We start from the raw sequence: 71,465 nt of genomic DNA, 5'->3' as shown, positions 1-71,465 counted from the left end.
ACATTCCCAGGTTCTGAGTTCTCCCGAACTTTGCGAGATCAGAAGGAAGCGAACGCTATCCATCGTTTCCCCAGCTCGCCTTGTTGTTGATCGGGAGTCTGCCAACACGGTTATGCAAACAGATCGTAGACCCAAATATTGAGATTTCTTCGTGCGTTTTCGCTCTTTCTGCTCCGAGAGTCTTCGGGTGACAGTGGCAGCGGGGATCTGACAAAAAGATTTCTCCATTATTCGCTCCAATATGTTTGACGAGTGTCACATGGGAAGCCGTCGTAGTTGCTGCTGCCGCAGTCTCCGGGCATCTGTCAGCAGCCCGATCGGCAACGCTCGAACGTCGCGGCGCGAGCACGCGGGACCGATCCGTATCCGAGGACGGCGAACGCCCGCAAAGATGACGGATGCGACTATAATCACGCCAAGCAGGAAATCTCGGCGTTAGACTGCGTTAAATCGGAATACTCCCATGACTCCGACCGTGCAAAAAAATTTGTGGGCCATGAAATGTCATGAATCCCGCGATTCAAACTCTCCGAAACAGTGAAGGTATCTTTTGATCGGACAAGCAGCCTTAGATCTCGCCCCGGCTCCGCTCAAGGAAACTCTCCGTGACAGATGCGCCTGGAGGGAAAAATCTGTTTGCATCTGCAAGTGTACACACGCGTCGAATTCAAGAGTTCGCGAGTCGCTCACTTGCCCGAGACGGAACGACTCGTTTCTCGTTTTGTCGCTTGCTGAATTGACCTCTCAACCACGAGGAGTGAAGTGCGCGAAGAGGGTCTGCGCGCGTCAACGAGCCAAGGATCGAGTCAAACAGACCGAAATACGGATGCAGAAGCACTTTGACATCTCGCCGCTCGAGCAGAATGCTTTTCCTTCTTCCTGTGGAATCCTCATTCTTTTTGAGCGTCTGTCGATTCCAACGGTACCGCTGCGTGATGTCAGCGCAGTAGTAGTTCGTAGTCTAAGCTGCTGCGAATTTCTCTCGAATAAATTGTGGAGGCCGCGTCACGATAGATCGAGGCGCCAAGTACAGAACATGCGGAATGCATTCTGACGCGTTCTGGCGTAGGGCTACGCCCTGCGGCAGACTTGAGGGGCTTCAGGGGGTCTCTCAAGATTGCTCTGTAACGGAAGTGGCGTCGCGTCACCCGTCTTGGCAGCAAACTTCGCCCTTGTAGCGCTGGCGAGACACAGGCGAGCGTGATAAATGAACGGGGAGCTCATTCCAAGTTCGAAAGTACAGCGAGGGCCCTGAAGGGATTGCATCAACGGCGTGAGCCTGCATGAGGAGCACTCGACGCTATGATCGGCATCGGAGACCTGTTCAGGAATTGTCTTAATCATTTTGACTGGTACGACAATCTGGCGAGAGTCTTACCCGCGTCCATCGATGGTCGAGCGCGACGGCTTGTACGAGCACAGAGAGCTCGGGTTTCCTTCGCGTAACGACTCACAATAGAGCCTAATCGAAGCTTCTATTCACGAGTTCGCGCTCTACTGTGACGCCACGACAAGACGTGGCCATGGCGGGTGCTCAACGGAGAGGAGAACGAATCCCGTTGGAACCGCGACCTCAGCACATGTTGCTGCCTCGCGCTCGGCTGATCTGATCTCTTGACCAAGCTCGAGTCCCGTGCCTCCCACGAGGGTCCCGACGTATTCCTATGGGACTTTCTGGCTAGGCTCGCCGCCGGAACTGCCCACGCGCGTTTTTTTTCTTGGCAAACATCGCCCGAGAAGATTCCGCTCGTCTAATACTGCGCCCAGAACCTCCTGGGAAGTGCCCGGAGATCCTCAAGAATCGATCAATCTCGCTTGCTCGGGGTTTCAATGGATCCGATGACCTGGAAGCTGAAGTGTTCCTCGAATATTCCGCGGAGATTGAAAAATGAAATCTCTCGAAGATACATTCCGCGCTCGTGTCTCGTTTAAACCACCAAACAACTCGGTGGAGCGATCGCTTCTTCAGCCCTTGCGTCCTGACACATTCTCCGCTCTCTTGGAAAGCTTAGGGAACGTGTCGACAACAGACAGCTCAAGTTTCAAATTTCCTCGACACAAGTGAAGAATCAGAATCGATTATAATCAACGAAAACAAGATCGGCAGACAGCGCACGTAGGGCCCTCGCGTTTTGTCACGTCCGAGCTTGCGGCCTTGATGGCAAAACTCCAGAAATTCCGAGCGGCAAGTCTTAGCCGTAATCGTCACGCTCGAAGGTCGATTCGAAGAGTGATTCGCCCACCTCCGCGTTTCGTTGGAGCGAGTGTCGTTAAACCACGATCGAATAGCGCCGCAGATTCCACGTTTCAACAACTCTGCACTATCGGACAGTTCCAAAGCTTTTAATTGTTGTCCTATGTTCAGAACGAGGACGTGCGAGAAGGATGGGGACGAGAGCTGCGCTGCTCGATACTCATCTCGATCAGATTCTATTTTTCGGAAACGTTGAGCGAGTTTATGACGAGTGTCGAACGACTGTGCGACCGCAGGCTCGCCAATGAAACTTCGAACATTGGCAGGCCAATCATTGCAGACCGATCGACCGGATCGTTTCACATCGTGCGAGGCTGGAAGGTCGCCCCGTGAGAGGAGCAGACGGATTTTTAAGCGCGACTGCCCAGGTTATGATCACCGCGAGTCGTTCGACCTTGTTCCGAATCCTCTCTCTGCACGAGCAAGCATAAAAATGCCTCCAGCCTTGTTCTTCACAAAAAAAAGAGAATACTCTTCAGAAAAGTGTGATTTTTCTTCCTGTTCTAGAAAAAGTGTCGAGTCTGACTATTTTGCTCTGCGCCGGAATCTTGTAAAAGCGATGATTAGATTTTGCCCTTCTCAAGGTCCCGAGGCTTGTTCTGGGGTGCGGGAAGTGTCGTCTTTTTCGTAGAAAAAATACCTTTTAAGACCTTCGGCACTAAAACCGGGCGCGGGAAGACTTCCCGTTTTCTTCAAAAACTCGGAAAAAAAATCGCGTCGCTCGGAGGAGATGGCGCAAGGAAGTGTCTCCAGCGAATGATAAGAAGCAGAAAAGTTTGATTCTTTAAATGTCTGCTTCTTATCTTGAACACTCCAGAAGAAGAGAAGGAGGAGGAAACGAACGTGATGGTGTGAAAAGCAGCAGCTTGCGATATCATCCTGATTGTCTGAATCGGAAAAGCTCGCTTCTCCTGTTCCTTTCTTCTCCGTTGAGAAAAAAAACGAAAAATTCCAGACCGCTTGGGGGAGCTGTCCCGAAGAAGAACAACGACGTTCTCACTCACTCAGCGATTACGAAAACAAAGTCGACGACGACGACGACACCAGCATGTACTTGGCAGCAGCAGCTATAAATTTGGAGCGTCGAGTGTGTGAGCGCATGACCGTAGGTGTTTGACCAAGTTGGGCGGCTTGGTTTCAATAGCGCTTAGAACGTAGCAAAAAACCGAGCGACTCAGTTTCGGAACTCGCGAGCTCTCATATCCGAGTAATGGACGCAGTAACGAGAAAGTTCCGCATTCAGCGACAGAAGAGGCGACTGATGATATTCCCGTGTACGGCAACTCATCCAGCGAGTCAAAGATACAGTCGAGCGGAAGCTAGTCCGATGAAACGCATTCTCCTTGATTTTCGCGTGCTCGTGGAGTTTCATTCGAGAGTCTACATAGACGCGCTTGTTCGTACGTGAGATTCCGACCCGAGGTTCGCATCGGCGGTGGTGGCTATGTCGAGGAAGAGCCGAGAGCCGAACGAGCGACAGACGGATGGATGGCTGGATGGACGGACGGACGAGCAGACTGACTGAAAGCTGTGCAGCCGACGGACCGTCACAGAGACTGAGCGAGTGTCGGGGACATAGCTGTCGCGATTCATGGAAGATCATCAGGCAGGAAGTCATCAGAGTACATCTCCATTATGAGCAATGGTGGGAGCAGAGACAGTAGAAGCGTTGGTTGCAGCAGAACCGGCAATGGCGTCGACGGCCGGAGCCGAGGACCTCATGTATGAACCAAAGTCATCACTTTGACCGTGGTGCCATCTGTTCGTCTGGATGTCCGCTCAGGAGCCTAGGCCACCGCGGAATTTCCGTTCCGCGCAATCATCAGCCCGGACGTGTCGCATATCATGGTACAGAAAGAGATATATCCTTTCTGCATGTATCAAGCGCGCTCCCACGTATGACAATGAAGGGACGATCGCGGTTTTCCGGTCCGGACCTCCGCCCCGAGACTAGAAAACGATCGTTATTCCTCTGAGCTCTGTGGGAATATTGGATCGTGGATCTGAGCATGGCGCGGGAACTAAATCAAGTATTCATAGCTCGGTTCTTCGCTCCTGCAAGCAGTGCATTGTTGTCGCTGTCGCTAATCGCTCTTATTGGCCGCCTTGCTCGCCGACGGTGGGAGATAATCTATGGGAGGAAACACTGCGCTAGCAATCGATGTTAATATACACAGCGATCTCAACGTTGTCGCCAATCAATCAGAATACGACCTGATGAATTGCATGTCATCGTGACTATACGGAAGCCGGATAGACTGTCGAATATTCACAGCAGTCACCGTGGATCCTGAAGGGGAGCTTCTGTGAGCACAGAGCCTGCGTCTCGAGACGTCTGCCTCGGATCTTAGCCTCCACTCACAAAACCATCGAATAGAAGTAGTCGAAAGGCGTTCAAGGGAAGATTGCTCTGGTCGACTTATCCCGCCTCGGAGCCAATGCATTCATGTGGGCAATACGATGGTAATATCGCCAGAATATTCCGATGAATACTTTCCACCACAACCAGAGAGTCGCTAGACGGTATGTATGATTCATTTTTTTCGCTCGATGTCCGCCGTGAACCCTTCGGAGCAAAAGTCTATTGAGAATAGAAGAGGCGTACAGTCGGCCCGAACGGTGAGCGTTGTGGAACTGCAGAGGAAGAGGGAACAATGACCTTGAATGAGTTTGTTTGGCATTCGGATGTGCGAAGACGGTAATGCGGCCTGACTTCCACAAACAAGAGAGTCAACAACAATAGATGTTTGATTGCTTTGACAATCGCTGGCAGATGAGTTCATCCAATGAAGGGGCTCGCAGCTGATTGACGCTTCGAGTTAATCCTGTTCTACAGCTCGTTGCACCTCGATATTTTTCATGGTATCGTCAGATTGCGCTCGAACGCTCGCCCGAAGTCATGGATATCTGTCCCACCGCCGTCATCGATTCCAGACCGTGGATACTGTCAGCTTCCGATAAATAAAGCTCAGAGTTTTTCCCCGATAGAGAGAAGCTCCCGCGCCAGCGAGGTCAGCAGCAAAAAAAGAGAAGAAAATATAACGAGCCTCTCCGCGTAATCCCCAAAGCTTTGTGTATCGGAGAGTTTGATACCTAAGGAGAACAGTTGTCCCCGTCGACCGAGCTGGGGAAGGTTGATAGTCCAGGGGAGTCAGAGACATATCCGCAAAGAAAAAAATTGTTGCGCGTCCCGGCTTCATCACAATGTTTAGGCTAGAATCAATATTGGAAAACTGATTTCCGATATGTGCCTCGACCGTCCGTTGTTGCTCGATGCAGGAAATTGAGTTCATTTATCAGCTGTCGCGAATGGTATCGTTGAGAGAAGACGTTTGAGTTTTTATTTGTCGTGCGTTCTGCACTCGGCAGGGAACATTTCGCCCTTCGGCGAAGGGTCAGGCTATCTGGCGTTCGTTCACCCGAAGAAATAATTTTCTGCTCGGAAATCAATTGCCTACTGCGAGCGTCGGTTTTCCTTGATAAATCACTTATCGATATTTGTCTCCTCTTTCTAGACCTCGCATCGAGCTCAGGCGATATTTCGCCTGACCCATAAGAGCCGGTCGGGGTAATACGCTCAGCGTTTGCGTGCCTGTCTGAGACTCTCCGAAGACTTGGATCTTCTGTTCTTCTCGAACATCGAGGAACCTAAGGCCGTATCAGTCATTCCGTCCTCGGCTCTGGACTAGCGATCGCTCGCTCGGCCGTTGAATAGGCCATTGCCGGTTCACGGAGGCTGTCACCCGTACGACTGAGATCACACATTAAACTCTTTCAGGTCACGGAAGTCTCATAGGCCCCATTCAGGGAGAGCTCTCGACCATCATGCTAACGACTTTGAGGATCCTGTGACTTCAAGCAACCCGTAATCAGCGTAGACTACTAGGTACCTTGTCGCCCGCTTCCTAGAGTCGTATCATATTCTCTGACGATATCGACCCAATGTCGACATCTTGACACTGGTCGTACATCGAACTCTCCTCACTCCGTTCTCGCGAATGAATTCGAAGCTTTGTCGATGCCCGGATTTCAGGAAGACATATGTACATTCATCGCTACATTATACTTCCCCAGTTCGAAGACTCTCCGGGAACGTCGATGACGTCGTCGAGTTTGAGACGCGTATGCTCCTTGTTTCGCCGGGCATTCATCGAATCTTTCATCGTACAGGTTGGCTTGGGGAATTCTGAGCATCGACCGCGATGGTCCGCATCGATTTGGGTTTCAGGTTCTTGACCGTCTCCACATCGTAGTCCCAAGGACGAATCCATTTTCCGTGAGATTGAAGCACGGAGAGCGCACCGTAAATCAGACGTTTCATCGATCAATGAATCCAGGGCGAAGACTGCCGAACCTCATAATCTGAGCCTCGGAACCATCAGACGTACCGACTGATCGCTGCCTGCTCAAATTCATTCGACGACATCGCATACCGCACGATCTGTCGCATGCGCAGTCAGAAGCTCGTCGGAGTTGGGACGACGGCCGATCTGTGTGGTTGCGTTGTCCTTTCCCGCGGCATTAAACGAACGACTTTGTGTTTGTTCCGTAGAACGGAGAGCACTGGGAAATTCGAGAGAAGTGACTAAGCACGGATGGTCGACTTAGAGAGAATGGGACTCGCTTTAGTTTGCATTGCACCAGCTACGGAAAACTCATAAATATGTATGTCCCGCTCTCGACTGTGATGGGAGCGGTGGATGAGGGATTTGCTCGCTCGGAAGACGTGGTTCGCTCAAGCACATTGTTCGGCCGACGAGAAATGTCATCGGAACCATTTTCAGTATTGCGAAATTTCCCCCCGAGATATATTTTCCTCTGTCTGGCTCATCACTGGGGCCCACCGGGACCCGTCCGTCCTTAGGGGTGTTTTCGACACGGAAACCCTCCTTCTCCGGAATAGGGGCAAAGCGTATTCATGTGGCAATGGATGGTCGTGGTCGTAAGGCTTGAATTCGATCCAGCTCAATGCACATACACTTCGAGCTCCTGCATATGTCCTTGATCAGCTCGCCTACTGAACCACTCCGACGGAAGTCGCGATTATGGAACCCGCCCCAACTGTCGCTCAGGGAGATACGAGAGCCCGTACAGTGTGTCTCGCGAATTCATTGAATGTCGGGGAATCAGCGAACGATCGGTCGACATGTCCGTCCCTCGAGAATCGAGTTGCATCTGGTAGGTGTAGCCCCACGTTTACTCGTTGAAGGAGAATATTTTTCTTTCCCTCAGATGCGTGAGACAAAGGGAAAGCGAGGAGGGACCCGAGCGGGATGCACATCTGTGCCATGGGTCCACTAATGCACCCTTGCACTCCACGACCAGAGGAACGACAATTGAAAGATGACCCGAAGAGAAAAATACCTGGAGAGTACGAAATCTCCTTGGCTTTTCCACGCTTGCCGTAAGGATGGGTCTACCAGGATGGCCACACCGGACCAGATATCAATTCAACAAAATCCCGATTTCCATACGGACTTATCAAGAAACTTCACGAACGATCCGCTTCCGTAGCATTAGTCTCGTAAATGAGTGATGCCCCGGATCGCGCGTGTTCGAAAGAGGCAGCCGGGAATCGTGGAGAACGCCGCCCCGTACACGATAAGGTCGATGATAGAAACGGAATCGGAAACGACTCCGGAAGAAAAACGAAAACGGAATCGAATGAAAAAAGAGATCGGAAATTCCGAATCGCATCCTGACGGTACGCGGCCTGGAACCGGGCGCGTCGACTATGTCAATTCAATCTGTATTCATCGCATACCGGCCGTCCGCCGCTGAGCGCTCGCTACTCTCAAGACGCCGGACCGAAACCAGCTCATCGCGTACACCGAGTTCATCTGCATTGCAATCGTTTCCGAATGCGGAGTTCTGTCCGTGAAGCTTCAAGGTTGCAACGTGCCCTCAATGCGAACGTCGAGGTCACCGGCGGAATGTGTCATATGCTTTCGCTGCAGTTTCAAACGCTGACCACCTGCCAATATCCAGACTCCTTACGGATTGTGGCGGCGACCCTTCGGCTTGAAATCAAATAGGGCTCAACGAACGGCACCCAATTATTCCGCGAGGATCGTCTCAGGGCTGACGGCGGCAGGGGGCGGCGGACGGACTGGGCGGCGATGCGACGCTGGGAAGGAAGATCCCGAAAGGGATTATTTAAAATCAATTCGAGTCGAACAGGCTGACACACACGTATAGATTATTCAGAGCGGAGGCATTCGGGAAGAAACGTCGACAACGGAGGGAAATGAGGAGTCCAGAGAGGAGAGAGAACACAGGGAGGGGTACCAGATGAAGGAGACTCGAGGACAATCGACTTCGAGGGATAGGGATACGATGCGCCGGCGAGAAGGATTACAAAGATACCTGCTCCGAGGAGGGGAGAAGGCAATAGAGTGGGGGAGTTCCGGGAGCGTGGGTAGGAGGACAAGGAGCCGACCAAGGATATAAGGCGAACAAGAAGACCAGGCAAGAGGAGGAAACTCGTTGGAGAGCATCCTCAGAGCGTCTTTTTCTCGGAGTGCAAACCGATCTCCAGCTCCGAGCATGTGAGGAGCCCCAGTCAAGACCAAGATGCCTAGTGTTGAATGATTTGAACAGCTCTTCCAGAATGTATCCTGATTAGAAAGTTTCACCGCTCCGGGAAGCTACGGACGAAAATTCCCGTATCGATTGCCTGGGTCCCTACCCAATCCAGGGGGGAGGTTTCTACTCCCTCCCCCTAACAGAAGTCCCTGCGACCGGAAATCCGCGGGAAGAGAAGGAACCTCTGATCCGCTCCCCGATCGTTTCTCTCTCATTCCGGAGGGTGGGGTGGTCCGTTCGAGCAAAGTGGATCAAGTACCTCGGCGAGGTTAAGAGATGAGACAATCGGATCGACGACGTGGGTGAGCGGGGAGGCAGACAATAAGATTGAATCCACGCAAGAGTTAGTCGGACATAAGCCACTGGAGCAGATAGACATGCTGAATCCCAGTGAAGGTGGATCAAGAGCTTCTCGATTCCAAGGCATTCGCGGATCAGGAAACAATGCAACAACGACCGGTTAGACCAAGGATCAATCTTCTGGGCAGACACGGTTCTAACGGGCCGGCTGAAAAGCTCGTATCAATATTGTGTGCACATTGGACGATGAGACAGAGGGCGACTCCGGTAAACATTTTGCAACGAACAATCCTAGCCACGGATCACGAGAGTTCGAAAGGCGCCCCGATTTCTTCCGAGATTCCTCGCTCGCGACGAGCTCGCGAAGAGTCGGCATCCGTCAGACATTCCTCGTCATTTCGTCAAGGTCTCACGGATTCCCTTGATGCGCAATCTTCCCGAAAATGCTGCCGAGAGGCAAGCGTCTAATCCTCGTTCGAAGAGCGGTCATGAGGCTTCCGTTTTTGCCCAATGATCGGTCTACATTAGCGTTGAGTTTCAGCATGAATAAAGGGATCCAGGCCCTCAAAACGGTTTCAAATCTCTTAAGGACCGAGGGGGAGCCTGCGAGGGTTCTCCAACGCTAAACGATGAGGCTATTCAGGAATATCGTCAACTATACTGCCCTCATCCTCGGCTTGTTATTCTTCCACACTCCGCCTGGGAAACCCGAACGAGGCATTTCTGGTTGATTGTTGCGTCAATTGAGGTTCCAGCCGCGCTCCGAATACAATCGTGACGGACTACACCTCCTTAGATTCGATTTCGAGCGAGGGGCACGAGTCGGGAGACTCAAAGGGATTAGATCCACTTCTCAAAGGCTTCGTTGGGATTTTCCTGAATCTTGGTCTCGAATAATCGTCATGCTTCGACGAGGAATTGAGCCATCAATCGGAATATACTCTAGGGAAGAACCCGCTCATCATACCGCTGAATTCAATCTCGATCGAGAATTCACTTGATGGCGGAAGCACAGAAGCAGGATTGTCAGGGGAAACGAACCGTCATCGTCGAGCGGAACCGGTCACGCTCTCGCGTACGTACACAGTCGAGTGAACCTTCACTTTCGAATATTCAGAACTCAGCCGAGTATGAGGTAAATGGAATCGAACGAAGTAAAACGGATTTGGACGATGTAGGACTCAATCTATGGAATGAAAATTCCGCTGAACTGGTCGGATTCACCTGCATCGAGAATGAATCGATCGTGCCCCGTAATCACGGATCCTGCACGGAAAGCAGCACAAGGTCTCGAATTCCGAACAACGCTCGTCGAATTTCGCAAGAACAGAGGTCGTCATGAGGTAATGCAACTTGAGAGGTGATCAAAAATTCCGACGATGAGCGATGAACAAGCGAAAGAAACTTCTTGGTGCCGCTTTCTCTTGGAGATACGCTGGCGCGTGTCTTCTCCCTTTGGATGCGGTCCTTCCTCGTTTTGGTGGTCGTAGCTTCCAAGGTCCGCGGATACTCCGGACGCGAGATTTGGTCGTTTGCCCTTGATTTCGCCTGAATAACCAATTTAAGAGATGCGCGTTCCTCTCTCATCCTTCGCTCGGTCTGAGCTGTCGTGCGGTGTCATTCCTCCATCTTCCCTTTCGGGGCGAAGTCCCAATAAAATGTTAATGTCAAAGCGAAGAATGGCTCTTCCAAGAAGATCCTCCTGGATGCAGTTCGTCGTGTTCGTTGCTGCCTGTTTCTCCACAGGGCAAGCTATCTTCGCCCCGCATCGATTCCGACTAAAGGCCCGACTTCTCAAAGTACCTAACTGTATCCCGGAGCTCATAGAGGCTCTGATTCTTAGATTCGCATTCTTGCCTCCGGCGGCATAAGTAAAGCTCGGTTTCCATCAGAAGGGCGGATCTCCATCAGAATTCCTGAGAGCCTCGCTGGATGTCCGATCCCTCGCCGAGGCGAAATTCTATGCTCTCGACTCGAGGTTATCCGAGAATCGTGCCAATTTCGATTCGCCTGCTCATACGGGGCCGAATGTGCGAGAGACATCATCGACAGAAATCATCATCATCGCCTTCGGGAGCCTAGCTGATGGCGCACACTGAGAGAGTTTGGCAATATGCGCTGAGGATACTGGCTCAATTGTTCGGGCTTCTCGAATATCGGATACGAAGCAGTCTTTCGAGTTGTGGTTTCTGTCCCGATGAATGACGGCGGATCAAAGCTCGAGCGACGGCATTGGCTGATAACGATCGATATCTTATTGCGTCTCCGAGTGCTGTTTGCCAGCGAGATAATGCAGCTGACGTCGAGCTGCTCCCACCATACGGTTCTCGTTCACCTCTTCCTACCGCTCAAAATCTCGATCGCCGCGCAAAGATCATTCCGTAGGCTTACCGACACGCCTTCTCTCATAGATAGATTCTCATAGATACGGCGGGAAGCCTGTCCTCGAGCCAGATGTTGCATTTGTGATTGTTGACAATCGTATCGAAGCTCAACCTCAGTCTCATTTGAGTTCCCGATCGGAACATCGTGTAGTACCACTCGAAGTCAAGATCCTCGGATTCCTCCGCGATCGACCTCGAGGACAGTGAGCGTATCTCCGATGTTGCCGGGTCGTCGGGAGCTGTCCTCTCGCTCCGGATTTTTCGCGTGGTTACGCGGAAATGATTGCACAATGGAAGGCATCGTATCAGCCTGGAGGAACATGAAACCCAACGTTCATGGAAGATGGAAGGAATCAACCGCGGCCTCGCGAACGAAATTAACTCTTTTGAGTGCGCGTGGGCGTGAAGGGCTCCGATAAAATTCGACGGCCTCCCGTTCGGAATAATCAAGTCGAGTGAAGCTCACCTCGATGCCTGCCTGCCAGACATCCTACCGACTAGACAAAGCCTATTATCGAAATGCACCGATCAATGGCGGGAACGAAATTAAGATGTGCTTTCAGCAAATTTGGCGTCCATTGTTCGGTGTTTTTGAAGGCGCGAAGGGCTGCCACGGCAATGCTTTATTCATAATCGAATGAATTTAGTCAACGGAACTTTCAAACTGGGTCTCTTCCGAAATATTTCTCCGATAGGTCACTCGAGGTACCGAGGTTCTGTCTGATTCAGAGGCTGCTCTCCGCATCCTCCTCTGTTCCGCCATGATGATCTCTTGGCGGTCTGTTATTCTTCCAGGAGCTCTATGGGGAGCATGAACAAGGGTATCTAGGAGTATCCATGATGAATCGTGAGAGGAGCTTGTGAGAGTATCGCATTCTTTGATTCCCTAAGGAGTATCTCCGACCTGGATATTGCTCGGTACAGGTTGCCACGCGATCCGCTTCTCAATGCACGGACTCAAGGCCACTCCCCGCTCCATCATTCCGCCGCATCTGTTGCGGTTTTCACTTACCTAGCCATCTTCCAGCTCTCGATCCCTTCATGGCGGAGGTCACGAATTTTCCTGCTGTGCTGTCGTTCGACCCCTTCCTACGCTTCCAGGAACCTCCAATAGTTTCTGGCGTGATTTATCTGATTTGGTGAAGTTTGGAGCCCCGAAGACCACTACCAGACAGTGGATAGAGGCTGACTCCGAAACAGGGACCGAGATCGACATTCCATTCGAGCTTCTGGTGAGGGACAGCTTGGACCAGAGAAACGCCTGATAAATGTGAAGTGGTACCATGCGCTGGGCTTCAACTTCTTCTGTCGAAATTTCTGGGACTGAGATTTTGTGAGACCTGTGGTTATTCAGTTTTTCGGAAGCCGAGTAGACTCTGAGCAGACTGATTCGTCGGTCCGAACCGAGTAGGAGAGGTTTTTCGCGCCAGGTGGATCTAGTGCCACGCTGGCGCCGCCGTGGAGCAGAATTTCTTGATATTAAGTTATTAGTCTCCTCGTGGTCGGCGAAATTCGCATCGCAAACCATGAAGAAGGCAGAATTCGTGCCCCGTCGGACTCTGCTAATACAAATCATCGTAGCTCGGGAACACCATGAGGGATCGATCCCGTTTACAGGGGGCCGCGGCCGCCTCCTCAGGGACGTCTGACCCGGAGTTTTCCCTCTTCTGAGCTCCCTCGAACGGCGGCTCTGCGAATCGCTCGCTCGACCCTCACCGAAGGACAGGGCGGCGGCGGAATCGGGCGAACGAACACCTCCTGGTACACAAGCCCGAATCGTACTTGCAACAAGCAAGCCCTAGGGAGCACGACGGGGCGCGATGGAGAAAGCTTGGTAGCACCGCTGGCAGGAACAAGAGAATCGACAACATGGCCATCTCGATGAACGGGCCTCTCTTGGATCGGAGGCGGCGGACCTACGAAGAACCTGCTAGGTAGCTTCAGCATACAGCAACCTGAGCGAGATCACCGCCGCGGTTTTGCCCGATTGCTTGGCCCCGAGGATGGCAAGCTCTCTCGCTCGCTAGTCAGTCAGTCCGTCAGTCAGTCAGCCGGCAGCCAGCTAACCGACCAACCTGACTAGCTGGCCGATCGACAGGCGGCCGGTCTCTTGTTCCAATCCATGGAGGCCAACTCCGTCGAGGATTGATCGAGGAGACATGAAGGATTGGTGTTTCCTGTTTTTCTGTTTCTGCGGTCCGTTGGTAGCTCCGTAAGTTGGCTGCTCTCTCCAAGGAGCAAGTCGAACAGCAACTCGCAGACACGCGGCCGTCGATAGCGGTTCCTCAGATTTATTTGGAGCAGCTGAGAATATCATGCAGACGCACAAAAACGCTCCTCGTCTCCTTTGACAGCTGCGCCTTTCGACTCCGGATGTTTTTCCCTTCGGGAAGTCCCATTCAGAATCTGACTCCTGACTCTCACCTTTGAGGGAAAACGAACAGGACCGCTTGAATGTTCACCTCAGCTTGTTAGCGTGTTCCCCGCGCCAATTCAAGAAATTATCCGAAGATGCATTCTCCGACATGTGGGTTTCTGCCGCGTCCTGCGGAATCATTGCCTCAATTTCATCGTCTAGAGACTAGACGACGCCGACTCGAGCTTGTTTGCGACTCACTTGTTTGCCATAGAGGTGTACGGGCGCCTCCGCATGCCGTGCCCCTCACCGTCGCGGCGCGCCGCGCCATGACCCGAAGTTCTTCAACGCCGGCACCGGCGGTCATTTATGAATGAGCCGATGCTTCCGATTGCCGTGTCAGCTCGCTTTCGGATGTCTCACGTACTCGTCGTGCTGCGATATGCAGGTGATGCGGATGCTCTGATTCTATTATTCATGTTTTCCTGGTTTCCTCATCCGTGCTTTCCGATCGCCGTCACTTCGTCTTCTAATGCACGATCAGTTCGTGACAGCGGTCCACGAGGGTATAGCTCCGCATGATGTTCGCCGGAGAGAAACGGATCAGAATTATCGAAGTCGGAAAAGGCTCAACCGGTGCCTTCCGTCCTTCCGCTGGGACATCGACCTCGGTACCTCGCTGATAAGCTCAGCCGTGGAGGGGAAGATGAAGAGATAAAAAATGCGACGAAGATGAGGCTCACGGTCAAACTGATAGATAGATAGATAGATCAAATTCCAATTTATTAGATAGATAGATAGATAGATAGATAGATAGATAGATAGATAGATAGATAGATAGATAGATAGATAGATAGATAGATAGATAGATAGATAGATAGATAGATAGATAGATAGATAGAGAAATATAGATGGAGGCAGACAGGACGATATCGAGGGACGGCGGTTTTCTGCCATCCGAGGGTGGAAGATGAGAGATGAGTTCGAATCTCCGCTGTAGGAATTTTTCCGTTTGCGGGGGGCCGAAGCCAGAGCTCTCGCTCAGTGGAGGCTCGCTGGGATGATGGCCCGACCAACACCCGTCTTACTAAGGTCGGTCGGTCGGTCGGTCGCTCAAAGAAGCTTCGAGAGGAAGGAACGAGCCCAAATATCGGCGGTGAGTATTGGAAAAGGAAGGAGCGCTTCTCTTCCTTTCGTTTTCCGAAGGAACAGAGCCCTGGTCGGAAGATTCCCCTCGTCGTCATAAGGGAACCGTGAGCGCCGTCCCTCTTCGTCAAGCAAGTACCCATACACTCAAAACGACCCAAGCTCACTCCGTCTCCGATGTCCGTTCGAGAGCTCGGCCGAAGACGCTAGACGTCAATTCGCGAGCGTTGCCAATCACAGAGAGGGTATGAGGACGGAATGATTCAGAGAAGTCGGAGAATAAAAGGAGGGGACAGGAAGATGAAGAGAGTCGGAGAGGAGAAACCGAGCGAGTTGACCGGAGACGACGACAGAAGAAAAGGAACGAGGAGGGGAAGAATCGAGGCAGAACCAAGCAGGGAAAATGAGCCGAGGCTCAAGGGGAAACGAATAGACAGAGAAGGGGAACAAATGCTGGGAGGAGAATGGAGAAAATTCCCGATGAAAAGACTGAAGAGAAATGGGAAGAGAAGTCCAGGGTTTATCCTCCATTGTCTTGCGCTTCGAAGTGGCGAGAAAATAACATGTCGTGGGGATCCGTCCCAATTCGGATGGATGCCGACGAGTCAGCTCATCAGCGTCACTCACGACGACGTTCCTCGACATTAGTCCCTGCTCCTCCCGCTTCCTCGAGCCGGCTTCCTATTTTTCTTCGCAGACTATCTCTTCTCTGACACGAGACAAACTTCTCGACCGAGCGAGGGTTTGAATTTCCAGTCTTCTTCCACCGCCGCCGTCTCTTGATCCTCCACGTTCTTGCCGCAACTCCCTTGGCGTTCAATCCAAGGGAAGGGGTCGGGCGACTACGAGGGTTTCTGTCGGAAGACCTTGTGTGTTGAATCCGAGGGAGACCTCTCTGTGTGAGACAGTGCAGTGTCTGCCTTATCCCTGAATCCCGCGCTGCTCCTCCTCCCTAGTCTATTCTACGCCCATCCCGCCGCGTGTTCCTAAATAGTCGCGGCCAAGTCTGCGCTCAATCAAGTTGCAAATGACTCCTTCGGTGTTGGGTGTGTTCGCCCCCATGGCGGTTCTCGCGCGGCGGCAGCATTGGCCGGCCGTTGAGTGGCTATTAATAAGAAGCACAGCTGACGCACCTCGCTGAGAGTGTTTTTTTTACTTCGCTCCATACAACGCCGCATAGTACAAACCAACCCCCATCCCCCACGCCAACCGAAGACGGTTGGGAGCTTACGACGCCGACGTCGGAGCGGTGACGACGAGGCTGCTTTTCGTCGGAGTCACTATTAGCCATCGGGAGGACCTACAAGGCACAGGCAGCGAGCATAAACATTGTTCTGTTTTTATGGTCTCAGCTCTTTTCCGGAAAGCCTCTCCTCCTCGACTTTTTTTTTGTTCAGAGAGATTTCGCCTCTCTCCGGGCTTGTCTTTTTTTCGTTTGGGAGTTCGGCAGGATCACGCGTGTCGATTCCCCGCATCTCCGATGTGGATGTTCAGTCAAGTGCTCGAGTCGCTCCGAATTAGTGCGGTGTATGCGGATCTGAGCCTTTCGAACGTTCGTTTTTTTTCCGAGATTAGTCTCGCTGGGAGATGATTCCGTACCGACTCTTCGCAGTAGTGGCAACCGTCGTCACGTGGCAATTTTCTCATCACGGGATAGAATTTCCGACATTGCCACCACCAGCCCGTGATGATCATCGCAAGGAGGAAGGAGGAATGCGTGATTGGGCCTGAGCCGCGTGTAGGCCACCGATCTCGTTCAGGTACACATGCTGAGTGGGCAAGCGAAGCAAGTTTGTCGGAGTTCGAAGGGACTGCCGAAGCGAGATGAGGCTGCTGCCGTGGAGCACGCGACGGCGTGATAACCCGCCGGTTTGCCGCAACCACCAGGCAGAAAGGGAAAAATATCGGATAGAACGAGCATCAAATCAGGAAACGGAAACGTAGGCGCGTGACTTCGCAGAGACTCGCATTCATCTCGTTCGACGTATCTGGGCAGGGACAAGCGAGATACGAGGCTCTGTCACTCCGCCGTCTACATGGATGGTCCCTCTCCCAATCCGTGTCCTGATTCTCCATATTCCACTCCAGGAACAGAAACGTTCTTTACGGTCGCTCCTACTTCTTCCGTGTCCGTGTCCGTATTCGGACGATCCCCGACGATCGACTGCTCTCTGCAGCCTCGGAGAAGACGCCCCGTCGGCGTCGCTAAGGATGAACAAGGCCGAGCCATCGAATGGAAAAATCCAGCATCCGACTAGAGATGGCGAAAATTCTTTGATCTGGTCGGGCCCGCTGATGACAGAATCGGCTGAATTTCGTCGAATCCCCCCCCTCCTAGATTGTTGGAGATATAGCTTTGAATGGGAGAACTCTATCCTTGGGTCGTCCTGTCGGATTCCGCTTGCCCTGTTCCGGCTACTCTGGCTCCATCTGCCATAGAGCAAATGTACCCAGGAGGATCAAGGCTGTGTGGATCAGCCCGAAAAAGTTTTGGCTCCATCTGCCATGAGTTCCCGTTTGTAATCTGCCCGACACCTCGGGGAGTATGCGCAAGCGTATCGACAGGAGCCCTCGTGAATATCAGGCACTCAAAGGCTTCCACAAAAGGTATCAGCGAGCTCGCCCCGGACACGAGCCGGAGAGGGAAAGGAGCAGAACATCGAATGATCACGCTTGGGCATCGACAGTTGGGATGATGTGCGATGTGAGCGGGGCCAATAAAACGTCTTGCGTAGGAGAATACATAATACATAGGACTGTTGAAGAGCGTAATTCGTTCCGATGCTTGGAGCGAGGACCACAGTGTTCACCTACGCACCTATACAGCAAAGAAGGTGGGATGGAAAAGAAGAGGAAAGCCTGCGAAGGGAATCGAGCGCGATCGAGGCATGCAGAGACAGGGCGACGCCGACGGTCCAAACGACGTGCGTGGAGTGTCAACAAGACTCTAGAAGGAATCCATATATGTACCTGCACTCGAACATCGTCGGGTCGGGGTCCTCTCCCTTTCTGTTTCTCCCCCCTTCCAGATTCCATATCCCCTTCCTTGCCAGATCGTCAATATTCCCGTTGACAACAATCCGTGCTTCGGCAGGAGCGTCATCGTCGTAGGTCCGGAGCTTGTCAGACGGCGAAGGTATCCATGTCCTCCAATGGTTTGATGAGCCACAGCGTGATAGAGCGCGGCTTCGAGTCCGCGCCGCCGTGGCTGCCATGTTCCCCAACGGATGTCTGCAAACAAGCGCGCGGGTCCCCATAGATGTACATCTGTATGTTGTCGACGATGAGATCCGACAAATGAGAGACAAACGACGGGTTGAGCATTCTTATCGAATGAGTCGCCCCAAATCGAATGAACCCTTCGCTCAGACAGAGCGATGGGACTCTTGGGAGGCAAAAACGGAAAAGATTAAATATCCCATCGATTGCAGCCTAATCTGTTCGACGAGCGTGGGCCTATGGGCGCTAGCTCTCTTACACGCTTGCATAGATATGTACATACGGAGCCTCGTCCATCTCCATGTGCATATCAATCCTACTGGATCGCATGCTCCATTCATCCGCGCTATTGCACTCTGATGCACTACTGAATAAATCTCTCCAAGAATTGCAAGGGGTGTTTGTGCCTTCTCTGAAGACCCATTTCCTCTTCGAGGCTCCCGACAGCGAAGACGTCATCAGTCAAGTTCGCCGGTTCCTTTCTTCTCTACCTAAACAGCACGGAGCTCATAATCTATCGGAAAAATGAGTATATGTCTTCCGGGTTGTCGCTCCTCGACAGGAAATCCCGGGAAACGGCGGTGGCGCTGTTAGGTCGGAGGGGATCACACCCGCTCCCATGGACTGAAGGAAAATACAGTGTTCTCTTCTGTCAGACGACATGCTGTGTTTTATTTACTTGCAAAATTAAAGTTTGACCTTCCAACTTCCGTCTCTCTCCTGATTGCAGCTCTATGTACAATATATATTAAACCACGTTCTCTGTCCTCGTCGATCGTCGTCTGTCCTTTTTTTCGGGATCGAGATCCCCAGCTTTGAATGGCGTTACTATTTACAGGGTAGGAGATCTCTCAGCGTATCCGTTGCTGCCTAATGAATGAGAATCGAGTGGTAGAGGGTCCGCTCCCCAAGAGTCAACCGATCAATCGGGGGCTCAATTCTTATTTCAAGCGAGCAATCGATGAAGCAAGTCTTTCGTCCCTGATGAAAAGAGTTCCAGTCGAACTCATTGCTGCTTGGGACATCGTTGCGTTGAGAGTCCGGATCTGTTGTCGAGGTAGCCCGAGTCAGTGCGCCCAGACTCATTCAGAGAATTTATTTCCATTTGCGAAATTCAGCCATATCCTCCGCTCTCGGGGAGGCTCGAGGTCAAGGATTAAATTAGAAAAAGGTCATTCCTCCCGGGTCATCTTTCTTTCATTAGGATTCCCGTTCCCATCATTGCGATCTCCGAGTCAAGAATCTTGAAACAGTCACATCTGCCAGATGGTTCGTAAGGAAACTCAGCCATCGGAATTTATGAACAGCCTCGCAGAGCAAGTTTCCCGAGCGATGACCGCCACCGGAGCTTCGGCGAGGAGCAGAGCGTCTTCCTAACTGGGTCTCCCCGGAGCTCCATCGAGAGTTACCGGATTGAGAAAGCGTCAGATATATCACAATACCGCGACAAACTAAGGACTTGAGTTCCCGACCTTGGAGCCAGTCGTGAGAACGAAAGGTTCCACGGGGAGCCCGAAACTTCGCCCGGCGGACTGGATTGAGAGCGAGTCTCGATAAGCACGAGGCAATCACACACAAGGGAGGAGCTCCGGAGAAAGAGAAAAGGATCTAGGGCAGCATGAATTGACCCAAGTTGGTCTCTAACTGAGCGGGAAACCCGAATAAACCGTCGCTTTCGAAGCACAAGGTGGCCCACGGTTTCATTCGCTCGGGAAACTATCCGAAAGGCTGGTCAGGCTTCGCCGGGCTTTATTTTGGCACAACTGAAACGAGAGATTAAAGAGCGAGAAAACTCATTTAGATTCGTATGTATAATTTATGTATATATATATTTATACAGTCTTGACCCATGGCAGCAACAGACAACGCTTCATCCGGCAGAACACGATGGGACTCTCCACTTCATGCCGCAATACTATCTCTCAAACGGCTTGGACGTTCCTTCTCAGTCCAATGCACATACAGTCTCGGGACGATCCAGTCATTCGAATTCTCCAGGGTATTCACGGTTTTGCCATGAATCTATCTCGGGATCGAGATCGATGAGGAACCCGGACGATATCCTATGGTGGATTGATGATCCGGTCACAGGACATGCTCGACTCAAAATCTCGAATAAGACGATCTTCCCAGCAAGCCAAACCACTGTGGTTCTCCCATCAGATCGGATGCCTCCGTGTTTGAGGGAGGTAACATCCCAAAAAAACAATTGGATTCTCCCTGAGATCTTTGGGTCTGGCTATCAGCTGATAAATAAATAATCATCAGACCTATTAACCGATGCATCCTCGAGAAGATCATGGCATTGATCTTCTGCATGAACTTGGCTGAGCCATGGTCCTTCCATCTGCATTCGTCATACGGCTCTGAGAAACTCTTGCCGTTGCCGCCCCGATAATTTGAGTTCGATATCCATCAATCGTCGCTTACATAATAATGGTCTTAAATCTCAATTACAAATGTACACCTATTTAGGACAATTATGATATCACGAAAAGCCCAAACCCGTCCGAGCATAGCTCTCTGACTAGAAATGGCGAGGTCTCTGCTTGGAGATGGTTGATGATTGTTGCCACCAAATTGCTTAACAAAGTGAAGAGCGTCGCTTTTCCACCATCCATTCCCCCTCTCTATTCCTGACTCGCGCAGCGCCAACGTGTGACTGGGAGCGAGGCTTCCACCGAGAGAGGCAGGGAACGTCTCCTTCCAATGACGGTGAATCCGGGTTCCGATCATAAATCGGGGAACCGTTAAGCTGCGGAGAAGAAGGCTCGTGTGCCACATCTTCAGACCTATTCCAGAGGCGCTAGTTGATCGTAATGAGTCACACGGGCGTGGACGATGTGGTCAGCTCCAAAGGATGTTTAGTTGTTCCACCCATCAACTGGAAAGATAGAAGAGATAAAGGAAAACCGTTAACGACGAGCCGGAACTGCGAGAATCCGTTCATCGTCACGCGTTATCAGCACGGGCGAATCGTACGGCTAGCTCCGATAATCTCTTATCCGTCGCCAGCCGTCTGAGGAGAGGCGCCCCTCCTGGCTCGAGCTGGCGGAACGCCATGCCTTCCTGCCATCCTGTCGTCGTCATCGTTATCGTCGACGGAGTTAACGCTCGGTTTGACCTTTTTGAAGTCCTTTGTGGAACCGTTGAATCGTGGAAGCACGTACGGCGCTTCTCACGAGCGGTGCTCCCTTTTTCGATCCCCAGGCCGCTGAACGAGCGGACAGGCGCCCCTACGGAGCCAGATAGACCAACGAACGATCGGGAGCAACGAGCCAAGCCGCCGACACCGACCCTTCAAGACACCCGGACCTTCGGGCGAACAGGCGGATACCATGTCATTCCGGAAGATGCAGCCCTGTCCGATGATAACTGATAGGTAAGTCGTCCTGGTCAGCTGCGCTGCCAACCTCCGTGTTCAGGGTCCTCCGATACAATACCTCGAGGTTCAGCTTCCATGAGCTTCGCGGCTCCGGATATATTGCATTTATTGCTCCGTCGAGCCTCATGCGGGGCTCTCGTGGAGTGAAACTCCACTGGATCCGCTTTCGCAGAATATGTAGCTCATTTCCCGATTCCAGCGCCAAAACCAGACCTGATATCATGTCCCGGGAGATCCCGCAAGAGTGGTGGCGGCAAGGACAGTCGACCCACTGGACGGCAACAAGAGATTGAAGCATTTGGGCCAGAAGGGCCTCCGGCTACTTTGTCAGTGACGACGACGACGACGAGGACAGCGTTGGTGGAGGCTGCATTGTGAGCTGCTGCGGCGGCGGCGGCCGATGTTCGTCCCTTTCAGCGCAAATAGCCATTACAGTCTATGACGCGGAAAGACGAAGAAAGACCTCACCGAGCGCACCCCTGAAGCTGCTGTGCAAAGAACAGGGGATTTGCTATGGATTGCATGGATCCGCCACAGTGTGGCCGTCCCGACGACGGCAGCCACGGCGCTGCCCTGGCCGCCGAGGGCGACGACTAAAAGGCTTACCCGTTGAGTGACCGAAGTAGTTGCTTGTGAGGCATCCGATGAGAGGATTGGCCCGCTTTGACCCCCATTCGATGCTAAGGGCTGATGCTGCTGGAGACCACTGGTCGCGGATAGCAGGGGCGTATGCACGTCCTCCAGAAGGTCGATGTCGCACTTCCCTCCTAAGGCCAAATGCTGCGGCAGAGGTGGCATCGGTGGCCGATCAAAAACCACGTCTGGACTCGGCAAAAGTGTCGTTGCTTCCATGCCTTGCCCCAGGTGACTCCCGACTGGGCTCATGGCCATCAGACCCTGTTGTCGGATGCGAACGGGACATAATCGATGGTTGTTCCTCGGCAGAGACAACTCAGCGTATCGTAACAAAGCCGAATCCATCTGCAGCAAGGAAGGAGAAACATTAGCTCTCGAGAGAACTCCCACAGAGGATCGCTGTGAATCCCTTCAATTAAGATCTAATCCGCCGTATTCCCCGTGGGGAGCGTCGATGGCTGTCATTCTTTTTTCCACTCATCACGGGAGGCATGCATTTCATGGCTCAAGACCGGGAGAGTTCAGTTGAAGGACCAAGGTTCGAAGCGGGACGAATCGGAGGAATTTCTTTGGATTTTACCTTGTTTCCGATCGGTTGACGCATCTGTCTCGGATTCCGTAAAGTTGCCATGTGCATCGACATATCTTTCTGGGAGATCATGAAGCCTCCGTCATGATTCCTGCCCAGAGTCATGGTCGCGGGCTCTGGAGGATACGTCAGAACGGTGCAGTTACCGCTCTGTCTTGGTGACGTCGAGCAAGCACTGCCGTCGAGGGAAATGTCGTTCCCTCCTAAGCAAGAGCTAATTGTTGTTTCCACCGCCACCTGGTGCGCGTAATCTGAAACGCCATTATGAGAACAACATGATGACACGACGAACACGGCCATGAGGGAACATATTGAAATTTGCTTACGAGGCGTAAAGCTCGTTTCAGCCATGTCGTAGAGCGAAATAATATTTTTAACGAGCCGAAACACCCGCGGTTCCGAAGGACATTCTCAGCGGGCAACGTGCCCAGAATTCTCGAGGTGGCCCCACTCGTGTCCCGGATCCGCAGAACTCTCCGGAGGTTCGAATCGGGATTCCAATAAGCCCGCTGTTGATGTCGGACAGAGAGGTTCGCCGAATTTCGAGGCGTTCTCCCCTCACTCAATCGCGACCGAATTTGTGGATCCTCCGATAGAGCTATTCCCATTCTCGTGGAAGCGGCGTTTTCCTGACTGAGACGGCACCCCGTGTCGCAGTCGTAAGCTCGTGTCAGTCACCCTCTTCTACAGGAGCGAGCTTTCGGTTAGACTCTCACCTTGTGAATTGTCCGGCGTAAAAGATGTGATGAGCTTTTTATTTTGAACTTGAGTCAGCTGGATTTCCTCCGGAGGTGCTTTCAAACTCCGACAAGACCCGCTGTTCCTGCAGAAGTGATAACGAAAATTGAACGCACACGACTACTGACTCGTCTGATACGCTCAGGACGCCTATTCTTTACTACGTCTCACGAGCCCCCGAAGGATACTCCGAACTGCCAAACTAGGACCCGGCTGTTGTTCGGGCCAAATCTGAAGCACTTTCCGCCGCGTTCCCCGACCGGTGTCGCTAGATAGCTAGGGTCCCCACTTTTGTCAACGGCCGCGAGGAAAGTTGTTCCGACCGGAGTCCCTGTTCGGGTACGGTGAAAAGGGACTCGGGAGAAGAATAACATCGACAAGAACGACACTGCCAATTTAGGTTACATTACTGCGTTAGACATGTTCGTCCGCGAGACGCAGACGGGTAGCCCGCCGCCTCGTTCGTCGAAGGGCTCCGAACAAAAGATTGTTATCCACCGCCTTTCGCTTGTATCAGACAGGCACCAGACACTGTTCAATCGTTCATCCATACGATGTTGCTCGATACTCACTTTTCATTGAGATTCGTTTGAAGAGGGTTCCCTGTGATCACAAAAAGAAGAGTACGTGTTAGTCGCTCCCGGATAACAAGTTTCCACCCAACCCTGAATGGGGGGAGGGGGCTGACACATGTCTGACTTGATTTCGATCCTTGTCGGGGGCGATTCATGCGCTCTCACCTTTCTCTTGCGAGTCACGACGTTTGAGGATCAGAATTACGCTGACCACTACCACGACTAATATACTAACTCCTGCGATCAACGAAAGTAGAGCAGGACTCAGACTGGCCAGTAGATCCGAATCCGATAGATCGTCGTCGGGTGCAGCCGTCGTGCTCGAAACGAACGATATGCTGAAAAGCAGAAAACGTACACTCTCGACATCGCCCCGGGAATTAGACTGCGCGTCAGGATTCTCCGGTATTCGGCAGCCGGCAGAAACATCGGCCGCTGATCGAACGCAACTATTCACATCTGTCCCGTTTCATCGCTCCGAGAGCGTGAGCATCGACGGATGCTCAGACATCTTCCAAGATGCAGTAGAGCTACTTAATTGTCTTCGGACACCAATTGAAGGCGTTTCAATGAAGTTGAGGGGCGGAAACTGTTCCAGCTTTCCAGCTTCAGGCATCCGATTCAGAGCTCAAGTGGGACCGATAGAAATTGGAAGACTCGCACACGAATGGAGCCTCCGACTTGCCAAATATTCCGGGATCTGACGTTTGAGAAGGGCTCGCGGTGTACGGCGGTAGATTGAGTGGCTCGGAACTCGGTAGAAAAACATCACGCACACGGCGCCAAGCCCCAAAACATCGAGCGGAGAAAGCATTCCACGGAAAGTTTGCGTACTTCGAGTGTACGAGCGATGCCATGGATCGCTCGGGTTGTGGGAAGGAGTTTCAATGTGGGAACGATTTCTTATCCTTCCAATCGGAATGAGTTGGATTGAAATCGACTCTATTAAGTTAGTTGACCCCGAGCTTAGCTGCGGACGATTCCGCATCGTTTACCGGGAATCGCCCACAATGACTGCCCCCGGGAGCGAAATGAAGAATAGAGGGAGATTGAGTGTCTCTCACAATCAAAAAGCAGATGGCTGCCTCCGCAGATGCTAGGGCAACAGCGGATTGGAGACCGACGTAAGGCAGCTCACGTCGGCTCGTCGTATTGCAATGCGAGGGACACGGCTAGCAGGATCACTGGTCGTTGCCGCGGAGGCCGTAGAGGAGAGAGCGGGAAGAAAAACGACGTTTGGTGGGTTTGTCGGAAAGCTCCATCACTTCCGAAATTAGGGGTATGAGGATTCCCGCCGGGCACGACGGAACGCGTTATTTTACGTTTCCCTCCCGAGGACCGATACGATTAAGTCGAGGAATTGATTTTTCCAACCTTCGGCGATCGATGTAATAAATCGAAATGATCTCTCCGCTGGAGCGGAATCAAATCCGAGAAAGGATTCGCGCTCGGTCGTCTGGATCGAGTGTCTGTCGCTCGTTAGGAAGGAAGATGGGATGAGTCATACTCACGTATTGGATCGTCCTTTCGAGTTGGCCGCGTAGAGCAGAAATATATATCTGGTACTCGGAGCCAGGTTGGTGACTTGGAATACGGGCGCGTCCTGCTGCGTTAGATTGAACTCGAGATTCTCGTATGCAAAGTTGAAAATCTCAAGGTGGAAGGATTGCCGCAGGCCACCCGGCTCTCCGGGTTTGCATTCAACTAGGATCGTGTTGTAAGTCTCGTTCGCCGCTTGACACTGTCGCAGTTGTCCGGGCGGGCCTGCGTGATAGAGCAAATAGATACCAGTCAGCATCGCAGTTCGACTCACTCTCGCCGCCGTCCTTAACCTCTCCGGGCACTCCTGCCGTTCTCCGCTCACTTTTCTATTTTTGCTTTCTTCCGCCCTCCTTCAGCCCCCTCCGCTGACTCTCAGATCTTGTTCCGCTCCCCTTTCATCGAACCCCCTCCTCTTCGGCTCTCTCTCCCAGGATTCTCTCCCTCTCCCCCAGTTCCCTCGAAAAGTTCCTGCATCCCTCACCCCTCTTATTCGGTCTCTCCGTTCCTCTGCTGAGGAACCATACACCAGCGTTTAGGACTTTTCATCTCGGGGACTTGGAATGAAAATTCTCAGCGCAGGAATTCGGCGTTTCCCTCCCACGACTTCCCCCGAGGTCTCGTTCTTGTACTCACTTGCGGGAACGACGTGGTATGCGCAGGGCTCCTTCTGAGTACCGATTTGATTGCTGGCCCAGCAGTACAACGTTCCGTAGGAATTTGCGTATCTCGGTTTGTAGGTGACGACTGATCTGGTTCCATTAAAATTGAAAGTCTTCACATCAAACAGTTCGACAGAATTGTTGAGCGCCCACTTGAAGTCGGTCGGAGGTGGGTCGGATTCCACCTGAAACAGCACGGAGGAAATCAATTGCCAGGAGCTCGGACGGAAGAGCAAGGAGCCGTTGAGAATCGTGAAACTAATTCATTTGGATTGCGAGGGATCGAAGACCTCGGCCGAAAAACTCCGTCCGACGTCACGGTGTCGACACGTGCGACGCAAGGAATCGATCGCGTACGATTTCTGTGCCTTCGAGGTGTTTGACGTTCTCCGAAATGAAACTGTGTTGCGGTCCCCGATACAGTGTCGACACACACTCCCAATAGCAAATGACCAATCGAGCGCCGGACACAGCCCACAGGACCAATTGATACATAAACATGAGTCCGAGTCGATATATGTTTGTTTGTTAGTTCGTCTGTTTGTTTGTGACCCTCTGAGGGTGAGAGGGCCGCCTGTGGCCTGCATACAGTCGGTACACAATGACTTACGTGACATGGGATCTCAGCATCTTCGTCACGGGCCACTCCATAAACGAGGTTCTGCTTCTTCCGGCACACGGGAGCGTAGTGGACACGTAGGAGTATTTTATCACTCTCGGCTTCGCCTTCGGAATTCGAAGCCACGCATTGGTAATGTCCGCGGCTTTCCCGTTTGACCTTCTGAAGGACCAGCGACTGATTTGTGATGATGATTCCTGAAAAATCGCGGAATCCCTCAGCAAACCCAAATACTTCCTGTCGGATCAATCCGGAACGATTTGCCGTAGAAAGCTCCGATAAAAATCCACGGTACGGAGAGAACTGTCACCCGAAATACATTTGGAAGCGGATTCAGTGAATACCCCCGAGAATCGCGAAGACATTGATTGTGTTCATTTTATTTTGAGCCAGAGATATGGCTGTCGACGGACATAAATCAGACGTATCGATCAGGGAGGCAAACAGAGTTCGCTGGAACTCATTGGTTCCGTTGATTTTTGACGGCAGAAACCTTCAGTCAGTTCATTCGAAGCGCTCGATATGAACTCGCGGAATCGCAAACCGGAATCTCTACTCACCTTGGTGTTTGTCCGGGTAAAGTAGCTGCCCTTCAAACTTCCATCCAATTTCAGTCACCGGTGGGTTGGCTTTGATCATGCACTCGAAGTAAACATCGCCTCCCTCGCGAATAGATGGGTGTTTCATGTTGGCTCCGATGGAAACGTCAAGCTGAGGAACGTCTGGAGAAACGAAGCGAAAAAAAGACGCCAGGACAAGGCAGATGTTAGTTATCTATCGCAGAATTGCTACCCTTGTCGCAGCGAGGTCTCCCGGGCCGCTCGAGTCGAAAACAGAAAGCTTCCACTATGTGGCTCTTTGACAGTTGACTCTTTGCAAAGTTATTGCCGAGCAAGGACAGTCAGTCGAGCAGGCAAGGAGAAAAAGGTGCCATTCGCACAACAGGCCTTCTTGATGGCCCTCGGCAAGCGCCTGCTCTGTGAGATGACTTTATCCTGAAAGTTTGACAATGCCCTACTCACGGCGGAAAAAAAGTGACCCAAGCGGGCAACCCGAGGGTGAACGACCGAGCGAACGACCCAAGAGCGATCGGTCGAGTTGTTGTTGGTCGTCGGGACCGCTGATGCGGAACCGCTCGACCACTATTCTAATTGCATTCTTGATTTTCTAGGAAACAACGGTCGGTAGGAGCAGAAAGCATTCGCCCGACTCGAGTGCCGCCTTGTGCTGCTCTCTGACCCAAATTCCTGTTTGCACGCTCGTATCCATATCATCTACGTATGGATTCACTCACAGTGAATATTCAGCGTCCATCCGTCCTCGAGGCCCGAATCCGACAGTAGCGGGTTGTCTGCTCGACACGACAGGAATTTCCCGTTATCGTGGATGCTCGGCAAAAACGCCACTGTATTCGATGTGTAGTTATCACCTAGAGCATAGAGGTCCCGGGTGAATGGAGGGGCTCGGATTGAGCTTGCACTCGGACAGGCAATCGATTCTAACTCTTTCATCAAACGAAATGATGGGGTCGCTAGCCGAGAAAAAAATAGGTAGTGAGTCAACAGAATCAAACGATCGAAGTGATTCGACAGGATCAATCGGCCGATTCGGCGAGGAATCGTTCCGGAACCTTCGGTCTTAAGTTGAAGTTCGACTGATCGCGTGCCGAGGTGATCTGTCCGGCACGCCTAGCCTCGAGCACACCGTAATTTGTACGGAGCTCCGTCGCGATGCGAGAATGAGGTGTCATACGCTCAGCCTCCGAGTTACGTAATTCCCCTGTTTGACCCCAGCCGTGAATCTTACCGTGAGATACGTTGTCACGAAGTATATTGAGTCTTTTGCGACCAATCCACCACGTGAGTTGAGGTGCTGGTCTCCCCCCTGTTGAGCGACAGGTAACTTCGGTCTCTTGGCCGGCCGACAGCGGTCTTTTCATCGAAGTTATTCGTACATCCAATGGACGAACTGCGGAAGAGAAATTAACGCTCGTTACGCAAGCTGTGGACCTTCGCTCCTTTCCATTCCAAGCCCTTTCTGACTAAGCTAGTTCATCCATTCCGTGGTTTCGCTTGCTCCTCCATCTTTTTTCCCCGACGCTCCGTACAACAGGATGAACTGAATGATTGCGGTGGCCATTCATGCGAACACCCTTCGGACTAAATCATGCTTTATTATGCCTACCGCGCGGCCGCCGTTACTCTTATGGACGGCGGGAACGAGGCGAATAACTCCCGAGGTTGGTTGGTCGGTCGGCTGCCCGGGCGGTACGTCCCTCCGTACAAACGAGCTTTCGGACTAGAGCAGCCGCCGCGCCGTAGGAATACCGGCTTTGTTCAACTGTTGGATATGATGATGACTTTGCTCGATGCCACTGTCTGAGGCAGCAACAGCAGCAGCCTCACCGCTGGTCGGAGAGGTAATGCGCTGTGCGTTTCATTTAGGTTGCGGCGGCCGAGGACACGCTCGCCACAGCTAACAATCTGCTGGCGGTCGAGTCGCCAGTCGACCGTTATGCTAAAGAGCGCATCTTCATCTTCGCTCACTGCTTCATCCAGTGCGGTGGTCGTCTGCCGTTGCGGGGGCCAGACGAACCGACAACCGACAACTCTACGGAGGTTTCGTTGCCAGTCGCTGAAGTTTCTGCACGTCGCACCGGCGGCATTTCTCGCCGGTTGCACGAGCAGTCTATATGCCCTGGAGTAGTATGTTGACTGTAAACGCGGTCGTTGTTATTGTTATACGCGGGCCGCGGCAGAAATGTTGGAAGCAATCAGGAGCTTACACAACATCGCATTCACAGAATAGACGAAGCCACATACATACAAACATACAATGCCTTCGGAAGCCGTGAGCCAGCCGACTCGGTCCCGCTCGCTCCGAGCGAGAGAGTCGAACCGTGCGGGAAACCATGTAAGCGTTCAAATGAGCCGAGCTCAGCCGTTGAGCCTATCGCGGTTCTGAGCCGCTACGGCGACACGGACCATCCAACGCTTCGGCATCACGTAACGCCCTGACGACCTTCATAAGGACGAAGTAACCCGCCGCGGACTGATAACATCATCATAAGCGTACAGCGCACTCCGGTACCTCCGTTGTTGATAAACCGGAGCCTTTGCCGCCGCCGCCGTGAATCAATTGCGAGAAACTCTGACCGTCGCCTCAATCGCCACACCGGTCAGTCCTTGCCTCAGCGCCTATGCTCCGAGCACCGGGACGAAAAGGCCAGGGAGGTTCCGGGGTCTAAACTCTCGGGGAAAAAATTCCTTGAACCGCCGATGTGGACGATCCGGCGAGTCTCTGAGTTTCTTCTTTGATGTGCTCCTCCGCAAATATGTACTCCGTCTCCTGTCATTCCTGTCTGTTTGTCTCCGCATCATCGAGTCCGGATGTTTTGACGACCGTCGTGCCATGACTTGAAACTACACGGGCTGGAGGAGCCGCTATCGTCGTCGCCGGAGACAAACTTTTTCTTCGAGGTGGGCTATGTACGTATGTACATACGTGCCGCGATGCCGCTCCGAAGTGACGCTATCACTGTTCTTCGATGCCGTTCCTTGCTTGGATCCAACAGGCTTGCTCAGATTCGCGCTGGGAGGTCCGTGTCCTGCGCCCAGCAAGCCCATTCGCTTCCTTCGCTATCGATCGGCCGGTCTGTCTTGAGCTGATTCATTAAATGACGGTTAACGCTGTCGAAGTTTCCGCTTGATCGAGCTATTCCCGGCTGACTTGACTCCGATTCCTTCTCGAACACCGCGATTTCCGAGGAGGCACCTTCGACGGTGATCGGGAGAGCGGCTCCGCGAGGCTGCGACCTCAGTCAGCATCAACATACGAGTTCACTTATCCCGAAAGCCCAAGTTTTCAGCGTTGGATCTGGATGTGTTCCCGAACATCACGAATCCCTTGAACGCGATGCATCGCCTGCTTTGACGAATGGGATGTCTTCAACATCTGTCGAATAAACTTCGCCTGCAGGTGGACTGGAGCACTCGACCCGTGGGAGTCCCAGAGGGGATCCGTCGTGGACCTGATCGTCGGCTCCGAGAGAAGCATGTTCGCAGTTTTTGGTCCGAAATAAGAGGGAGTTCCGTTCTTTTTTCAGTGGGACAGAGATTCTGCGTACCTACAGCCAGTCCCGGCTGCCCCAGAAAATTCGCATCCCCGTCGGCGCCCGCGATGCGAGAACAGGGATAATAATGTTGTCCTTGAGAGCATCGAAACCCTAATCTTGACGGACGACGATGATCGGGGACTTAAAGACGACCGATCCGAAGTTGTCCCGGGCAAGGATTATGGCGGACAAACTCAAACTTGTGTTCATGACCTTGCTGACACGAGAAAATACCGAAGAATCGAAACGGCTCGGGAACTCCCCGCCTCAAACTCCGAAGACTAACTTCTCGGAACGACTTCATTCACGAAGTATGTCCCGAGTCTGAATCTATTGTACTCGTTCCGTTCGTCTGTTGGTCCTGATGTCACTCTCTCTGTCTCATGGGCACCAGCGCATCTCTTATAGAAATCGTGCCGTGGGATCGAAATCTCAAACCATTTCCAAAGAACTCCGACTCACGAATAGCGCTTCTTAGAGATAAATAAAATACTTTTGAGGAAGCGTCTAGATTGGGGGTTCCCATTGATATACAGCAGAGCTGGCTGGCGTAAGTTCATTCGGTCCGAAAAATCCGTCCACATCGCCGTCTCCCTCCTTTCACGTTCATCTCCCTAAGGGCGGTGGGTGTTAATGAGATTCTATCAAGTGATTCTCCTGCCGCGCCGTGGGGGCCAGCGAGTTGCGACCAATCCACCACTTCCTCTGGATTTTCTAGTTGATCGGAGAGACTTCCAGAAAGATTCTAGTATGGGCTGAATCGTGCCGATCGGGGAACGGTCGTAGCGCGGAGGGATGCTTCTCTCCGGCTCCGACTCCTCCGAATGGCGAGGCCGCGCGGCGCCTGAGACAGATCTGACTGTGAGAAGCCGCCCGGAATTCCGTCGAGGCTTCCGCGACGATTCTTTGTTCTTCAAAATCGACGCCCTCTCTGCTCTGTGCTTTCGGAAGTCGAGGCCGCTTTTCTGCTTGCTGCCGGAAAGATTCAAAGGGAAAAGGGAAATTTGTTTTTTCCGTTTCGAGGGTGAGGCCGGAGACGGACAGAGAGAAACGCTCGGGGCTAAGCGGGATGCCCGAAGCTCCTCCCCCCTTGCCCAAGAGGCACTCCTTGAATATGAGCTCGAGTCGATCGGCGGACGACGATGCGGTGTCCAACATCCCCGAGGGGCATCCATGGTCCGAGACTCGTCGCGCAATTCCCGCATTCGCAAGTTCGTGGAGATGTCAAAGGGCACGAGCGGAAATGTTTGACAAGAGACGGGCTAGCGAACAAAGGAACTCAGTCAGGTCGTCATCACATCGGATCGCACCCCTTTGTATATCTCAAGTTTTCGCAGTCCATCAAGGGAGTAAGTATCGAGAAGAGAGGAACGTCACTTTTCGTCGTATCACTATGTTTGGCTCCGGGAAGCATTAGCGATGAGACTCCGGCGTCAAAAGTCGCGAAGTCAAGAAAGTTTCAAGGGACGAGGCGGCAGCGCTGAGTACCTTACATACTCCACTCGACTCGAGACTCCACGCGTCCTCTCGTCTCTCATGCACAGGGAAAAACGGGAATCTCTCGGATTCGGCTCCTCTGCATACTATCGATCTGCATCGAGCTGGCCCATTTGCGATGTTGAGAAATCTGTTTCCAGTTCGGCATATCCCCGTGCCGGCCATAAAAACTTTCTACTGACTGAGGTCCGTGCCATAACCACTCCAGTGATTGCACGGTCCCTAGGTGATCTATGAACCCACTTATGGGAGAGGGTCACGGTCGGCGAACCGGAGAGACTCGACCAGTCCTTTCCGTGGAATTACGATACTGAATTCAGGTACAAGGCATACTCACGATTCATATTTAGGGTGACGCTAGCGGTCCGTTGCGTGTTTGCGTTCGAGATGTTCGTGTTCTCCGCACGGCACGTCAATGTCGTCAGCAGATCGTGTCGCTGAAGACGGCTGATTATCAACTCGTTGGACACGAGCCTCTCGTCATGGATTTTGTCCAATTTGTCGATCAGTTTTTCTCCTCGCCACCACGTGACCTGAGGCCGGGGTTTGGCTGCAATAGACAAGACGAGCAATGAGGTCAGTTGGACGCATAGACGGACGAACGGTCGAGCAGAGAGTTCGCCGTAGTGATCATCATCATATTTCGCCTCCATCTTTGTCCGCCCCAATCATCCCGAGTGCGAATGACAGAAGACGACAAAGTTGACAGGACGAGGACGTCAAAGAGGACGAAGAAAGGGGAAATCAGGCAGGCTATGTGCACAATGACGCAGCGCCCGCGGAAGCGAGCGCCGAGTGACTTGCGAGCCATGGGACGACAGCCACGCTAACAACAACTTTATTTCTTTCTTTTTTGCTTCACTGACTAAGACGACCCCGTCGAATTCCTGCTTCTGTCCGACCGATCCTAGTCAGCGGGTTGGAGGTCACTTGGTTTCGCATATTCCTAGATAGTTTTCTACGGGCCCGAAATCACGGATCCCGTCACCGGTCGGACAAGCACTAAGATTGGTCTCGCTGATTCTAGGGGGTCGATAGAAAAATCGATCAGCACATTCGATCCCAGAGAACAGAGAACGCTTCGGAATAGGGAGAATTCTCGGAGATATCCGGCAAGCCATACATCTCCGGCAAGAAAAGCGGCGAGGACATGATCATCAGGTCGAACAGATGCCGAAATATCGAGCTACTCCTCCGATTTCCCGCTTCGACCGATGGCCATCGGGGGAAGGGTTCGCCTCGCTCACTAATTGGGCGCGACCTCAGCGATTGCGGGTCTCCAAAGGAGAGAGGATAGGGAACTTAAGTACGGGCTGCAACGTATTATACTGGTTGGAAGAGATGGTGATGGGACGTTATTCAATCGATGATGGGATGACTCGGGAATTCTGACAGGAATAAGGAGAGCACACGTTTCCAGAGGGGCTCTGATGTTCCAATCGATCCAGAACATAAGGAATCCTCAACTTTCGCTCTCAACTTCGACCCGCTGTGCGCACCGCGTTCGACGTGTTTTAGTTGTGCCATCACGAATGAATGCACACGAGGCACTGGGTGGGGAAGTTTGCACAGATAAATACTCACGAGGTAGGCGCGACCCAGTCATGAATATATTCAGAGTAGCGTAATAATGAGTGTCGATCGGCTGCACAGTATTGAATGCTATTCGGCGCATTGAATAGCGCCGACTTGATGATGTGTGAAAAACGACCTAATTGCATGAGCGATCGGATCAAAGACAGACTGCTGGCAGGCGTGTTGTCGCATGCGGGAAAAAACCGCCGCAGAAATGGAAGGAGCAGTCTCCTGCCCGAGGAAAACTCCTCGATGAATATTTCGCTCCTTCTCGATCGGATACTCGCTAGAATTATTCTGCATGGCGTCGGCCAACCCTGGCAGAGATTTGGCGTGGGGTTCTCACCCGCCGGGAATCTATAGGATGGACTCAAGGCTCCCGGGACGTTTTTCGAGAGAAATAAGAATCCTTCCGACCCTGGAACGCTGGACTCGGGGGATCGTCGCGATCGAAGACAAAAAGTACTCGGGGAAGTCGTGGGACGTGAAGCCGACACGGACGTGGGAAACGTAGTCGGGCATCCTGGCACGCCCTCTGGTGATGGCACGGGGGAGTCATCAATACAGGCAATGTACCTCCATCCTTCTGTATTTTCGCCGCTTGCCATTCTGATCGATGCCCCTCAAGATTTCTCCTTCCTAGCAGCAGCAGCAGTGACGACGCGACGCCGACGTTCCTGTGCTTCCGTTGGCTGTGAGAGCCTTCAATCATTCAATCTAGCGACGAATCCACGCTCGACACAAAGGAAAAGACGAGGGAAGGAAACGATTCACGTCGGCGTCGGAGCGAAGCGAGCGAGAGGAAAGAACCCAAACAGCTCCCATGCAGGAGTCCGGCTCCGAGCGAATGCGAGCCAAGTTATATTCGACCATCAGGTATTTATTTTCGGCGTTTTTCCTCCCAACTTTTCCCGACTATCCCAGGATCTCTCACGCTGTTGGAACGGGGCGGGAATTACCGAGTGCCTGAACTTACCATCGGTGGCTTCGCAAATGAGGACGAGGCGCGATCCCTCGTCATACGGCCCGATGACGCCGCTCAAAACTTTTCCTTCGGGGTTTCGAATACGGACGTCTCTCGCAGGTACTGTGGGCGGGAAAGATACACGAGTGAGTGAGTCAGTCTCTTCGATCGCGACACAATGGCTCGTGTTGTCGCGCGGGGACGTTGTGTCTTCACTTACCGACAACTTCGAGCTTGATGATTCTATTCTGTGTTCGTTGTCTGCTGTAGTCTACTCTGCACCGATACTCTCCGACATCGGATTCCAGGACGGGCTCGAGTTTGAGATAGGGTGGCCGTGCCATAACATCGAAGTACGCTCGATGTATGTATTCGGCACTGGGGAACGGCCGCGCCTGGTGCAACGGGAGGTCCCGCGAGTCCAACGAATAGATGGGAATGCCCCGCGAGTCTCCGTGATACCAGAGGATCAGTGAGATCGCATCGTTCTCTTGCGGGATCTCGATGTCGCAAGGCAGATCCGCCCGACCTCCCATGACCGCCCGCACGGTGACGATTTCTGAAAGGAGAAAATCGGAAATCTTATTCCTGTCCTGACTAATGCGTCCACCGTCCTGCATCCTCGAAACCGAAACGGGCGTTGACGTGGTCTTGGCAGCGAAAGCACCGAATCATCGGGCTCCAATCATTACGACCCATGTTTTCGGCGCTTCCGACGGGTCGACTATTGGATTCGAAAGAGCGAGCAGCAAGAATCGATGAACGATGGAGGGTTTTGATTGACGGATCAAGATCGACAAAAGCCGCGTTCGGTGTTCGTGGGAGTTCGTTGAATCATCAGCGGCGGTGTGCAATGAAGCTTCTTGTTGCGTCAATATTGGGGAATCGTTATCGTAATGGTTCTTTTGTGTCGTTCGAGCTTCCCCTTTGCCGATTCATCCATCTCCGTATCCCCGAAGCGCTATCGCGCCGTCTGTCTATTCAATGTGGAGACGTCGAACAGCTCCGACGCGACGTTCCCCCTCGCTCCCTCGCGTCGCCCCCTTTGCTTGCCCCTTTTTCCGGACTCGCTCCCTCCCGCATATGTAGCTCTGGAGCGACCTGAATCCCAGACGGATTTCCAGTCACGTGGCGCTGTCCTGGGCTCGATTCCCGTCGCGTTCGATGCATCACCAGTTCGTTGCTGATTCTACAAACCCGTTCCCAAGGCAGTGAGATCCGAATTCCCTCCTCGTATGCATTCGCTCATTCTTCCACCGATGCCAGAACCCCGGACTCGAGCTCTTCTCGGTGAAAGGAGCTCTCCGGGAAATTGAATGCATGGGGAATCTGTCCTGCTCACGTGTTCGTCGCCCCTCCCCCTCCGTCCCCCTCCGAGCTATCGAAACGACTTAGCAGAACATTACCCTAGTGTCTGCTATACCAATCAGTCAGCTGTCTCTGACAAACGATAATCCGGATGATTATGTGTTTGTGATTGATCACGTGGCCCCGCTCCTCTCCTCCGAGTACAACAGAAAGGCAACGTGCCGGTAATCGGCCGGATTCAGCGGATCCGACTTCTTTTCACGAGACAGACTCTGTTGCTGAACTCGATTGTCGCGGCTCTCGACAGCTAAAATTACTCCTTCCTGCCACGGTCGCCATTGTCGGCTTCGAGCCCCGGCAACAGTGTGTCGACACTGTTGGGGGAGACCGCCGCATAAATCGTTCGGCTCACAGTTGACGAATAATTCAGCCAGGGGTGACTGCTCCCGCGGCAGGCAGCGGCGGCTAGGACCAGGCGCCCGCACAGCGTATCCGATCCGCCCGGCCGAGGTTGGAACATCGGAAAGATAAGCCTCTAGCCCAACGAGGGCCCACTCTTCCACGTCGAGGCGCAAAGATCGAAGTTCCGGGAATGGCCGCCGATAACGACGACAACCTGCTCTGGCCGCCGACAGGCTTTGGCATCGGCGAGCGGTGTTTGCGTCGTTGTCGTAGCATTTGGACCTCTGCTGCAACAAGCAAAGCTGTTCTGACTTCGCCGGTCGGCGTCGGTCGTAGTGAGTTTGTCCTTACGAGCCAGGATGTCGACCGCACCCGCTCTCTGTTGCTCCCGTCGGTCGGATCGCGCAAAAACGCGGATCGTTGTTATAATTGATTTTCGCCTTCCACCTGATGGATGGTCGCGCAAACAAATCCCAGCTCCTTCGAAGGGGGAAAGGGAAGCTTGCCGTCGGCTTTGCATGTCGAATGAGCGCTCATGAGGTGAACGATCGAGTTTGCGGAAAGACGGTCGAAGACCGCTCGACGGGTCATTCCTCACTCGGACACGCTGCTTTCTCACGCGATCCGCGATTCAGAGAACAACAAACGTGCGAAGTCAGGGCGGATGAGCGTCGTCAAAGACCAAGGAGTCTCGCTCATCTCGGTGTCTCCGCAGCGGACGCGTACGGGAAGAAGCTTTTCGGGGTGTCCGGAAGGTTCAGAATCCTTCTCGCTCTGCTCTCCTCCTCTCCATCGCGGTCCTCTGGGTCTGTGACAGGAACTCGGTCGGCCGTTCTTGGGCCTTTGTCGCTGCATACCTACCCAGTCGGGATGGTGAGCTCGCTTGCCATATGGAGCTGATAGCTGCCTTATCGGAATCTACTGCTCGCCGTACAGCGTCGATTCGAGCCTACAGTGGTAGCATGTATGCGCGACTCCCCGATAGATAGATAGATCGATAGATAGATAGACTGAGTGAGTGATAATCATTTTCGTCGATTCTTTCGCGAGAGAGCTCCTTTTTTACATTCAAACAGGCTAGTGTTAGGGGTCGGGAAATTATTTGACGATGGTTGCGGCAAAGGCGGACAAGTGACAAGCTCTCGAGGAGCCTGGGGATAGTAGTCGCCCTAGACTAGATAGCCGCCGGCATGGCTTAACATTGACGGGGGCCGGAGAGCGGGAGGCGTCAGTTTCGTCGCATGTGCGCGATATCTCGCCGCGTGCTCTTCTATCCATGCGTATAATGCGTCGACGGAAGATTTGCATGAGACGAGCGTCGAACAAAGCAGCCGCAGGAAATCTTTGTTTCCACCGCCTGCTTCTGCTTGAACCATATGAGGCAAAAAGGCTCGACGAGCAGACAAACACCCGCACACAAGACGCGAACATGGACCGGCGATTAAAAAATAAACTCGGCGAGAGTAAGCAGCGGAGCCAGAGAGAATTCGCAGCGACTCGGGATGAAGATAATGACTGAGTTAGTGAGAATCGAGGCGCGCTCGACTGCAGTCGCCGGGTATTCTCGGTCAGCTCGTTGTCCTTGATTGCGAGTCGGTTTGCCGGACTACCCCGGAATGGGGAAGGTCGTTAGTGCCAACTTTGTCGCCGTCCTTGTCGACAGACACCCTCTGTTCAGAGCAGCCCGAGAAGAAAAAGTCTCCTCTTCCCCTCCGACTGCTTGCCTCCGCGTCGTTCCTGCTACCGCTACCGGACACCCAATGGAATTGATGCGTACTCCCGGGAACCCCCAGGACAATGCAATCTCCGGGGATGTTCCTCCTGTCTGCACGGCTTAGGGCTCTGCTTGCCCCTTTTTTATGTTTATTCCCCCGCCGAGCCAATCCGTTCTGTTGGGGGATGGAAGAATGTAGAGGCTCATGGCAAGACGCAGAGCGTCCGACTCCGGGAAAGCCGCAACGTTTGGAGAACAAGATGAAGACACAAGAGTCCGGCTCCCCGGCAAAATTGAAACAAAGGGAAAAACCAAAGTTTCCTCGCTTGTTGCATCGTGCCGCAGACGCAGCCACGGCAGTGACGGCTGTTATCTTGGAAACGTCAAGAGTTTTACAGCGTTTTCTCTCCTACACGAACGTGAGCGACGGAAGATAAGATGATGGCCATCATGGTCATGGGATGATATGAGCTTCAGCAGGCTTCCTCTAGGATCAGAGATCCTCCTCTCTCGTGCCGCCTCGTGCCCATTTTCGCGTCAGCTCTTCCCCGTTGGCTGAGCCGAATTGAGGACCGCGTCCTCGTTTCTCGACGACTCTCTGCTGCCAAGCAGTCTCCGCAGTAGCCGCAGAGCGAGCAAAGTAGCAGCTTTTTCCGAAAAAGACTTCCTTTTTCCGTGGAGCAGAAAGACCCGAGGGCTATGAAGAGGACCGTCCTACTCCGAGCCGCGAACTCGGAGATGGCTCGGAGAGAGCTGGAGGGCGAACGTCGACGAGGGAGCGACCGAATCGAATGAGCGCTCGCCTCGAACAAACTTGGATTATACCGTCCCTTACTCAGTCCCACTCAGCGATCTCATAAGTCACTAGCTAGTAGGAACTCGTCTGAACTTCGGTGGAATGGCCAGAATCCCACCCGAGCTCCGTGCGCGTATGACCGAGCTCCCGACACTTGCCTCGGTCTTCAGGTCTCAGCCCGAGCAGCAGCAGCGCCGTCGTCCTGGCCAGTCGTGTAAGACTTCCGTTCGGGAAGAGTTCGACGTCGGGCCCCAATGTCCGATGGCACCGGGGGCCTGGTCTGGATAGCGGTACCAGCTGACCGTGCGGAACTCTTTTTCCTTTGCAATTCCATTAGGAGCAAATGGTCCGTGACGCACCCGGGAAACGGCGGGTGTTCCCAGTTGCTTCCTGCATGTCCTGCATACCGAACAAAGCGACGAAATCTCACTCTTTCCGCGACGACGCGATCGAACGCTCTTTCCGCGAGAACCTGTTTGTCGACTGAACCGCTCGGGGAAGGGGGTTCACTGATAACACAATCTGATTCCTCTTGGCGGCGAACCGCACGTTCGAAACTCGTCCGCAAAATACCGTATCCGGCGCTGGGCTTCACGGCGTGCATTCGGGATGGCCGGCCCCGATACAGGACGCAGGATTAGATTACAGCGGTTCAGCCACAGAATTACTATGATCGGAACGAGTCCTGCAGATATCGATAACAGGGACCTGAGCGGACTCCAGAACGACTCGCATAGGAGGGCATCCCATCGTTTCGCGACGACGAGGTTTACGCGTAGGCGAGCCGTTCGGATGGACGTCGGGGGAACAGAAATGCTGAGCAGCAGGCGGGGTCCAGTGAGGCAGGTGTCGACCATCGAGTGCAGACTTGCTCCGCCACAGAGGTTCCCAGACCGCCGAATCCTCAGACGGAGGAGGCTTCGACGGTCCAAGAGAATGCACTCCAGAGCGCGACGCACATGAGGGCCTCCGCTCAGCGATGCCGGAGAATACGGAATGAGGATCCGGACGAGGAACAAGAAATGACAACGAAGTCGCCCGGAAATACCGCTACATGGATGGGCGCCGCGTCAATGCCGTGGCTTCGGGGGCGAAACTCGTTAGGGTGTAGCGACAAAGCATTCGGCGAAAATCACAAGATTAGCTCCCCGGTTCCACTACGAACGCTGAGACCCTGGAGCAGCAAAGGTCGTGAGGACGTAGGGGAGCTTCTCGCGAACGCGCGACGCAAGAAAGAAGAATCTACTGGGAGCGTCGACAAGGCACGGGAACGATGACGGTGCGTGGGAAGCCGCAGTAGCTTTTTCGCAAACTCCAAAGGAATTCGAGATCGGATATCTTGGCGACAGGAACGCATTCGAGGAAGCAAGACGCAATGCTGACTCAGGTGTATATTCAAAAGAGAGCGACGGCAGTCTACGAAGCTATAGTCATCTATATTCATTGAAGTCTACCGATCGACAATGCGAGCCAGCGCGGAAAAAAAACGAGTCTGCCTGCGTCGATCGATGCCGTTTCATCAGAAAAGTCCACTTTCGCTCCTTGCTGCGCTCGCCGCTTTTATGCGGCCCTAGGGGCCGATTGACGGGCAGCCCTCGTCGGATTAGCGGAATGGGTCAGAGAGCTCGGGGTTCTTGAGGTGCGCCGCGTCGCCTGATGCCTCAGCCAACCCAGAACTTTCACCGGCTCGAGGAGTGGCGGAAAGGTTTTCCGCTGTCGGAAAACGCGAAAACCAAATCGTTTACGAGCGGGACACAGAGCGTGTCATCTGTCAGGGAGGTAAATGCTCTGTCACGCTTCTCTTGCCAAACCCGCGGAACCCGCGCAGCAGCGAGGGGCCATTCACAGACAGGTTACGGATCTCGGGCTGTTGCGGGTCGCGACACGGAAAGGAACAAGAGGAGAGAGGGAGTCGACAGTAGAGAAGAACATTGTTGTCGGCAGGTCACCACGGCGAGGGTCTGTCGCGGCTGCCCAACAATTTCACGCATACTTAACGCTGGCATGACCTTCCGCCCTCGCCGTACTCAGATAGATATCGCAATTTTCTGTTGCATTCAAAAGCCACGTATGCTTTGCGCCGTTGGAGCTGCGCCGGTCAACGTGAGTCAACGAGCACGAATCAGCCGGATGATGAATATTCCTTCGCCAGCTCAACATTGAAGGCTGGCCGGGCCGCCCCGGCGACGACGTTCGCACGTCAGCCTGTAATTACTCCTCGACAAAGCCATTCATTATTGAGGCGTCTTCTCGCGCGTTTCGACGGAGCTGAACTGTGCCAATAAAGACGTAGATCCGCGACAGAGTAATCATCGCACCGGCGCGAGCTCTGAGCGATCGATGCGGGACTTCTGACGGAAATGTTCCGGATCGAATGCCGTCGTGAATGTGGTCCGCAATCTATCCGTGTACTCCTCGACGAACTCGTTTAGCTATCGTTGTCCGGCTAGGACGTAGCATGTGCGGCGCCCTCAGTCAATCGCTGATCTTAATGAACAGGTCATCGATTAAGAGATCAGTCCACCATTCTGCTATTTGGCGGGCACGATCATTTTGGTGACCTTGCGGCGGCCGGTCGTGAGACGTCTCAGATTGATGAACTCCGCTCCGGAAGGTCCACGTCTGGACGACAAAGAACTATCAGCCAAGCAAGGAAAGTGATCGTAGCTATGAGAAAACTTCGCTTATGGAGCCGTCCTTTTCCGATTTATTTTGGGCTATTCTGGTCGCTCCATAAGATGATGCTGTCGCTTGCGCGGCAAATGACGCTCAGGTGGAGAGGCAAGCGAGGAGGCAAACCTGCATGGCTGGCTCGACAGAAGGATGAAGGTCGAATTATTAGAGCCGAGGTCAAGCCTTCCGCCGGAGCGGAGCGATTTTTATTCGGGCTCTCGCTCCCATTCCACGTTCCATGTACGTCGAAAGCGTTTTTCTGATAGTATCGACGGCCCCCCGAGCAAGAACACCAGTTTCAGTCTTTCTTTGAGAAGCGGGAAGAGAAGAACGAAGAGCAAGCCGACCGACCAGCTATTCGGCTGGAATGAGAAACTGCTTGGTCACCCACCCAAGAAGCCCCCGGTGCCGCTAACTGAGAGTCGGTTCTCTGTACCAGTAGGATCCGACCGTTACGCAGCTGCTGACGTTATCGACGAAAGTTTCCCTTCCCGGCGAGAAATTGGCGGCGTTCGTCTCCTCCAACCAGTTGATTAATGGAAGCGTGCTGATGGTCTGCTGCTTGCATTGCACGATCCCAAGATAAGAAGAGTCATCATTCGCACGAAAAACCCGAGCGGCCTCCTCGGATGAACATGAGACCGTTTAGCGACGACGCCGAGGGCGCGAGTGTCTTCTTTCTTCTCCCAAACCGTCACCGAGCGCGGCAAATTCCTAAATAAAAGTCCCTACAACAGGCGTCGACGCTGCCAACAATGCGAAGGGTCTTCTTCCTGAGGGACAGCGACGTCCCCATCCAAGACTCGCGCGAATGATCGCTTCTGCGGTTTGGAGGAAGAGGCAGAGCTAGGACTCCGGTCAGTCCGATAGACGACAAAGGCGGCTTGGGGGGCGACGGCGACCACGACCGATATATTTATGCTGTTGCCGATTCCGGCGCTGACGATTGGCGCGAGACGCGGGCGCCTCTGCAACAGCGCACCCCAGGAATCCTACTTTCTCGGTCTTGCTCTTTCCTAGACAGCAAACCGCAGCAGCAGTAGCAGCAGAAGTAAGAGGCCGAATGTCAATAAAGCAAATTGATTTTGGATGGAGACGTATGGCTGCCGGAGAAATGGGTCCGGGGGAGAGAGGAACTGCCGGAGCAACATTGTTCTTCGGTGGCGACAAGCACGATGAAACAAAAAACCCGGAGAAGAAAAAGCCGAGAGACGTCCGGGACATCCTGAACAAACATTTGAGGTCGCGGCCGGGGCATCGATATGTGCTTCTCACAGCATTAGCCGCACTGGAGCGGGTCGACAATGTACCTTGACGGTTGCGGCTTCTCTCCGAGTCGACGCGTAAGCGGTGTACGGGAGCTGCCACAATAGAGCCCACGACTCGCCCAAAATGATAGAGAGCCTCTCAGTGCCGATTCTTGATTCGATGCCAACCCGGGACGGGCTCGGATTCTCTGCGATCGGCGCTCAGATGGAAGACCCGCGATCGAAAGTGTTGCGCATACTGACAGTGTCAAACCATCGACCGCCCACAGCCCATGGGGTGCCCCAGTGATTCTCGGTTTTCGGAATGAAAAAGGAGTAATCGACCATCCATGCGTGGGATTGCAGCGTATTTCCCACGGAGCCTCCGTCTTCCACCCCATAACATGTCGCAGATTCCCCAGAACCGCCCGCAAACGCTGTCATCATGCCCGAGCGACCCCTCATGAGACAGCCCGCCGTCCACAAGCTGGTCTGGCCGGGAGTGGGGGCTAGATATCAAGCATCGCCAGGTGTCAGTCACACCGACTCGGGGAACGCACGGATTGGAATCGAGGTTACGGCTGTCGAAATGATATTTCCACGGTCTCCTTGTTTGTTAACGGCAGATTAGACATCCGAGTGAGACAGGCTCACTCAGAGTCTCCGCTCGAGCAGAGACTCTGAGCACCGAGCTCAAGGCTCAGCTTGTTCCCGAGCGGGAAAGCCCAAGAAAAAAGGAAAATGATCGCCTGACATCATTCAAAAGTACGAACTCCCGCTACGCCCGGGTCCTGCCGGCAATAGAGCAGGCTGTCACTTGCAAGCGGCCCAGATCGTTCAATGAAATCTCGATCTCGAGATTACGCAGCAACTTTTTCCCTCGTTGTTTTTGCACACAGATGTATATACATACATCGAGTAGATCAGGAGCGAAGGCCGCGGAAGCTCGCCGAGTCTAGCCAGGCTAGGAGTCAATGAACTGCTGATCAACCTCTGCAGCTGAGGTCGTAGCGGATTTTCCTTTGCCGAGGACGACGGAGACATGAACGAAATTTTACAGCCCCCCCCCGGCTCACCGGGCAGATAGCCGTGGCTTTATGATCTTATTTAGTCTGAATGCGAGAAAATTCTCGCACTTCCTCTGCTCGTAGGGAAAATTCCTCCTTCACCCTTCTGATCGGGATCCCGAGCATTCACCTTCCGAAAAATGATCGACCGGTCTCACTAGTCCGCACCTCCTCCCGCAGATTCACACGGCTAGTGAACCTTGACTCCAAAGGGACCTCGGGACGTCGTCCTGGAAGCAGTCTGGGTGTGTGAAATCCGCTATATCCGTTCTCGACAAGGCTACGGTAGGAGATAGCAGCTCGTTCCCTGGATTTCTGGCTCTAGAATCGGATTCCACGCACTCTCGTGCCGTATCGTTGCGTAATGAAGTTTTCAGAGGTTCCGGGAGTTCCTCGCTGCTGAGGTATTCCAGACATGGCGGTTCCGTGGCGCGTGGACGCTCGGTTTTTCAGCGGGAGCTCACCGACACACACTCCGCCATCTATGCCGGAGGACGTTTTCTGAGAAAACTGCCAACTTTCTCAAGCAAGCTCATTCACGAAACGAGTTGCATTTCGCTCCGGAGAGGAGGCGACCAGTTTTTGGGAATGATTGGCGCACAACGGCCCGTGACGCATGACGTCCCTGGAGAAATCTACCATCTTTTCCCTCCTCGACAAAATTGAAAGCTCCGGTTATTCCAGCGAAGATGTTCTCGAAGACAGAGCCGGAGCTTTCCTCGGGCATTGTTTGAGAGATTGGATCGATTGTCGCTCGCTCGAAAACATATTCTTCTCATGGAGACATCATTTTCCACTCAGCGAAGCAATACTCGGAGCCGCTGTTGATACAGAGGCGTATACGATGAATGAAAGATGAATAAGTCTTCCGAACAAAGATGGATCTAAAGTGGGTACCGAGCCTTGGCGTGGTGAGACTCTGCGGTTCTCGGCAACAAAAGGTGTACCGATTTTCGAACGCTTCCGGCGCCAAGGGCACAATGTGTAACCTCTAGTTTCAGTTTGTCCCTGACATTCCGAGCCGATCTCGGAACGGGAGTTCCGCCCCTCCCCGCCTTTCCTTCCGCTCCTCTGGTACGCAACAGCTCGAGAGAACCTCCGGCGAAAAATATTCGTGAGCTGAACCCTTCGGAAATTCATCCGCGGCTGACCTGCTTACTGGCGAGCGTCGATTTTCCCAAAGCCTCGGACAGGGTGTTTTCTTAGGGCTCGCTCGAGACTCTCCCGTCACGCTGACGAAATTTGTGATCGTGGCGAAGAGACACGCATGCACAAACAGATCGATGGCTTGATCGAAGTCTTCCGCGACCTCGAAGTCGACCGTCGTCCCCCTACTCCTCCGATTGCATTGTCAACTGCAGGAAAACCTTGGGGGCCTCGATTGATTTCTCACATGCCGAGTTTTTTCCCTCGAAGTGACTTCAGTCTCCAAGGCAGCCGGCCGTGGGAATCGCCCGACGAAGAACAAAACGGCGGCGGTCGACGGGAAACTTCGATTTTTGGATGCATGGACGAAGGAGTACCTCGAGAGCGAAGTCTCGAGAAGGGAAGTCTGACCGGGGAAAGTTTAGAGAAAAAGAGCTCAGAAGCTGCTTGAAGGCTCCAGGCAGGCGCAAAAATGTGTCGTTCCCTTACGCCGCCGAGGGCGAGCCTTAGTTCTCTCTTGAGCCATTAGCTCGCTCGCAAAGCCGAGGCGGGGAGGGGTCCCGTCGCCAGAAGTTGTTCTGCTGCTGCTGCAGGACCTCATAGCTCGCTGGTCGAGATGGCGCAAGCACAGGACGGAAATGGAAAAACGTCCGCAAGCTTGCCAACCGGCTCGCCGCAGAGTTGAGAACACCGATGATTTCCGTTTCGAAGTCGCTTTTCCGGCCGCGAGTTTTTCGTGCGTTCAGTTGTCAGAGAGGGATTTTTCGCTGCCTCGTCAGCGTCGAGCGGGTTTTTGCGCTTCCCGATCGTAACCCCATACGATACACTGTTGTTCGGGAAGCTGCCTCGAGATAGAGTTTTATCTCGCTCGGGAGATCGACTGGCCAACCAAGCGTTCGATTGAAACGCATTCCCTTCGAAATACTCATGATCGAGCGCTAACGGAAGCGCTGTCGATTTTCCAAGGGAGGGCGCGGCGGAGTCAGAAGAGAGAAGGCCGAGTGACGAAAATTTCAAATATAGAGCCAGGGGAACGTCCTCACATTCAGACCGCTCTCTTTTCCGCCGAACGCCTTTACAACCGAATCAAGCAGAGAGCAACTTTGTAGCTGCCCGCGAGATCAGAGTGCGAGCGTACCCGCTCCCTGCTCAGAGGTTCGAAGAACACGTTCGTGATACGCGTTCCCAGGTACCACAAAAGGGTTGACGTAGGCCAGTTGTATTCATGCGCGACGTGAGGTGACTCGACTCCGCACGAGGCTCCGAGAAGTTACCGACGAAGTCTGGCGTCGGAGTTGTAAAGGGTCAAATGGCCGCAACATCTGTCCCGGTCTTTAAGTGCATCGTCCGTGGGCTACATCGGAAATTTCCGCTCGGTGACCACAATCTGCTACTAAACTTCTGCGAGGAGCTAGCTCCCATACAGCTGAATTCAATGACTGGCGTGCGTATGGAAAGACTCGGACTGGGACGTCGGAGCTGGCTCATTCGCGGTTGCGATTTGCTTAGGAGGCCAATCGGAGTGTAGATGACCATGTCGGAATCGATCATAGGAGGTCGGTATTCCGGCTTCCCTACGCGTCGGATGTGCGCCTGTTGAGATGGACCACAAAACTCTCGACACGCCCACCGAGTTCTCGTTGATCAGACCCCAGACGCCTGATTTAGAAAAGGCAGCGGGCTCCCACCACAGCCCTGAAGAAAGGAACAAGGGAAAGGGTGTCGCTGCCTCGACTCGTGCCTGTCTCAAACTTTTGGGATTTCCAACTTATTAGCATTACAGGCAGCGGGACCTCGGCAAAACTTCACTTTGGGAGCGTGCATTCCCTCTTCGGATCTCCTTGAAGAATAAGGTGGTAATGCAGTTTAGTCATCAAGCTACAATCTTCCCTTTCAGAATATGCAAATTGAATCATTTACGCAGGAATCTGGTGAATTCCGTCGCACCCGTTTCTAGGGGGGGGGAAACAAAATGGCCATATCATTCTCGGAAAATATTCGTCGGCATTGCGACGCATGGAGCGCTTCCGGCTAGCTCGCGTATAGAAGCGAGGGAGTCACCCCGTGTGTTCTCAGACCGAAATTCCACAAATACTGGAATACGATCCGGAGGAGTCCAGCGGCGCAACTTGAGTTCACTTATGCTCGTATTCTTGGATCTATCGGAGAGCACTGAAATGCAGCTGTTCCAAGGGGCGGATTGCTTCTGTCGACGTCATTCAGGAACTCTCTGGTGTGGAATCGTTCTCCCGGAGAACACATACCATGAGAAAAAGCAATTATGGTGAGCCGCACACTACAGCACAGTGAGCGTGTGAAACTACCAAGGGAATGCTAGCCCACGGGATCTTGACCCGCAAGGTCTCGCGAACCGAATCCCCTCCGGGAGAGGCTCTACGCTAAAAGTGGCGGAAGTATTTTTGGGAGGAAGCGCTCCACTCTCAGGCAGGGGCAACCGCGTCATCCATCCAGCGTTCTCGTCCGGGGAGAGAATTATTTTTCCTGGGCTTGACGTCATTTTCTTTCCATCATTGGTAGCGAACATTGGTTGAGGAGTTTTGAAGCTTGGAGCTCTCGCGAGCGGGAAACTTGATTATGGGATTGTTGATTTCCCGACAGTACGAGAACTCAATTCGCGGGGGAACGAATCCGAGGAAACATTTCCTCAAGGGGTCGAAAGGATCTCTTGGTTGGCAAGAGAAGCGTTGAGGAACGGAGAGCTTCTCGGATTTCCGTCAGCAACCGCATCCTATCCGCTGTCGGAGGTCGGCGAGCTCGGTGAAAGGTGAGCGTTTTGCCCTCCGTTGATTGAGCTGATAGCGCGAACGTTCCTCCGAGTACATCGGGTTGCGTGTCGCGACGGAATTGATACTGTCTGCGATTCGGATATTAATTGCGTCAGCCACCCCGAATTTCTGCGACGCCTTCTCGGGGGAACTGAAGATTACCATTTCCTCCGTGACGCGGTTCGGAATGGATCCGCTCAGCCGATTCGAGTCCTACTCAGATCGACGCGGGGACCCGATTCGTACACATTGAGGACGGAGGCGCCGATGGATCTCGCCTAATGCGAGACGCGAATTGCATGTGCATACTCGTGTTGTGAGCATTCGTGAAGACGAGCGGCACGGAGCAGGCAAGCGTGACACACCCCAATGAAAGGGGCTCCACCACAAAACCGAACATTTGCCGACAAAAGGGGTACACAAACGAATACGTACAGTCACCGAAGCATCGGCAAAGCTTATTTTCAGATGGAGGCGTGGGGATCGTCGATATACCTATGTATGAACGTGGGAAGGGAAGCTATCGAGCAAGGCACGTAAGTCATTTATGAATTGATCTTGCCTCTTCCGGGATACATTTTTCCCTAAGTACATCTGGCTGACTCCAAGCTCGGGCCCGAAGGGTAAAATATTCACCCCATTGACATCAGTTCGCGTTTCAAAATGACTACGGCATCGAAAGAAGCGAACGTGGACGGGTGGAGTAAGCGAATCGAGTCCGGCGCGCTCAGACGCCTTCCACATCACGAACAACCGTGAAGGAGGAAAGAAGACCTTGTAATTGGCAGAATTCGGAGAGAGCTCGACGAACTCTGAGGATTATGCCGTCCGGATGAAGCGTTGCTCTCGAGACTCGAAAATTTCGGCTCGCTCCGAATATTCCTCCGTGGCATCTTGAGACCAATAGGTCGCCTGAGCATCGCCGGAGGACAGGTATAAGAAGAGTCGGGTCCGACTCGGTCCGGGTCCGGGTGGAGCCGGCCGATAAAGGATGACATCAGAACTTGTCGTGACCCTGTTGTTGTTTTGTCTCGGAAGGTATTTCTCTAATGCTTGGACCAATTGCCCCTCCCGTAGGCTCTTTCCAGTTCGTCAACACTTCTCATGTCTTTGCAGGGGGCGCTCCACGAGCATGCGATGTATGCGATGCGCGCTCTCTTGGATAACAAGGAAATTATCTATAACTTCACCGCTGGGTAACATCGTTCTGGGATATGAAGTGCAAATTCCGCTCGCAAAATCGATTCCGGCGGCGAGCTCTGTGCACATAAAACTCATGTATGATAATGCAAGCAGAAAAATACATCTCACGGAGCGGGTATATAACGATCCTCGAAGCTGACCGCTTCTGTTTTCGGGGCGAATTATGCTGTGACCTCACGAAATGTGAACTTCCATCGCGTTTGATTGGTTTGGCAAGTTCGATCTGAGGGTGTCGACTTGTTTGTCCTTTGTTCCAGCGCCACATTGTCCGAGTTCTATGTAGATTGGACACCAAATGTCACCGGAAGTAGAATAGAGTGTCTTTGTAAAAGCTCTGTTTTCAGACTCCATGCTGTAGCAGACAGTTTCTCGATTGTGGGGCGAGGCACCCTCGCATCAAGCATGAGACTCTGTTCTTGCGCTTGCCCTCGCAGCTCTTTGGCCTGAATTCGGCTGGGGGGTTTTCTCAAGGTTCAGGCTGGTGACCGACCGCTGCGAGGTATTCAGTTTTCCCACTCGCGCTCCGGAGGGGAGAGAGCACCGCCGCGCCGACGGACGCCTCACGATTTCCCTAATAAGCCCGCCAAACAAAGCTTGCATGAGACGATTCGCGAAACTCTCCTCGGTTTCCTTTCTGGCTTCACAATTCTCTGAGTCGGCACATTATCGCGAAAACTGCAGAGTGCTGTGCATCTCCTGCACTGGATGCAAATTGTTTCCTTAATCCATCGGGAACTGCAAGCGCACGCTCTAATCGGAATCAAGCAGATCCTGATCCTAATGAGGACGACGCCGAGGGCTCGCGATCCACCTGATCACCCGGGAACGGAGACACATTCGGAGCTTGCAGTGCAGATTATTCGGGAATTCAAGACGGGCGCCGGCTCATACGACTGTTACATCCCCGAAGGATGATCCACTCGGTGGGCAGCGCTCTTGTCATTTTGCAGTTCAGTGGTGATTCCAGAGCGACCGAAGCGCGCTCGAGGGGACACGTAGAGTCGAAATGAACTGCATATCAATGAGTTCATCGCTAATTTCTTCGCTGCGCTCGGAGCAAGGCGAGGACAGGCTGCGAGAATGTTCAAGTCCCTCACACCCGGCGAACTCAGCGTAATTCTGTGCTTCAACCGACCTCGCCCGTCGACTTCCGGAAGAGCATCCCCTCCCAGCGGTTGCTGTACTTATCAGGCTCATTATCGGAGCGTCGGCGTCGTCTGCAATACAACATTACGTGCGGCTTCCCGACTTCTGGTCTCAACTCCATTCTCCGGATGAATGAGCACGTATTCCGGAGGATTCCTCGTTCCCCGGCAGAATGTCCTAAGATAGGTTCACTCGTCGCCTCCGGCAGAATCCGCCGCTCTTCTTGCTCGAACCCATGACGTATTCCCTGTCGAGCCTGTTTGTCGACGGTTGTGCGGTCGATCGTCGGATTAACAGACGCCCGGCAGCGTATGGTCGACAGTCGGGGAGCAGGAAACTCTCCGGTCGGGGAGAAAACTAATTTCCTAATGAAGTCTGTGTTCTTCGAATCTGGATCGGATTCGCGCTCCCTCATGCCCATTCATCCCGCCACCCAAGCTCCAGTGACCGACTCGTTCAAACGAGCCCCGTCTTACCGTCATCGATTGGGAAGAGGGAGTCAGATCGCTCCAAGACTACCATGTTCCACCGTGGTTATCATCCTCCTGCCTCTTCAATGGATTCGATCTCCCTGTAGTGGAAGATGAGATGATCAGGCAACACACCAGCGGGCTGGATGAAAGGGAGCTGTGTTTCGCAGCGCCAGATCGGAAACCTCCCGAGCTCGCTCAACGTCACGCTGTGCTGGAGAAAGTGCCGCGAGTAAGCACGCCTTTCAATGGAAGAGGATAATTTCGGCAATCGATGCGTGATCAGTTGACAGAGGGGATGACAAAGGGAGAATCGCTGCTTCTGCAGCGGACGCGACGATCGGGACGATCAGAGACTTCAAAAGCGACGCTTGCGGAAGCCGGAGAGAAAAAATGTAGGGACCGATGGGAGTGCCGAGAGCGCGGAAGATCGCTCTTCAGTTCGTCATTCATTAACTGGGATTAGTGCGCTGAACTTTGTATTTCCGTCGTCGTCAAAATTCAGATGGATATTTTAAGGCTCAATCGGGGAGCAAAAGAAGATGATCGCTGACGAAGGCAATGGTGCCTTTCATGCTTCAAAGCCTCTCCTTCCCCCCCATTGAAGTTTGATCTTCTTCACGCACGAGGCAGGCCTCGATCGACAATTACGCTCGAAATAAAGCGTTTGAAGTTACACCCCGTTTCCCGCTTGGAATAATCGTTCGATCTGGTTCGGTAAAACTTCGGGAATCAGATTCAGCATGACATCGAGGGAAACAAGCTGGAACGCAAGCTCGCAGCTATCGTCATTGCAGCAGCGGCGTTATCAGTTCGATGGACCAATCGATCGCTTGGTTTCGGCCTCGTGTCCGGCTGGATGGTCTAACGAACATATCGATGATGGCAACGCTGAAGATGACGACGGTGATGATGATATGATGCGCTGATTGATTGCTCATCACTGTGCGCATAGAGACTATCGCTGGATTGTTCGGACCTTTGGTAAGGGATAACCCGAGCCGGCAGAGTGGCCCTCATCAGCCCAGCCGCCGGAGTTGTGGGGGTCTCGCCAAGTCAATAACACACGCTTGAAATAATGGCCTTCGAGATTTGAATATTTTCGCTAGTCCTTGCCGTTCTCTCTCGTCTCTCCTCCGCCGTTTATCGACCCTTTCTCGTCTTAAGAAACTCTCGTTCATTAAACTTCCATTAGTTACGTTGTTCAATTGAGATGTCGTCGGCAAGACCATCGCGTATCCCGGGACCCTCGCATGTTCCACTCTGTGCGCATTGAATATCATCTTTCAAGCTACCCCATCTTATAAGCCGAATTAAGATCGCGATAAGTGGCGCTGAGTCTGGGAGGAGAACTGTCCCAAGCAAAACCCATCTGGCTTTTTGGCTCGCCTGGCCTGTCGCGGAATCATAAAATATGATACATTGTAGAGTTATTATGGATCTCTGATGACTCCCCGAGCCGGAGTTCGTATCGTCCTCTATAGTCCTCTAATCGAATTCGATACAGGTTCAATCTCGTTATCGTTCTGAGCCAAATCAAGGTCGTCAAGGATGGTATGTAGTTGAGGTTCATCCCCCTCGAATTGCGCAAGGGATAATAATCGCGTACTACGGTGGTTGGCGGGGATTATATACTCCCGAGAGCTGGGTGACGAGTTTCTAAGTGACTCCGAACTCCGGATGTCGCCTGCTCGACTCAATGAACTCGACGGGAAGTATATCGCGTGCCTTGCTGCTTCTGCTCAAAGTTTATGCTCCGATAAGTTGCCTCAATGTCGCATTTGACTCGGGGAACGAAACTCGACGCAGCTCCAGAGTGACCTACGTGCAAGGGTATTATAGAGCTCGAACAGTGAGTGATGATGGTAGACGCAGGGAACGTCGTCAACGGCCTGGTACGCGCTATTCGGTGGGGGCCGGAGCAGGAGATCCAAACTAATTCCGTAGGCACTCCTCTCCCATGTTGTAACTTGCCGGGCCGATACCTATAAATATACTGCTATTTCTACTACCACTACCTAACACAATATTTATCGTTTCCAATCTCGAGTCAACAAAGCTCCACCCTGGCCGAAACTGGAACGGTTAGAGCGCGCGTAATATATTCGATCCAAATGAAGTGGTGATCGAGGCTCACGGGCTCACCCCTTCCGCAAGGACTTTAAGAGATTATCCGAACCAATAGAATTGATCCAACCCTTGCTGCAGTCGGAGCATGAGCCTGACTGGGCGACCGAAGTGTCCTGTGCCGGCCAGGAAAGCTTGCGGAGTCCCCAAAGCGGCCGAGCTATCGGTTTATATTCACTCTGCCCTCGCCCTGGAGTGGCCGAGGCACTCGGCGTCGGGTGCAGCAGACAAGCAAAGAGGCAGGGACTGACGATGAGAATATCAAAGTAGAACACGAGCTCCTATCGGGAAGAGCGAGGACTTAATTTGCATTCGGCTCGGTAACAACCAAGCTCATAAGACGCTCATACTGTGCACGAGAAGATGGACGAAGCGCCTTGGCCGTCGAAAGCATTCTCTTCCATGCAGTTCGATTATATGGGTTTGGATAATATGGGTTGACATCAACATCACACCACATACATATGTGTGCCTCATGCCGCACGACTAAAGATGGAGGCCATCGGCATCGAGGCGTCTTGGCGATTTATCACGGAACTGCTGCTGCCGCTACCGCCACTTTCGCTGTCGACTGAGCAAGCGAGCGAGTTTGGTGCTCAGAAAGGGCGGAATGGTCGCCGAAGCGGGCGAAGATCAGATCGTTCAGGAGTTCGCACACGTTCGGCTCGGCTACCCTGCATCGTTTTATGCGTCCCGCGAACTGGAACTGTATATTTGGCGAGTATAACAAACACATGGCCACTTTGCGCTCGAATCAGAGGCTAGTCGAGATGCCGCCAGGCCACAGGCGGAGATCCGGCCAAGCATCCTCTCGCGGACAGGGGATTCCGAGTGGAAAATTAACACGGCGAGCCCAATCTTCTCTTGTCCGTGAGTTTCATTCCCGCAGACTATTCCGGGGAACTTTTCGTACCTCGCATTCGATATTCCTCTCCTGTCAAGCGTCTCTACCTCCGATATTGAGCCCGATATGATCCACCGTTTCTGTCCCCGCCCTCCATTCCAAGCTCGTTCCGTATCTGACTTGAGGCCGTCTTTTTCGCCAGAGCGTGCTGAGCAAGCAGATATCTCGAATTGGAAGATTCTCTCGATTCCGGTCGATCGAGGAGTGACTGGGTAGTCGAGTGAGATCAATCGCGGCATCCGCGCGTCGTTCGAGCGGATTCGCTCGCGAAGTAGATGAGATGCTAGATGCCCAGTCACTGGATACGCGCGTGTGAGTGGTGGGTTCGAACGAGTGTGGATCTACATGGTTAAGTAGTGCTGTGGGCTTGGGCGCGGATTCGAGTCCGGAATAGGGCGCGCTGCCTAATAAAGCTGGCTTTATGCGACGGGGTGGAGGAGTCGACGACGAAGGGAGGAGAGCCTTTGATCCTCATTTCCCGGTCGCCTGGCCCGCTCGCGAATGGGGGAACTTATTTACGCACAATGAACTCCATTTCGGTACACTGAAGATTCAGCAATATAAACGAGGAGCCTGCCAGACAAGGAGGAAAAATGCTGTCTCGATTCCGCTTCCTCGAGTGTTCGCAACGTGCCAACGAATATACTGAGATCGCTTAGGAGCATGTGAATGGTGCCCACATCCGATCGCTCCACCCGAAATCCTTTGGAGATTTGCCTCTATATCATGGATGCTCAATTCGTTGAAATCATAATTCAAGAGCAGCTCCGCGGCCACCGAACAACAACAGCAACAGCAAAAGGGGAGAAGGGTAATTTCTTCCCACGAGCGAAAATGATTCCTCGGTGCGCCATGCACCGCTCCTCCGGAGCTCGACGCTGAGAACTCCACCGAGGAGGGTGGCTGACCTCGAAGACGAGAACGGAGGCAGAGGAATACGCAGGATCCGGCATCGGTGGGTGAGCGCTTCTCGCTAAGCGGGAGCAGAGAGGCTTCCGGTGAATCCATCGAATGTTGTTGTTCGTCGCGTTCCCCGGTAACGTTTCACTCAAGCTCTGATGCAATGCGGCTTCTCACATCGTCGCTGAAGTTCCGTCGAGGCTGCTCCGTCGAGCAGGCCTAATGTGCTTCTCAGGCGATGGAAGCGGGAGCCACGAACAGGAAACCCAAGTCTACTATCCGAGAACGGGGTTTCGAACTGAACTCAGACTTCGTCCAGTCGGGAGGTTCCGAGTTCTGAGATGACAGCATCTCCGAAAAACTCTCCGTTGCTCAATCTACTTCGGTTTGTCTCCGCGGGGCCTGGGGGCCGCCCACGGAATCAGAGTCCTGCTCATCAGCATCCTTGTTCCTGACTCTTACCTTCAAGGTGATGGTGAATTCCCCTGCTCTACACCAATCGCAAAATTGAGTCGGTCCACGTCGATTGTCTCTTATTGAATCGATGGTACGTGTAAATGTTGCTTGTAGGAGGAGCATCGCGTCCATGCGTCTCGGCTGCACTGTGCTCGTAGACGAGAAGTGCGTGGATGCATGAGCATAGATGTTGAACAGACACCGCCCCGGGCGTCCTCTCGACGGCAGAACGAGTCGGAACGGAAACAGATATGACTGTCATAATGAGCTCGAAGCCTACAGCTAGGAGAATTGTGTCTTGCTCGGGACTTGGTCGACCGAATGACTACTCGCCTACAACGTCAGCTGAGCACGATGCAGATGACGAGGCGATACTGACCGCGACCCGAGCTCGGCCACATTCAGAATGCGTTCCCATCTGTTAGAGCCTTGCGTCTCAGCGCGAGGGAACCAGGAAATGTCGATCGGAAGCCGCGGTTCCCGGGATCTGTCGAGCGAGGAGATTCGAGAGCGAGGTCGATTTGGCCGAAGCGCAAAGTGAGCTGATCGTGCGTGGAAGCGATCAGAGTTCAGCTGTATGTGCCCGGCCGGTGCTGTGTCAGCCAACTGATACGTGAACTCCGAGAGGGACGACAAAATTGCCGTAGAACATGTGCGAACCCAGATCGTTGACGAACGACAATGGAGAGCGATCGTTCCGCCTAAGCCGCTGTGGGCGATGCCCCAAGTCACCGAGAGATTCCGGGATGCTCCAGCCCCGCTCCCACTTGCTCCCTCATACACGACCCTCTTCTGAATCCTCTGAGGTTTTCTCGGTGTTCCTCCGTCGGTACTCGACCCGAACGGCTGCTCCGCTCTTATTTCTGGCGGAATCCGAGCACGACGTGGGTCCCTGGACGCCCTATGAGGCTTCGTTTCGGCTCCTCCGGGGTATGCCGCCGCAGTCCCGACGGTTTCGGTTCGGCATGAGATGATGTTGTGTACTCACCCTGTTCGATGTGGAGGCCTTCATGAGCAGAGGCTTGATCGACGGCGGTTGATCCCAGAAGTAGAAGAAGAACTAACCAGAGACTCACAGACAACGAGCACAGAACATGGACGACATGACTACTCATCGTATCCAGACGAAGCTCGGGATGCACCACTCGAACCACTGACAACATGTTATTCTAACAGTAGTAGTAGAACACGCACCAGCCCTGGAGGCAAGTCGTCCGCCACGCTCCTGGCAGACCAGTCACACATCGCAGCACCGTATCCACAATGGCAACCTCGCAAACAACACTGAAGAAAGTTCCTTATTCCTCTATTTTGATGATGGTAATTAATATTATATTATTATCGGCCGTTTGCGTTCTGAGTGGCCGAAACTATCCGGGCGATTTGTCCGACCGGCTGCTCAGCGGGCGGCCCACGAGCACGGAATTTGATTTTCGCTCAGATATTCACAGCTGAGGGCGGACTCGATGTTTCTCAGGGTGTCCGGCACCTGCTCTCTTCTACCCTCTCGACAGAATTCTCATTCGGTCCGGGAACTTCTGCCGTTGCTCTTCTCCGGATAATTTCCACGCAACTTCTCGGCCGATATTGTATCCAAAATCTCTGTATCCAAGAACGTAATGGACTGGAGCAGGTGAATCAGATGTTGCAGATGTCCTCGTCAATCACACGTGTGGATTGGACTTTCGGGCAGCTGTTCCGGACCGGCAGCTTTGGCGACAGCGCAAGGAAAGCTCAGCGGACGTAACGCTCGCTTGTTGATGTCGCCTCTGCTTGCTGCTCTTGCTGCTCCTGCCGCGATCGTCGTCGTCGCCGATAAGAACGATAGGCGCAATTGCAAGTGATTCCCGCGCGTCAACGACTCGCATCGCCGAGAGATCATCTCCCGCCGTCATGGGCCATTGGCGGTATCGGAGACCGGCCCGGGTTGCCGAAAACTGATTCGCTCAAAGACGACGATCAGACAGACTGAGCACATTTAGATCAACAATGAGAACCCTGGAGGGGATCGAGACGGCAGCCATTCCAACGGCACGACCCACTCTCCCCGATCCACGACCAGAACAAATGAAGGACGACGGCCACGCTTTCTAAGGATCGGGCCGCTCGGCTTGCTGGGACAAAGTTGCTCGACTCGGCGGATCTTTTCCTAAGGACACGTTCAGGAGGTGTTCCACGGCAAGCACGCGGTCGCTCGACACAATTTCATTCCGCGATCGGAGCCACAACATTCATACACAACATACGGCGTGGCCGCAGAGTGCCGAGTGTCGACGGATCTGCGCTCTCCAAGGGAAAGGAGTCCCGGTGGGGAAGAGAGCTACACACTCTTATCTCCACTCTCGCACTCCTGCGTTCCCTTTCTCTGCGACAAACCCTCTCCACGGAATGCTCCCTCTCACGAGCCAGGCGTCCTGAGCGAGGAGGGCGAACTGGCCGGTTAGGCGACCATCAATCGAGCCAAGCCAGCCCAAGCAAGCCTACGAGGCGAGCAAGAGCGGGTTTGCGACCATCTATATAGTTCGTGCTTCCATGGGGGGAGATCTCTTCAGTTGTCTGCGCTAAAGCGCTCTGGGCCCGAAGGCTGTTCCACTGGAGGCGGTCTCAGCAGCAAGCGTTGTTTCTCGGGGAAGATGCCCTAATTGATCGCTGCCAATGAGGAGCGAATGGGTCGAAAACGAGTGCGAGAATTCTCCGGCGGAGGAGCTCGACGGAAAAGGACGACCGGACGCTTTAGGAGTGCACGGCTTCGTCGAGACGGTATCAATTCGAGCGCACTTCGAGCTTGAATTAGAAAGCCAGAAGGAGTCGGGAGTGATTTCGGGAGGAAGTCAAGAGAAACGTCAGACTCGGTGTTATCAGAATCGAGAACAGAACAGAGAAGAATAGGATGACAGAGAAGAATGGAATAGGAGCTTCCCGTTTCTCCGAAGATCTTCGGCTTCAATCGGAATGATGAATAGCGATAGAGGTTCCGCTCGAAATTCCCAGAATGTGATTAATCATTTCGATTCGTCGCTCGGAATCCTCTGTCCCCAATATCCGTCTGCTTGATGAACTTCTGGATTCAGACGCTGCGGCACAACGAGCCCATCGTCGACGTTTTCGAGGACGGAGCAAGCTCGACGGACAGAGGCGAAACCTAATGATGCGCTGGATCTTTCAGCAAGATGGGGAGGCGTCGAAATGGGAATCGTCCCGGGGGAGCGCTCCACACGCACTCTCTGGACAGTGAATCAACAGTTTTGGTGCGAAAATGCCAACAAACCGTCCTTCCGGGGCAATGTGGGGCGGGGATGGACCCAGCGATGTATTTCAACGGATCTCGACGGCGCAATGAGCCCGCACGTCTGTAGTCAGTCCGGTTGGCAGCATTCGAGTCTATGAGGCTCCGCTCGGGCTCGGCTGCAGAGAGTTCCGCTCGAAGACTCATTCCGTGGTTCGGTACTTTGTTGTTTCCTAATCACTGAACGAGCTGCGGCGCTCTCTCCTCGCATCCCATCCTTCACCCACTCCCAATCAGTCAGCTTCATAGTCAATTAGAGCTGGCCAGATTCGCCCTTAGAGGAAATCAAAAGCATCGCCTCCGCCTAAAAGCCCACCAGCCTCTATTAGAGCTCTGCTCCGAGCGGCGGGCCTCCGAGCCCTTACGAGTTCCACCGTCCACGCAGTCTCCCTTGGATCCCGTGAAACAGTACGACTTATCCGCTGCTCAACCTTTGCGTCCTCAATATTCGACTCGATGGGGAAGCCCTCGGACTCCACCAACCGCTTCGTCAACGATGACGTCTCCGCCCACTTTGGAACCGGACCTCGACTTCACGAATTTTCGGAGCCCGCGTATAGTCTGCGCGAGGAAATTCATACTCATGGTACACCCACTTCCTATCGTCGTCAGAGCACCGTGCACGATTGAAGGCTTCCTAAAACCCCGGTGCGGGAGCTTGGCTACGATGAAAATGAAATGCTCTCCCACACGACACACGGACTTCCCGAGCCCATCCGATCCCTAGACCGTCGCTGGTGCGGAAATTGTCCACGGAATTGGAAAGTGCCTCTTGTTCTGGGCAGTCTCGTTCAACACGCTCCTCTAAAACCTCCATATGTGTGTTAGAACTTGATGGGAGTAGAAGACTAATTTCGCCTCGTCGGCGTCGAGCTGATTCCGGGGGAGGAAAAGTCGCTCTCATGAGCTTACGTCTACGTCGGCGTCGCTGGGAGGAGGATGGATATAGGAGACGTACAGGAGTGCGACTCTGACTGACTGACGTATTGCCATGCAGCTAGTGTCAGAGAATTCCATTGAGCGCAGCCGCTGACGGGTACGGGGGATTCTCGTCCAAAAAACGGTATGAGAGCAGAATAGTTCCGTGGGGGTTTTCGTCTCTGTGCCCACTTCTCTCGATGCAACTCTTTGAGAGGGGGCGAGCGGTGAAGGAGCGAACCAGCAAGCTGGGAAGCCCTTGAGCCTCGCTCATACATCATCGCCTACGCTGTCGCTCTCCAAATTGCCCGTGTGCATATTTCAACAGACACTATGCCAGCGAACCGAGAGGCCAACCAGTCAGTCAGACAGCCAGTCGACTGGCTGCCGCTTGTTCCGTCAGCTTACAGCGAACTACCTGCACTGTTTCGCGCGCGCGACACCGTCATCCAGAGATCAGGGTCGGGCCAAGCCACTCCGCCCTGGTAGTGATCGCCCTAAGCCGTGTGACGACTCCCCACCTGCCCCGGGCCGCTCTCCCCGCTCATGCCGTTCGGACGCCTGGATCGTTGCTTCTGAAGCCCAGTCAACGACCGGGGACACCAGTGGAATGCTCAACGGTGCCGAACTCCTGCTGCCGGCCCGCTTCAAGGCGGGGGGAATGAAAATAAAGACTTGGCAAGCGTTTTCACCAGAGGTCTGGGGCGGACAGGGGTTGGGCCCACCCGCGAAACAGACAAAGGTTGATATATCCTTGTGATACGAAGCCCCTCAGCCTGAAGTGACCACGAATACACCGTGAAGCTGCTGTTTCAATCTGGTGGAACAAGTCCTTGCATGATATGTAAGAGGGATGCGGTGGTCGTTCCCAAGCGAGCCCGACTTGACCCTGCACGCTCCACTGGACCTCATGTCGCGTATCCTGACTGAGAGAGGAGCGGCTCTAGCGAGGGCCAGGATGCATGAGCGTGACGCGAAAGATGCGGAAGTAACTGTGGACTCATGGCAAGATCGTAGAGGGTGTATTCGATATCGAGGTTCTCGGGCGTGCACAAACGGGGTACAGTCGAGACTTTCTGCGATATGTATATATCGGGTTTTGAAGGCTACCGATGATATCTCGGGGCATCTGTGGGTTCAGACAGACAAAAAGATCGTTAGCGATTTGCCGGATCTTCGGCATGTCCGTTCTCCTCGGAAGACCGCACGGTCTAGCTAGCGTGCTATCATACAATACGCTCGACTCGTGGCGTACCATTCCGTAGCGTGCGGCAACGTGCTCTGCATTCGCTGGTACCGTGTTGCCTTGCTCTCAAGTTTTGCTCATTTCGGAATCGGCCGGACGGCTGATAGACAGTGAACTAGGGGATCAATGGGAGCTGGGGTTCTCATGGCGGATTCCGGGACCCGGATGATGTTCCCGCGAAGTTCCGGAATCAATGAGCGAGTTGTCTGTGCCGGGACCGCGCTTGAGGTACCTCATCGTTGTGGCACGTCGCGAGTGAGCGTGGAAGAAACGCATCCAGGACATTTCCTTGTCAACTTTACGATACGATTCCTAGCGGATGGGATGGATCCCCGCGATTGCTGAGCGTCATCCTGGACAATTTCCCCCGGAAAGGGACGACAGCAATAGACGATCCCCTCTCCTTGGTTTCTACATTCGCACAGAGGGCTTTTCTCTGATGCGCTTCCGCGGAATACCTGATGCACAGGAATATCGTCGCCCAATCTGTTTTCGGACCGGAGTCTCCTTATCCCTCTTATTCGGGTTTAGCGAACGGATTATTCGACGTGAATTTAGGGTAGGAAGCTGCTCATTGTCCTTCCCTTGAGGCTTTCCATTCATATCCCACACGGGCGTTGGACTACATGTTCTCGTACCGCCGTTCTCGCTTCCAGATGCTCGCTCCTCTATACCGTTCCCCTACTGTAATGTCAGCGTACCCATATGCGCGAGCTCCCCTGCAATCACGAAAGACTCATTCTCGCCGTCCTCGGTCGCTCGTTAGAAGCAGATGTCTTTTTTATTTCTCCCCCAGCCCCCCACGCGCCTCCCTCCCGACATCTCTCTCTGCACCCCATTTTCGTCCTCATTCGTTCCTCCTCTGCGATTGCTGCTCGTTTCAACATCGCACTCTGGTTGAGCAAAGTCTGAATGATGCGCAATCTTTATGACGATGTCTCCGCACATTTCGATGGCTGGATCAGAGCGAAAGCAGAACGAAAAAGATGATATCATCTCGATGAATGGAATCGATGCGACTCCGACAACCGACTGGCTGGTTTGCTCCTCCTCACCGCGTCATCCTCACGCGCCGAGCTGGTGTCCCCCTCCCGGAGACGACCACAATGTTACTCCCAGCAGACCAATGACGGCCTCGTTCGCCCTCATTTCTATCATCATCGTCGACATACTTCCATGACTGCTGTGGGAACTGGACGATGTGCAAAAATTGAGCACGAGGGAGGAAAAAAATCAAAAGGAAACTCGGAGAGCAGCGACGGCTGGCGACGATGATGATCTTGATGATGATGAACTTGGAGAGGACGACGGCGAGAAACGAGGGAAAACCGACTGTTCACTCGTTTCCCGTCGGAGTGCTCGAATATTGAAATCGTCATGTTCTTCTTGGAACTGTTATGCCTCCTGACAAGGGGAGGATGTGTGGGTAGCGGCGGAGGCCGTACGTACAACAATTTATCGGAATATGGGATCTGATGACCGTATCCACGCGAGATATAACGCATAGAGATACTGAGATGTTAGGATCTTCGTTTCAGCGTCCAATCTCATTCCAAGATTAAAGCGCTCGGAATGGGGAACGAGGCGTGCCTCACGGAACCAGGGTTGCGAAGGTGTCTCTCCTTGCGGCGGCTCCGGACACGACTTCTCTCGTTGTCTCTCGTTTTTCTCTATTGCCATCCGTTCCCAGAGAGGCTCTAATTCTTTCCGAGGTCTATGGAGCACGACATCTGCTCAAGGACGCTACGTTTTTTCCACTTTCTCTTCAAGAAAGAAATTTAGATTCATGTCGGATGAGGGGGGCGGAAGATAGCGAGGAGAACGCAAAAAAAGACAGAGAACAGCGGGATTAGAAGGACCCTCTAAGCCTGCGGTCAGGTCGTCGGACCTTTTTCTATCTCGTATCTCGAGGCAGCACGGCTCTTAAAATACGATTCCATTTCCCCTAGTTCCGTTCTCTCGTAGACGACGCCCACCGGGTTTACTCGCCCTCGAGTCACTTCTCCTCCACATTCTTTCTTCCTTATCGCTCATCTCAGCCCGGCTACAGAAGAGCCAGAGGCTGCGTCGGGGCTTTAGGCCGCCTAGATCGGCCGCGTCCACTCAGCGCATTTCCCCATTCTCTTCAGGGATCCTCCAAGAAGAGGTTACTTTAATGAATGGACTCTTCGGGCCTCCTCTCTGCCCATCTGCCCATTCGAAGTTCGCTGCTTCCAGCCATCCTTCTACCGAGGAGGCTCTACCTCCTGCCGGTAATCTCAACCGCAACACGCGAAGCCCATTCGTTGTTCCTCTTCATCTTGTGCAGTGTACGACCCCTATCTTGAGCTGCATCACCTCCTGCAATCTGCCGGTTTGCGACGTGCAAGGATCCAGGCTACGATTGGTTCTACACGTCGATTCATAACGCATACGTTCTCATGGAGCGATCACGGGTCTCGGATTTCTTCTTCCGTGAACTCAGCTCAACTTTCGATCCCGCACGGCCCCTAGGAAGGAATTCGCTCCTGGCGTACTTTGCTGTTGCCGGCGAAATTAGGATGCCGGCCACGGGACCAGATAAAACGGGGAGAGCGTACTATGACTGTTTTCGAAGAAATCGATTATCGGCCTGGCGACTGCAACGTGAACCGTCGTTGTATCCGCTATCGTCCCACGAGCAGATATTATCGTATTGTTTCCTCCTAAGTGACTTTTGAAATGATCTGTGAGGTTCCCCTTTTACGCCCCTCAGCCGCAGCGTCAGGGATATTCGGTTTCTTCGATTCGTTCCTCTCGGTTTCCAACATTGAAGACGCAGCATACTCTCTTTCATCCGAAAGTGAGAGTCCATCAAGAAATCGAGTGAGCACTTACTGGAATGAAATTTTTCCGCTTATACCGCAGCAAGACAGCGAGGGTTCGCACTTGGAATTCCTCGCTTTCGACTCTATTCCGCGATGATCTCTGTCCACCTGCCTATATTGTTCGACCGATCAGAACTGCTCCGTTTCGAGGCTCGGGAATCCATCCGGACGATGACGACACCGTAAAAAGCAGAGCGCTCCCCCCCCCCCGAACCGGATGAATGTTACCATTCACTTCCCCCAACGAAACCCGGGGGAAAAGCGAAACTACGGGGATGGACAAGCCGCTCGCTTGGGTTTGTTCTATCCCTGTCACGGATTGCCGCGAAAGTAGACGGCAGATGTTCCCAACTGCCGAAGAGATACAGCTGTTCGGAGATTCCTGTCAAGAAATTCCATGTCTCCGTCACTCTGACCAAACTCCGAGCAATACTTCCATTCCCGCTGTTGAATGAGGATGGGAACCGGCTCGCGAGGAGCCGAGTGAGATAGAAAATCAGGCCATTAGAAGGACTCCTCCACAGGAGAAAGGTGAATTCGAATGGTCCCGCCTTGTTGTTCTCTCGAATTGCCGTTCCTCGGGAATCCAGTCGACAGGAATCAGTGACACGCTGAAACTCCTGCCGCTGCAACATCTCTTCCCTGGAGGAGTAGCGAAGCTGAAATGGCGATACTGCCCGGCAAACTGCAACACATATATAGATCCGTCCTTCTGAGTTGACTATCGAATAGAGTCTCGGGATGGCAAGACACCGCTTCAGAATCCTCGAAAACTAAGGATTAGGTGTCATTCCAGGACCGACTTTCCAACCGCTTTGCATGCATCCATGAATGAAGAGCCTGGAATTGCATGCGGTCATATGGACCTCCGAGCTCAGACGGTACTCGTCACGATCTGCGACGATCTCGACGGCAAACCGTCCAGACATCGGCTCAAATCAAGGAACGATCTTGTCCGATGCCAGCTCAGTGATAAGTCGAGCTCCGTGTTTACACAATCCTTTGTGAGGGCAATCGGTCACAATCGCGATTTCATCCAGTCCTCGAAGCTGTGATGTTCGTGCTGTTGAGGCTCGAACTTGGAGCCCGAATTCTGTGCATGTACATACCTCTGATAGACGAGGGTGACAAATAAGCCAAGGAGAAAGGACAGCGAATTCATTATGAACTCAGCCGCTTGTCAACGCTGGAGCTGTTGACACAACTTCATGTTCACGAGGCGTTCAGCCCGAGGACGACGATGTAACTGTCACATGAAGAACAATAAAGCTACCCAGCCAGCTTCCAGACAACGACGAGGCTCGCCAACCAGCAGAGTGTACTAGGGCTGAGCGTAAATACGCACGTAAGCATGAAGCATCGTGACGAAGCGTCGACACACTTGTTAAGAAGCTCTCCCACCGTCATAGGGGCATATTTGTAGTCCATGCGACTGTCGTCGTCGGCGTCATTGTCGCTGCTGGTGGTGCTGGCGACGCGTCGTATGTTTCGCTGGTGGCACGAGGTGGATAATACAATTAGGGCGCGTTGGTCCAACTCAGTGTCTTATTCAGCAATAATTATAAAGCGTTCTACTGTGAATAAAATATCCGTATAAAACATTCACGCTGCAAAGGCCGCTGGCCCGACGTTTACGGGCGTCGGCGTGCCAACTTGCACGATGATAAGGGCGCCGGCAGTTTTTCCGTCGCTCGCTCCCGCCGAAAGAGTCAAACAGATCAATAATAGCGCACGCGGGCGGAACAGGAAGTCGATGAGCTTCGAGTGCTCGGTCCCCAGGAGCAAGCTCGGTGGTTTTCGAGCCTTATGCCCCGACATTCCATTCTGTGGATGGAGGTCGATGGCGATCGCGCAATGGGACAATAAAACCGCTGCATGGCCCAACTTAAACATTGGATGTCCTCCTGCGAGGCTGCAGAGAGTCGCGACGGAGAAAACGTGCCGCGCCACCCTCATCGACGCCTGTTTTGCATCAGAAGAGGACCCAAGAGCCAACCGCGAAGCGACCAAAGCAGGCGTGCAAGTAGGCAAGCCACCGACCCCATTAGGTCTCGGGCGGAGCGTTCCGCATTCCACACAGGAGAAAACTGCCTTAAACCCTGTTCCCAGCTTTTCTCGCCACATAGACGAGTGAGCAGTCCCCCGCAGAAAAGTCCAAAGAAACCAGGGCCATTCAGTCACTCGAGCACGGAAGCAAGCGAGCGAGCGAGCCAGCCAGTCAGTCCGAGATGGCAAGAGCAAGCGAGCTTTCTCTCGATCCTCTTCCTGGAGTCACTCATTCTCTGCGTGTCGAGGGCTCACAAAGAGCGTGGAGCCCCAGCCGCTCGGGGAGGTTCAAACGCATTCCAAGCAGAAAAATATCTACCCAGCAAATAGGATGCTTCAAACGATCTGCCTGTCCAAGATGAAAAGGGATTCCCGCGAAAGGAACTTCTGAGCCACACACTTCATTTGCGGCCGCCGCTCCATGAATTGGAAGACATCCGTGCGTGTGAAGGTCACGTCCGGTTTCCCCTCGTAGACTCCCATATCTGTGTTTCTGCTCGCTACATCTATCCGGAGCGAGCCCCACTTGAGGCTCGGGATGTTGCTCGCCGATCCGAGGATCCTCTGAGTGAGATCAGGAGTACAGGCGAAAAATGCGGTTTCGATATGAAAATATAAATCCGTCTTTTGGGCACGCGAAATTGTAGAACCCACCGCGACTGACCCACAAGCCTGCCGATGCACCTCTTGCGGCTCCGTCCATTCTACAGAGTCAGGCTCACTGACTCTTCCTCGCAAGGGGCCTCGTTGGACCTGCGTGCTCGGAAGATCCGCTTCACGGCTCGGAATCTCGAAATATCGGGAAGTTTCGCACTGATATCCTGCGCAAGATTGCGTCCGCCCCGTTCGATGTTTAGCCTGAGTGGGAGCACAACCTGGAGCGATGTCGACGCCTTTATCTTGTAAAATGCGAGCTGCAGCTCCGCGCTGAATTGTTGGGGTGGTTGGTTTGCTCTCGGCCTGGGTTGCTTCATAAATTGCGACGACGTTCATGGCGTTTCTATAGAACAAGGAGGAGTGAACGAACGAACGAACGGCAGGCGAGAGGAAAGGCCGAGGGAATGCCTATGTGCACAGTGAAGCCACAAGGGATTGTTCGCGGCTAGTGCTACTTTCTCCGTCGGCGAGGCCTCTGCCGCTGCTCGCTGGCTTTTACTGGCGTCAGTATCAGGAATAAGGAGCAGAGTGGCTAGTCCGAGTAGCTGTATATCGTATCTCCTCTCAATCCAGGCACAGAGCCAGTTGTGCAGCTCTCAAGCTCAGCCGGAGAATCCGAGCGTCCCTGCGCGCGTCGAGATAGGCTTCCTTGCTTCTGGTTTTTGTGGTTGAGGCCGCGTTTATTGGCTGCAGCCCGGGGCTTCCGCTGACGAGGAAACGAGCAAGGTCGTATTGAAGGACAGCGAGGGCGACGGGTGAACAACTACGGGAGCGTGTCTCTGCAAAGCACGGGAATAATCGAAATGAGACGCATGAGACGCATTTTCACGTTTTTTTTCCGGCCCGTCCAACGCTCTTCCCCGAGCGGAGTCCGCGGCTCGAGTTCGCTGGGCCTGGACGCTCACTTGGATAGGCGGCTCGTCCGGCAGCTGAATGAATTGCGGTCTGAGCGCCCCTTGGGCCAAGAAACGCAAGATATCGTACAGTGAAAGGGGACGGAAGGAGCAAAAATAGAGCGAGCCAGCCAGCCACCACAAGGGCCGCTGTCGTTTATCGCATCCAATTATCCCCATCAGTGGAAGGATGAGATGCTGGCACCTGCTTGACGGCAGTCAAGGGTTCTTCTGCAAACTAATCACCCGATCCTCCTTCGCTCAATGGGCGCGTCGCTTAAGAAAAGGCGACTTAACAGTAATTGGCCGCCGATCTCAGCCTTCACGTCGTTCCTCCGCTCTAACACCAACAGCTTCAGAGACGAGAAACTCCTATCTATTCGAGATTGTTCTCCCAAAACTTCGGTATCGCTCCCCTCGACTCCGGTAGATGAGAGGAGATCGATGAGCCCTCGGGTCTGTCGCATCAAAAAAATAAACAGCTCGGGGTAGAGAATTGCTCCTTCCGGTCCCACGAGAAGTTACGATCCGAGAGATGCTTCCATCATCGAGGTCAGCCGTGGGGACGCGCTTCCGCGCGCTCACGTCTCATGTGTGCATACACATTCACAGTGTACGGCTCCGGTACGGAAGGAAGCTTCCATCGAGTTTGTATCGGATTTATTGTCAAAGCAGAGAGAACCTCTCCCATTTCCCTCACTTTCGTATTCGACCCATTACGGAGACGTTTCATCTACTGAGATACCTCCTCGTACCATCGACCGAATAGCGTTGATCTTCTCTTATGGATCTAGCTATGTATATGGCGTCGAGTGGCTTTATCTTCAGCGGGTATGGTGGCGGAGACGGCAGCTGCTCTTAGGAATCCTCCTGAGCGTGAGGAGAAGGAAAACATTTCGAGGGCAGGGGTCGCGGAAGAATAAAAAAAATCGCTCGGGATCCTAGCTCCCTTCTTATACATACTTTGATTGCAACACTTGCTACCCCACCCGACCATTGCGAGAGGAGACGGCGCACAACTCAAGTGTTTCTTCTGCCCGAGACGAGCTACTCTCACTCAGCGGGCGGACAACGAGCGACACAAGCATCCCAGCCAGCGGCCAGGCTCCGGTCAGACAGAGGCGAGTTCACCACGGGGAACGTCATTGGGAGCGTGGACGACCCCGCGAGTGACGGGTGAACTGTCTGACTGGAGGAGCGGCTAAGCAGCACTTGCAAATTGAATGCAGCTCCCAATGGGGTCGACGTCGAAGAACACATTGTCTTTCTACTTGTATCGATTGGTGACTGATTGCTTCGATGGCAGGCGAACGACCGTCCAGTAAGTTCCCTTTCCCCTGTGGTCGCGTCCCTTTCACTCAGAGGCATCAATAATTACTGAACCGAAGAATAACCAACGCACGTGCCTGCCGTCGGTCTCCAAATATATTCTCGCACCTCTGGGTCTCGTCGTATTTGCGCTTATTCCTTGTCAATCGCCTGAGATCTGAGATTCATATGCCATTGCTGACAGGTGCTAGACTCGAGTCCCTAGGATTGGGAAACCCAGGAGATGATAGCCTCTCATCCTGCATGCATAACGACTGTATGACAAGCTTGTCTGCTGTCGCTTTTATGCAACGCGCTACGTCTTCGGGACATGAGAGGGAAGCGGCCGAGTTTATCTGCTGGTACTTCCTTGTAGTTTCTCGGTGCGCGCGGAAGGAAGCACAGACAGGGAACGTTCGGTATTTCAAGCAGAGCTAGCTCCGCAAGCGGATGGCCCGGGGGACGGGAACGCATCTCTGGAAATAAACTCGACACCCTCGCCCGCCGGGCAGGAAATGTGGGGGGAACTTTGTTTCTTACCAGTGGTGTCGCGGGGAACAATCAACGACTTCGTCGGCGAATACGAGCGCGGCTCTTTATACTCTCTCTCGAATGCTCGGACCGGCTCCCTTGGAAGTCAACTAACAATGCAGACTCTTCCTGTCCGTACATTGGAGCCTCGTTCGTATCCTAAGCGTCGAATAAGATCTCATTCACCGCTAGCGAGAGTTCTCTGAAATGGAGGAAAACAGACCGGCGACGACAACGAATGAAAGAACCAACTCCCGACGGGTGTTACATCGGCGTTTCAGCGAACGCTACTTGAAGATCTCCTGGGGGAAGCTTCTTCGCGTCTCTCGGTAGTTCCCGCCACAGCGCTATCGGTCCTTCTTCGTGCAATCCGTTCCGCCATTGGGTTCTTCTCTTACTTGTGTTCCACTCCCCACTCGTTGTGGAACTCCCTCCCGACCCCCATCACAGGCAGGGAGTTCCTCTCCCGGGTCGCTTCGATGCTGAAAGCGCCATTTCACTGGGGGACCCCCCTATCGGCCCCTTTCGCCATCAGTTCGTTCACTTGCCTCCTCTCTGTCGCGCCGTGAATTCCCCCGCTCTCGGATGGGCCACTTTGACGAGCATCAGTTGCTTGCCTCCGACTCAGTCAGACCGGTGAAAAAAGTCCTCACCGGTCGAACTGCCAACACCGATGATATGGTCGATGACCTTATTCTCGCTCATCTCCCTTCGGGTCGGGGTTCCCGCTCTGATGTACCGATACACTCGCACTCAGACTTCACAATCTGCGGTCGGTCTCTTTTCCCGGAAATCCGGCGTCGAGAATTTGCTGCCGCTCTCAACGAGTGCTTCGGAGGTCTCTATCCCACAGGCTGTTACGGCTGTCTTTGCCGATGGGGCAGGCGCTTCGTCTGCCCCTTCTGTTCGTTAGTCTCTTATTTTCTGCTCCACTATCTCTTTCAGAGGATCCGGGAAGCGGCTCAAGAAGTAAGGAACCAATACTCGTTGCCGGCTCCTTCCCTATCGGCAACTCTACTCAACGTTAATAGTTTGGCCAAATACACTAATTAGGCCAAGAGTCGTTGTGCGTTTGCTATTTCGTTGCTCTTTTTGTGTAAGACCAGTGGATAGCCTAACTCGGAAGGCAAACGCTGCCGTGACCGCTACGTCTGGATTGGCCGCTCTCCCTCAACAGCCGATACTGCAGGTAGACGCCGGCTACGTTTTCCCGGGCGGTCCGGAATTCGCGACCGCTCCATTAGACGAGCTCCGCCACGGCAACAAAATATTCAAGAACTTGTCAACGGAGAGAAAAAGATGAAAAAAGTCGTTCTGGACCTTGAACAACGGAGGAGAAAGACGCTCCGAGATTGACAACTTAAAGTCCGTCTCCCTGAGGGACCCTTGCCCTCTACGTCAATGCATAGCTGTGGACGCGCTGCTTCAAGTGACTCCCCCACCCATCGCCGCGCCGTTTCAACTACAATTGCACACGTGTCTCCGTACAACAGCGATTTTTGGAGCATTGAAATCATGCTCCATCTTATCATGGAGGGGACCAAGCCGACGACAAATCCGAGATCAATCCGAGATCAATCCCGAAATTCGCCTAATGAGATGGAAAAAAGCGGGGTAGGGAACTCACCCTTCGAGCTGCCCTGGGAGGGTTCGAAGTTGAGAGAAGACAGAATCAATGACGTTATGATCATCCACGTCCACTGTCTCATTCTTCGTGACTGCGCCGTTCATCTGCGGAAGAAAAAAACTTTGCTTTAACGGGAACAAGCTTTGGGGGAAAATCATATCTGGTCTTCCAGCCTTTCCATGATTGAAAAAATAATTTGATGGATGGATGGATTAGTGTTTTGGATTCGATATGATGAGATTACCTAAATTCAAGAGGTGCATAGAGATGCAGATTTTTTTAATCGACCACGCACATTTGCACCGTAAGGCGCCAGGAGGATCACGCCTGCGAGAGAAGAAGTACCGCTGAGTCGAATGCGGCATCACGATTTCCCTCCGCTGCCCTAAAAGACAGTCCGAAAGTCTAAACGGGAAACGAAAGGAGAGGAAATCGAAAAGCAGAAGACGCGTTTCGAAACGAGGTGAGCCCGCCGATTGTTCGACCGCTCGGTCTGACGCTCGACAGCTTGTTCGTAGAAATTTGAAACTGGACTCTATTCCATGAGAACATCTTCGGAAAGCTTCCGAAATTAAAAAGGCGAGCCTAGCAGGCGGCTGTCTCGGACGCCGGCGGCGAAATCTCG

The 71,465-nt window shown here is 53.2% G+C and overlaps 1 protein-coding gene across 1 annotated transcript; it reads right to left on the bottom strand.

Annotated features, from left to right (window-relative positions):
* Positions 1 to 20,781: 20,781 nt before the first annotated feature.
* LOC100900572 (protein turtle) lies at positions 20,782 to 56,645 on the bottom strand. The gene is made up of 16 exons (XM_029111836.1): positions 56,471 to 56,645; positions 35,358 to 35,696; positions 35,150 to 35,260; positions 32,936 to 33,148; positions 28,794 to 28,955; positions 28,282 to 28,416; positions 27,548 to 27,709; positions 26,979 to 27,184; positions 26,343 to 26,553; positions 25,679 to 25,931; positions 24,333 to 24,505; positions 24,165 to 24,195; positions 23,571 to 23,677; positions 22,846 to 23,105; positions 22,236 to 22,610; positions 20,782 to 21,128 (listed from the first exon to the last, which is right to left on the bottom strand). The coding sequence occupies exons 1-16, from the start codon at positions 56,643 to 56,645 to the stop codon at positions 21,069 to 21,071; spliced, it is 2,973 nt and encodes a 990-aa protein (XP_028967669.1). The 3' UTR covers positions 20,782 to 21,068.
* Positions 56,646 to 71,465: the final 14,820 nt, after the last annotated feature.

Source organism: Galendromus occidentalis, unplaced genomic scaffold, assembly GCF_000255335.2.
Source record: "Galendromus occidentalis unplaced genomic scaffold, Mocc_1.1 scf7180000075612, whole genome shotgun sequence".
NCBI lineage: Eukaryota > Metazoa > Arthropoda > Arachnida > Mesostigmata > Phytoseiidae > Galendromus > Galendromus occidentalis.
The sequence above is the reverse complement of the archived record's forward strand: the minus strand, read 5'-3'. Positions and strand labels throughout refer to the sequence as shown.

Coding starts and splice junctions, on each gene's coding strand:
- LOC100900572 (XM_029111836.1), bottom strand. CDS start 56,645: ATGTTGTCAGTGGTTCGAGTGGTGCATCCCGAGCTTCGTCTGGATACG. Junction 25,932..26,342: donor ATACCACGTCGTTCCCGCAA/GTGAGTACAAGA, acceptor TCTATCACGCAG/GCCCGCCCGGACAACTGCGA. Junction 21,129..22,235: donor CTACTTCGGTCACTCAACGG/GTAAGCCTTTTA, acceptor CTATCTTTCCAG/TTGATGGGTGGAACAACTAA.